Raw genomic sequence first — 72,089 nt, 5'->3', positions numbered from 1 at the left:
CCAAAGCTTAGCTATTGTAAACAGTGCTGCGATAAATATAGGGGTGCAGGTGTTCTTTGGAATTGATGTTTCTGTGTCCTTTGGGTAGATACCTAGGAGTGGAATTGCTGGATCATATGGAAGCTCTATGTTTAGTAGGTCCAGAAATCTCCACACAGCTCTCCATAGTGGTTGGACTAGTTTGCACTCCCACCAACAGTGTAGAAGAGTTCCTTTTTCTCCACACCCACGCCAACATTTGTTGTTGCTAGTTTTTTTTTAATATATGCCATTCTCACTGGTGTAAGATGGTATCTCATGGTAGTTTTGATTTGCATTTCCCTGATTACAAGAGATGGTGAACATTATTTCATATGCCTGTTGGCCATTTGCATTTCCTCTTCAGAGAAGTTTCTTTTTCGCTCTTCTGCCCATTTTTTAACTGGATTATTTTCTTTGTTGTTGTTGAGTCTCATCAGCTCTTTGCAGATTTTTGTGATCACTCCTTTATCATTAGTGTTGGGTGCAAAAATGTTCTCCCAGTTGGTGGGGTTTCTCTTTGTTTTTGTTATTGTCTCTTTTGCTGTGCAGAAGCTCTTTAATTTGATGTAGTCCCAGCTGTTTATCTTTGCCTTCACTACCACTGCTTTGGGTAATGTGTCTGTAAAGATGTCTTTGATGTGCAAATCATGTAGTGTTTCGCCTATATTTCCTTCTATATATTTTATGGTTTCAGGTCTTATGTCTAGTTCTTTAATCCATTTTGAGTTGATTTTCGTGTATGGTGTGAGGTAGTGGTCAAGCTTCATTCTTTTGCATGTAGCGACCCAGTTTTCCCAGCACCATTTATTGAACAAACTTTCTTTGCTCCAATGCATAGTCTTTGCTCCTTTGTCAAAGATTAGTTGACCATAGATCTGTGGGTCTATTTCAGGATTTTCTATTCGATTCCATTGGTCTGTATGTCTGTTCTTGTTCCAATACCATGCAGTTTTGATTATTATGGCTTTGTAGTAGAGTTTGAAGTCTGGGAGTGTGATGCCTCCATTCCCTTCTCTTTTTTTTTTTTTTCAGTAGAGCTTTGGCTATTCGGGGTTTTTTGTGATTCCATATGAATTTCATCAATAATTGTTCTATTTCTTTGAAGAATGACATTGAAATTTTGATTGGAATAGCATTGAATCTGTATATTGCTTTTGGTAGGATGGCCATTTTAATAATGTTTATTCTTCCAATCCATGAGCATGGGATGTCTTTCCATTTCTTTGTGTCTTCTTCTATTTCTTTTAACAGTGTTTTATTGTTTTCTTTGTATAGGTCCTTTACCTCTTTTGTTAGATTTATTCCCAAATATTTGATTTTTTTTTGTTTCAATAATAAAAGGGATGGTTTTTTTGATTTCTTCTTCTTCAGATTTATTGTTTGTGTATAGGAAGGCTACTGACTTTTGCGTGTTGATTTTGTATCCTGCCACTTTACTGAACTGATTGATTAGTTGAATTATTTTTTCTGTGGAGTTTTTGGGGTTCCCAAGAGGACCCCTTTTCATTAGCCCCTTTAAACTGATGTACAGCTGCTCCTTTCTCCTTAACCATGACCTACTCATCCAACCCTCTCCACTTGCTGGTTATCTTCCATACCTTTCCCTACTCAAGCAACTGCTCCAGGAACACGCAGACCAGTACTTACCCAGTCCTGCCTCGGATCTTGACCTTCTCAACCTACCTTCCCCACCACTGCACCCGGGAGACCAAGTCCTGCTCAAATTGCTTCAACAAAAACCACTGCAGCTTCGATGGACCGGCCCACACACATTTATTCTCACCATGCCTACAGTGGTAAAACTTCTGGGAGACCCCTCCTGGTACCATCTATCATGGGTCAAACGTGCCCCCAAAGGCAAACAGTACGTATGTCATAACTTGGGTTCTACTAGGATGCACATTTCTTGTCAAAATCTCCCCTAGCTCAATGTCTTATGTATGGAAATTCAAAGTTAGGGAGACCTATGTCTCAGGGTCTACCAAGACCACCCATTTGGTGGGCACAGGGGACTGCCCCCTAGCTGGCTGTTCTGCAGAAATCTCAATAACTCTTAAACTTGGCTCAGTAAGCACCACGTACCAACCTTTCCACTGATTTACCTATGATCAAACGTGGGACTACTGCAAAAAGGAGTCCACTTATGGGGAGGAATACGGAGGCTGCCCATATTGGAGCTGCAAGATACATTCACCTTACCAGCCACGGAGCTCCTCTTTCCTCCTGGAAGGACACCAGTTTAAGCTTAAAATCTGAGATCCTTGGGACACCAGATGGGTAGCCAGAGTGGTAGCTAAACTATATGCTACAGGATACAGCAGCTCCTACCCATGTGCTACCCTCAACTTAGAGCCTATGTCCCAACACAAAATGCTTCCGTCCAGGTCTCCCAAGATATCCTTCACTCAGAACAAATCTTGCAAAGCCAGCTAACATCATTAGAAAATACTGAGACACCCTTAACCTGGATTCATATAATCTGAAACGCTATAACCTTCTTAAATTACTCTCTCCGGACTAATATCTCCTCTTGTTTCCTCTGCGCTTCCCTTCAGAGGCCTCTACTGGCGGCAGTTCCAATCAATCTCAATACCACTACTACCAAAGTAATGGACGCTGCTTGCCAGACTCCCCAACTCTCAGTCCCCCTATGGGACTCCAGTTACAGCTACCCCTGCTATCAAACTGATGCCCTTGTCAGCTTTCATTCCTATACTTCTAATACTTCTAACATTTCGGTTACTTCTGTGCTCCAACCAACAACGAAGGGGAACTTTTTCTTGTGCAATGGCTCTCTGTGTATTCATTCTGCTATTTCAGGCCCATGTATCCAAGTCCTCGTGGTCCCACAGTTAACTCTGTATGGACGGTCTGAGCTAGGTTGGCTACTCTCACTACATCGGACTAAGTGGACGGCCTTTCTTCCAATCATGGTTGGAATCAGCCTGGCATCATCGACAGCAGCTGCAAGTATGGCAGATGGGACCCTGGGACACAGTCTGATTACTGCCCAGGAATTTTATGAACGAATATATACCTCCTTAGAAAAAACCTATGTGTCTTTAGCATCATTACAAAGACAGCTCACATCCCTGGCACAGGTCACTCTCCCAAACCAGCGGGCTCTGGACTTGTTAACAGCTAATAAAGGGGGTACCTGCCTGTTTCTCAGGGAAGAATGTTGTTACTATATCAATGAATCAGGGATTGTAGAACAAAATGTGGAAGCCTTAATGAAACTACGCAAAGACATAGAATGGGAAACCGGGGACTCCAACTCTCCACTGACAAGGTTTCAAAATCGTATAGTGTCATGGCTCCTCCCACTCTGGGGGCCAATACTAATGATAACCTTATTTTTTCTTTTCACTCCTTGCCTCCTAAAATTCATACAGGCTCGCATTCAGGAAATGTCTTGAACCACCTTTAACCAACTGCTTTTCCACCCATATTCTTGCCTCCCTGCAGAAGACCCTCATAACCAAGCCTGAGCCACCCCCTTGGTCTTCGCCCCCTTTCTGCCCCCTTTCAGCAGGAAAGAACCTTCGCCCTTTTTCCTATCAACAAAAGGCTGGTATGAAAGGTCCATGCAGGAGGCTGAATGCAAAAACCCACCAGGCAGCCCACCTGGGAACAGGAATGCAGAATCCTGCCTAGAGAATTCCGACAATGAACATTTCCACCCCCCCCCCCCCCGCACCCTCCCCCACCAGCCCTACAAATCTTTTCTCAGACAAAGAAACTCCCCCACCCTACAAATCTTTTCGCCCGACAACTTTTTCCTGCCGTAGGAACCCAGTTTCCCACCTGACCTCTCCTCACCCTATAAAAGCCTGCCTCCCCCTGACATCATGTGCAGCTTTACTGACACCCACCTTGGGTCCATGAGGTCTGCCTGGGAGCAATAAACTTTCCCTTCCTTTGAGGAAGGTTGACATGGCTCTTCTTTTCCGGGCAGTAATTTTCATTTACCTCCCTCTCTCTCTCTACCACTCTTCTCTCCCTCTCTCCTCCTCTTTGTATCTTCGTGCATTAATAGCCTATGTAAACAAACCCTCACATGATTCAAAAATCAAAAATTAAAAAAGAGCAATGAAAATTATGATATGCTCCTTTACTTTCCCCCAACCTATTTGCATGATGAACCACTTTTTAACTTCACTGACTCCCAGAGTTTTTAATTATGAAAACATAAACAAATATAAATATACGTTATTTCCAATCTTTCATAAAGATAGCATCTTATACATAATGTTCTGCCCTCAATTTGTCTTAATTATATATATTATTAGATAATAGAGATGTAAATTTCACATAATCATAAAGAGTATTCTCATTCTTTTCTACAGTATTCCATAGTTCCATAATATTCCATAGGACAGATATATATTTTAGCAAATTCCTATTGATGGGCAAGAGTTGTTTTTTGTCTTTTGCTTTCATAAGCAAATTGCATATGTATTACCATGGATATCCCCATATAAATATAGTTTCCTATTTGAGCAAATGTATCTTTAAGATGAATTACCAGAAATAGCATTGCTGTGTCAAAGAGTAAATGTTTTATGCATTGCTTTGTTTCTCAATACTCTTCTAAATCAGCAACCCCAATGTCCAAATTATCTACCTGCCTGGAATTTGTCTTAGTCAACCACCCCCTCAAACCCTGATAAATTCCTCTACCACTCTAGTTACTCCTTTGTCTTAATCAAAACTCTGTCATTCTAGTGGCTTATCTGACTCAGTTGTGTTCAATTCAAATCTAGAGATACAGAGAGCTTTCAATTTAGTAAGTCAGTAAACAAACAAATATGCAAATGTATTCTGACTCATATCCTCTATTTAGGTCCACTAGCACAACCAGAACACTGTCCTCATGAAAATGTTAGCCATCAGCTTAATAACCAAATTGTCATCATTGAGTTTGGGTTAACTTATTGAATGATCTCTGAGGAATATTGACTATTAAGAAGGAAATATCTGAGGGCTTCCCCGGTGGTGCAGCGGTTGAGCGCTGGGCTGTGAAGCTGGCCGCAGCCTCTGCAGCACTGGTTCAATCCTGGGCTGCCGGCAAGGGTCCCACATGGCATGCAGACCTCTCCTGCCATGCCCGCTGTTCCCCTTAGCAGTGTATTTCATCAGTTTGTCTGGCCTGCTCCCTGCTCTGGCTCTGGTGAATTCTCTCTCACCCTCCTGCACTTCTGACTATACCCAGTGCTTGTATAAATAAATAAACAAATAAATAAACAAACAAATAAATAAATAAATCTTAAAAAAAAAAAGAAATATCTGAAGTATGGGAAAAACAACTTGTCAGAGGGCCTCCCCGGTGGCGCAGCGGTTGAGCTCTGGGTTGAGAAGCTGCCCACAGCCTCTGCAGCGCCGGTTTGATCCCCGGCTGCTCCCCAGCCACCAGAGGAGGGTCCCACATGGCACGCAGACCTCTCCTGACGCCCACTGCTCTCCTCAGCAGTGTACTTCAGTCCTTCTCCCTGCTCTGGCTCTAGTGAATTCTCTCACCCTCCCGTGCCTCTGACTGTACCCAGTGCTTGTATAAATAAATAAATAAATCTTAAATTAAAAAAAAAAAAACTTGTCAGAGAGTTCTGAGTTTGAACCCCACCAAACAGATTGAGTAAACTTCAATGAGACACAACTGCTATTATTTTTTTTTAAATATTTTTTTTTTATAGAGGCATGTTTTATTTATATATTTATTTGTTTGTTTGCTTGTTCGTTTATACATGCACTGGGTACAGTCAGAAGCGCGGGAGGGTTAGAGAATTCACCAGAGCCAGAGCGGGGAGCAGAGCAGGCAGAAGGACCGAAGTACACTGCTGAGGGGAGCAGCGGGAGGCAGGAGAGGGCTGCGTGCTATGTGGGACCCTCCTCTGGTGGCCGGGGAGCAGCCGGGGATTGAACTGGCGCCGCAGAGGCCGCGGGCAGCTTCGCAACCCAGCGCTCAACCGCTGCGCCACCAGGGAGGCCCGAGACACAACTGCTATTATTGATATTTATTTCTTCATCTGAAAAGTGGAGAGAATACTTATCTTCCAAGGATGAAAAAGTACAGTTTTAGATATTCTTGCATATGTAAAGTGCTTAGCACAGCACTTGTTACATAGTTGGTGCTCAATAAATGCAGCTGAAGTTTTCAAAAGTATTAGATCTTCCTTGAGTTCTAGTGGAATAGAACCCAGTTGGGCCCAGACACTAAAAAATAAAAACAAGTCTTATAACTTCCATTTAGAATTTTGACTCTCATATGGCATTCCTTCTGCTTCAAGGAAACATGAGTTCTGAAAAAAAATAGCAAATTCACCAAACTTTGTGTGGCTGACAATGAATAAAGCTGCTTCTTGGAGTGAGTTAACTGATACTTTCCCTCCTGAAATCCTCCTAACCCCTTCGAAGAGTTGAATTAATTAAAAGTAATGGTTTAACGTAAATCTATTGTGGTTCCTAAAAGGGAATACAAATGCATTTAGATTAACTTAGATCATTGGTTTTAATATGACTCTTGCCTTCATTAGGGCAGGAAAGAATGGCTTCTGTTTTTAGCCCTGGGGAAGAGATCATCAGATCAGTAATATGAGTCATAGCTTAAGGAAGGGGATTTTGGTTTGAGCACTGGCATTAACAGTGATTTGATTCTGACTTATGAAAAAATATTGCCTGCTGATATATGTGCTTCTCCTGCTGTAGGTATTCATTAATTAATTTGTTTTGTGCTCATCAAACTCCTCCTAAAGTTTTTGTTTAGTCCTAGACCTTGCACATATAACCTGGGGTGAGTCCAGTGGAAGACAAGTAGGTTAGAGAAGAGACTGTAATCCAAGCCCCCTGAATCCTGGTTGAAGTAACTAGGAAAATTTGACCTGAAAAATAGATGACTCAGGCTATATGATCTTTGTCCTTTAACCTTTGAAACGCCATCACAGGTCAGAGGGGGCTACCTGTGTCACTTCAGGGGCCAGAATTGGGAGACATAAATGGATGACACAGGGAAATGGGGTTCTGCTTAACACAAGGAAGAACTTTCTAATAGGACTGATCGTGGGTGGAATGGGTAGCTTAATGAATAAGGGGACACCTAATCACAGGAAAGGTACATGCAGGGGCTGGACATCCACCTAGATATGATGTCATAGATGAATTAAAGCTTCAGGTGGGGAGAGTTAGCAACAACACTGTATACCAGTCACTGGTCATTAGCTGACTGAGGCAGAACTTGACTTATTAAAGCCTACTCCTTTTTCAGGTGACAGAAGTCACATTTCAATTCTATTTCTCCTCAATTCATGTTCCTTATTCCTGGAATACATGTGAGAGAGTTTACCATTCTGAAATCTAATTTGGGCTTAAAAACATTTGCCCATCCAATTTGTATAAGGTCTTTATTAACACAAGTCAAACAAATTAGAGGACCATGTAGTCTGATTTCTTCATTTTACAGTTAGATGCAATGGAGGCTTAGAGATAAAGTGGCACCTTCCAGCTTGGGTATCCCTTAAAGTTCATATCTTCTAATGTTGTTCCTCTCTTGGCCCTCCCTGAGGTCCCATACATCAGTGTTATCAAACTTAATGTGTACACAAATCATTTAGAGTTTTTTTTTTTGATTTAGCATCTGATTCAGTAAATACAAAGTTATGTCTAACATCCTATAGTCTTAGTGCAATCACAGGTGATGCACTAATTGCCTCCTTAAGCTTAGCTGACTCCTCCATCAAGTAACATAACTATGATTTCTTTTTTTTTTTTTTTGTGGTGAGTACATTGAAGATGTAGTCTCTTATCAACTTTCAAGTATATGATGCAGTATTGTTAACTAAAATAATAATACTATGTATTGTATGTCCAGTACTTATTCATTTTCAATTACCAAGTTTATACACATTGACCAATATCTCCCAAATTCTCCCAGTCCCCTAGCCCCCAGCCATTCTAATCCTTCTATGAATTTGATGTTTTAATATTTTACATAACAGTAAGATCACATAGTATTTGTCATTTTCTTTCTGATTTATCTTGTTTAGGATATTTCCTTCAAAAGCTAACCATGTTGTCATAGACATAAACTTTCCTTTTTCTCATGCCTGAATACTATTCTACCACATAGCTATATCACATTTTCTATATCCACTGATGGGCGTTTGAGTTATTTTCATATATTGTCTATTGTGACTAATGCTGCAATAAATATGGGGACATACATATCTCTTCATTATCCTGTTTACATATTCTTTGCATATATACCCAGAGGTGGGATTACAGGATCACACGATAGTTTTGGTTTTAATTTTCGAGGGATCTCCATACTGTTTTCCATGGTGGCTGAACAAATTACAATCCAACTGAGAGTGCAATCTTAATTGTTTTTCTTTGTGAGAATAATTATCCTAACAAGTGTGAAGTTCTGAGTTTGAATTCAGTTGATGGTTTTGATTTGCATTTCTCTGAAGATGAACATCTTTTCATGTACCTGCTATATATTTGTATGTCTTTTTTTGGGAAAAAAAAGCCTATTTAGTTTGTCCTTTTATTTTTTTGAAGATTATATAATATTAATTTTTATTCAACAATCAAAAAAGATAAACTCATGCTATTCAAAGCAACTTGGATGGAGCTGGAAGGGATTATGCTCAGGAAAATAAGCCAGAAGGAAAAAATAATATTTGATGGTTTCACTTATAGGAGGAATAGAGGTGAACCAAAAAAGGGATAAGGGAAAAATAATGAAAGAAACAAAATTAACAGGCAACTAAAAATCAGAGACATTCTGCAGGGGGGTGGAGGGAGAGGTATCAAAACGGGAGTGAAGAGCACAAGGGACAATGGTGATGGTGCATGGGTGAATTTCTCATGGAAAGTTTTTTTTTTTTATTATCTTAAAGGTGAAAATCTTGTTTTATTCTTATTTTATATATTTTTACATCATTTTTTTCATTTTTGTACCATGTATGCATTTTCATCTTGGTTATAGTCCTCGTACAAATCGCACCACCATTGTTTTGATAATATTACCTTCTCCCCTTACCTTGTAGTGTGTGTCTGGTTTATATTTGCTTGTTGATTTTGATTTTTACTTTATTATAATTTGTTTTTTTTCCTGGTCCCCTATTTAGGTTTTCTAAATTCCTGCTATGAATGAGACCATCCGTTATTTTTCTTTTCTTTCTGGCTTATTTCACTGAGCATGATCCCTTCCAGCTCCATCCATGTTGCTGAAAATTGCATGAGTTTATCTTTTTTCATTGCTGAGTAATATTTCATTGTGTATATATATCACATCTTCTTGATCCAGTCATCTATTTTGGAGTATTTGGGGTGTTTCCAAAGCTTACCTCTTATAAACAGTGCTGCAATAAACACACAGGTGTAGGTGCCCATTTGAATTAATATTTATGTGTCCTTTGGGTGAATACCTAGGAGTGGAATTGCTGGATCATATGAAAGCTCCATCTTAGCAGATTGAGGAATTTCCACACAGAGCACCAAAGTGGTTGGGCCATTTTGCACTCCCACCAGCAGTTCAGGAGAGTTCCTTTTTCTCCACATCTCGCTAATATTTGTTGTTGCTAGTTTTTTTTTTTTTTTTAATATGTGCCATTCTCACTGGTGTAATATGGTATCTATTATAGTTTTGATTTGCATTTCCCTGATTACAAGTGATGCTGAACATTTTTTCATATGCCTGTTGGCCATTTGCATTTCATCTTTGAAGAAGTTTCTTTTTAGCTCTAATGCCCATTTTTTGACTGGGTTGTTTATTTTGTTTTTGTAGAATCTCATCAGCTCTTTGTAGTTTTTTTTTTTTTTTTCAGGAGACCTTTGGCTATTCAAAGGATGTTTGGTGGCTCCATTTAAATTTCATCAATATTTGTTCTATTTCTTTGAAGAATGTCATTGAAATTTTTGCTTTTGATATAATGTTAATTCTCCCACCCATTAGCAGGGGATGTGTTTTAATTTCTTTGTGTCTTATTTCTTTTAACATTGTTTTATAGTTTCCATTGTATAGGTCCTTTACCTCTTTAGGTTTATTCCCAGGTATTTGTTGGTTTTTTTTTTTTCAATTATAAAAGGGATGTTTTTAAAAAAGATTTATTTATTTATGCATACAAGAGCTGGGGTACAGGCCAAAGATGTGGGAGGTGAGGGGATTCACCAGAGACAGAGTGGGGAACAGAACAGATAGATTGACTGAAATACACTGCTGAGGGGAGTAGCAGGCAAGTCAGAAGCGTTCTGCTGTGCCATACAGTAGCTCCCTGGCTGGCCAGGGATCAAACTCTTGCTGCAGTGGCTGCAGACAGCTTCATAGGTTGTATTTCCTCTTATTACTCCTTGTGCCAATAGGGAGGTCCCAGAATGGTTTTCTTGATTTCTTCTTCAGATTTATTTATTGTATATAGGAAAGCTACTGATTTTTGTGTGTTGATTTTGTATCCTGCTACTTTACTAAACTGGTTGATTAATTTCATTAGTATTTCTGTGGAGTTTTGGGGGGTCCTATGTATATTATCATATCATCTGTGAATGGTGATAGTTTTACTTCTTCTTTCCCTATTTGGATTCCTTGTATGACTTTCTCTTGTCTTATTTCTCTGGCTAGGGCTTCCAGTATTATATTGAAAAGCAGTGGTTAGAGTGGATATTCTTGTCTTGTTCCAGATCTTAAGGGAAATGCTTCCAGCTTTCCACCATTGAGAATGATATTGACTATAGGCTTGTCATATATGGCCTTTATGATGTTGCGTCATGTTTCTTGCATCCCAACAATTTTGAGGGCCTTTATCATAAATGGATGTTGAAATTTGTCAAATGCTTTTTCACCATCTATTGATATTATAACTTGTTTTTATATTTCTTTTTGTTGATGTGTTGAATAACACTGATTGATTTTTAGATGTTGAACCATCCATGTATCCCTGGAATGAATCCTACTTGGTGGTGGTGAATTACCTTTTTGATGCATTGTTGGATTCTGATGGCTAAGATTTTATTGAGGATTTTTACATCAGTGCTCATTAGAGAGATTGGCCTGTAGTTTTCTTTTTTAGTGTTGTCCTTGTTCGGTTTTGGTATTAGTGTAATATTGGCTTCATAGAACATGTTTGATATTATCCCTTCCTTCTCAATTTTTTGAAAGAGTTTATGAAGGATTGGTACTGGTTGATTTCTGAGTGTTTGGTAGGATTCATTTATAAATCCATCTGGTCCTGGGCTTTTGTTTTTGGGGATGGTTTTATCATTTCAATTTCACTGCTTGTAATTGGTCTGTTTATGTGTTCTATTTCTTCTTTATCTAGCTTTGGGTGATTGTAAAGTTGTAGGAATTTGTCCATCTCTTCTAGATTGTTAAACTTGTTTGCATAACTGTTCATAGTAGTTTCTTATTGTTTTTATTTCTGCTGTGTCCGTTGTTATTTCTCCTCTTTCATTTATGATCCTATTTATTTGTGCTTTCTGCCATTTTTCCTTTGTGAGCCTGGCTAGGGGTTCGTCTATTTTATTAATTTTTTTGAAGAACCAAATTTTGGTTTCATTGGTCTTTTGGATTTTTTTTTTAGTTTTGATTTCACTTATTTCTGCTTTGATTTTTATTATTTCTATTCTTCTACTGGTGGTAGGGTTTTCTTGTTGCTCTTTTTCTAGTTCTTTGAGATGTGCGATTAGATTGTTTCTTTGAGTTCTTTCTTGTTTCTTGATATGAGCCCGTCTTGCTACATATTTTACTCTTATTACTGCTTTTGCTGCATCCCATACATTTAGGAAATTGGTGTCCTCCTTGTCATTCAAGTCAAAGTATTTTTTAATTTCTTCTTTGATCTCCTTGTTAGTCCAGTGGTCTTCCAGTAGTGTGGGTTTCAATCTCCATGAGGTGGGAGGGTTCCTTGCCTTCTTTTAATGGTTTATTTCTAGTTTGATGCCTTCATGGTCAGAGAAGATGGTTAGTATGATTTCAATCTTGGTGTGTATCTATTGATGTTGTCTTACGTCCCAGTATGTGATCGATCCTGGAGAATGATCCTTGTGCACTTGAGAAAAATGTGTACTCAGATTTTTTTGTGTGTAGTGTTCTATAGATGTCTGTTAAGCACATGAGCTCTAGATCCTTTTTTAGAGCTTTAGTGTCCTTACTTATTTTTTTGCCTCATTAATGTATCCATTGTTGATAGTGGTGTGTTGAAGTCTCCTACTATATATATATATTTTCTCTGATATCTGATTTCAGAGATGACAATAGTTGTTTATTTTGGTGCTCCTTCATTTGGTGAGTATATGTTAATGAGTGTTATGTCTTCTTGATGTATTGTCCCCTTGGTCATAAGGTAGTGACCATCTGGGTCTTTTTTTACCTCTGAGTTTGAAATCTGTTTTATCTGATATAAGTATAGCTGCTCCTGCCTTCTGTCTTGGTGCATTTGTGCATAGGATTGTTTTCCATCCTTTTGCTTCAGTCTATTTTTTTTTTTGAAATTATCATTATTTAATTAGATTCTTTGCAGGAAACTTAGAACACCAACTTTTGAGGATAAATTCCATTGGTGAGAGCAAACACAGTCTATTTTTATCTTTTGTAGCTCAATGTGGTTCCTGGAGGCAGCAAAAGTTTGGTTTGGTTTCTTAATCCAGCCTACAACTCTGTGTCTTTTTATTGAAGAGTTTAGTCCATTTACATTTAGAGTTAATATTTATATGTTATTGTCTGTATTTGCCATTTTGTTTGTCTTTTCTGTGTTTTTTTTTTAATAAACTCAGTGGCTTTGTATTTTTTTCTTTTTTTAATATTTATTTATTTATTTATTTATTTATTTATACAAGCACTGGGCATAGTCAGAAGTGTGGGAGGGTGAGAGAATTCACCAGAGCCAGAGCGGGGAGCAGAACAGGAAGACTGAAGAAGTACACTGCTGAGGGGAACATCAGGTGGCAGGAGAGGTCTGCGCGCCATGTGGGACCCTCGCCCAGTGGTGGGGGATCGAACTGGTGCTACAGAGGCTGCGGGCAGCCTCACAATCCAGCACTCAATCACTGCGCCACCTGGGAGGCCCATTTCTGTGGTTTTATTTTTTGTCTTGTTTCTTTCTTATTCATCCCTTTGTTGGTTCCAGCTTTAGGACTTCTTGTAGTATTTTTTGGAGTGGCGGTTTTGTTGTCATGAAATTCTGCAGTTTCTGTTTGTCTGGGAAGGTTCTTATTCTTTCTTCATAGAGGAAGGAAAGCTTTGCAGGATACAGCACTTGTTGTCTTGAGTTTGTTGACTATGTCCCTCCACTTTCTCCCTGCCTGTAGTGTTTCTTCAGAAAAATCTGATGTCAGCCTGATTGGTTTTCCTTCTGTGTTACCTTTTTCTTCCCTCTTGTCAGCTTCATTATTTTTTCCTTGTCTTGGATTCTTGGGAGCTTTACTATTATGTATCTTGCTGTATTTTTTTCTTTCATCATGGAAGTTTGGTTTTCTTCTTGCTTCTTGTATGTCTATTTTCAGTTCCTTTTTCATGCTTGGGAAGATCTCTTCGGTTATCACCTTGTATATTTTCTCTGTTCCTATGTCTCTCTCATCTCCTTCTGGGATTCCTATAACTCATATTTCCTTTCCTCATGGAGTCAGTTAGTTCCCGAAGTCTTTCCTCATTCTTTTTCCTTTGTATTTCTCTTACCTTTTCTTTTTTGGTTCTTTTTATTTCTGTGTCTTCGAGAGTACTTATTTGTTCTTCCATTTCATCTATTCTGCTTTCACTGCTTTTCACAAGAGCTCTTTAGCTCTTCCATTAATCCTTTGATCTCCTGCATTTCTTTCACTTCCCTCTTTAGGGACTCAGTTTCATTATTCTGATCATTGATTTTTTTTTTTCCTTATCTTTGTTTTCCTTTATGACTTCTGTCAGTTTTTTAATCATGGCAATTTTAAATTCTCTTTCTTGAAGGGTCAGAATTTCTTTTTATTTTTCTTTTTTTTAATTCTTTATTTATTTATACAAGCACTGGGTACAGTCAGAAGGGTGGGAGGGTAAGAGAATTCACCAGAGCCAGAGCAGGGAGCAGAACAGGCAGAATGATGAAGTGCACTGCTGAGGGGACCAGCAGGCAGCAGGAGAGGTCTGCGCGCCATGTGGGACCCTCACCCAGTGGCTGGGGATCGAACTGGCTGGGGATCGAACCGGCGCTGCAGAGGCTGTGGGCAGCTTCACATACCAGCGCTCAACCACTGTGCCACCGGGGTGGCACCTTGAAGGGTCAGAATTTCTTCCAAGTCACTGTTGTTACAATCTGGTGGGTGATTTTCTTTTTGTGGTGTGTCTTTTCCATGAGGACTTGCTTGGTTGCTTGTAGTTTTTCTTCTCCCTGCTGCTTGTTTTCTAATTTTTCCTATTCATTGGGACACGGTTTTGTTGGTACTGGCTGGCATCTCTTTGGTGTGCTCCTTCTGGGATATCAGAAACTGGTGGCCCAATCATGTCTAATACTGTTATGCCAGAATTCCTGTAGGGTGTGGTACTAAGGTTATGTTGATGGGCTCTGCCCCTGGAAATCCACTCCCTCTGTATTTATTTAATACCAGAGGTGGGTCTTGAGGTCTCTCAGACTGCACTGGTGGTGGCTGAATCACCCCTGGGCACCTAATTGCTGTATCCCCTTTTGGATTCTGTGGCACATCTGGGGGCACTTCCCTGTGCCCTTAGTCTGCCCGTGAGGTGGCTGGATCCCCCTCTGGGCTCCAACTGGAAGCCAGTGGTAGGACCTGGTTTGTGTGGGATTTCAGTTCACCTCTGATTGTGGGGTCGGCCCTTTCTCAGTTCCACACAGCTTTGGTGAGGTCTGGTGGCAGAGTTCCCATCTCAATAGTATTTGATCACTTCCTTCTCTTTGATGTATTTTCTTCACCTGGCTTCAGAGGTACTACTCTGTTTCCTGCTCTTCTGATTTCTCTTTTCCAATCTCCTTTGCTATTTATCCCCTTATTTTTACCTGTTGAATTGCTACCAAGGCTCTGACATTGGTCCTGTTCTCTATTTTCAGTTGTTCCCTGGTGCTATCATAAAGTCCCAGGTCTTTAAAAATCATCTATTTTTGAATAACATGTAAAATATTTCTAGCCCTGATCTGTCTTCTGAACTCTAAATTTACATAATATCCAATGGTTGACTGATTGCATGTATCTAATTGAATGTCTTGAGGTATCTCAAACTTACTATATATGAACTTAATTCCACCTGCATCCTCAAATATGTTCTTTCCATAGTATTTCCCATCTCAGGATATGGCAGGTCCATCATTTCAGTTACGCAGCTCAAAAATCTTTAGGTGCGCACTCTTTCTCTCATACCTCACACCTGTCTCAATTAATCAAATCTATTGTAAACAACTAACTGGGTCTTTTGCTTATGCCCAAAAAGCCAAACTCTGAACCATGAGAAATGTCTTTAAATGCAGATTACTTGAAATGGCCATCAAAACTCAGTGGGATAGGCGCCCCCCAAAACCCATATCCCTGAATATTAGAGACTAGAGAAGGGGATGAAGAGGGAACTGTGCATTATACAGAAACATGCATGTACACACATTCTTTGAAATATGATCTTTTTTCTGTGAGTTAAATTCGTAGTCCAGAAGGCACCTTAAAGAGGAAAACCAATATGATCAGAGATTGATCAGTCCCAATAGTATGGGAAGTACCTTAAATCCAGATGCCTGAGACGAGGGAACTGCAGGGAGACTGTGTGCCACAAATTCCAGAGTTGTTAAGCACCTGGAGTGAAAACCCACTCACTGATAATTAACTGTCTTTGCTTAACTCACTATAAGGCAGCCAGCTATGGCTTAGGTTAGAATGGTCCTTGGGGGCATGAAGCCCAGCTGCTTTCTCAGATGCTGGTGAATCTGAATAAATATGTGAGTTAAATGGGTCTGTCCCTGTCTCAGCATATTGGCTTTGGCAAGTGGCAGGCAGGGAGGGTCCAGCATTTTTCCTGGCATCAGCAGTACTGGGATTTTATAATGGGGGTGGTATGAGTGAAATGCAGGTTGTGGGGGAAATGAAACTGGTCATGCTTTTATACTGCTGGCCTTTGTGGCTTGCACCTGTGTCCTTGACTGTGCTAGTGCAGGTGGTGCATGGGAGTATGGGTGTGGGACATGTGTGCCTGATTGTGGACACTTGAATTATGGTGTGGGCTGAAGCTATAAAGGTGGTGTCACACAGATAGGCAAAATTGCAAGACCACTCAGGCTCAGGGGACAACAACAATGGGGTTTAACAAATGGGGGGAAAAGAGTTCTCAAGGCCAAACAAGTGGCCTGCTATCTCACCCTGGGTAGTGTCTACAGTGTCCAAAATACCTAAACAAAATGCTGCTCATCCAAGATGGGATGGCACTGTCCCGTCAAACCAGAGCCAGACCCTCATGGCATGCCAGCAGTGGGCCAGGATCCAACTCACTGCAGGTGGCAGTGCTCACATGTAGGGTCACTAAGATGACACTAGCAGCTTATAGCAAAAGTCTGAAGGTCGGGATGGACAGCACTGGATGTTAGACCAGACAGCAAGGGAGGCAGCAGCACTGGGAGGTGGTATCAGACAGTCAGAAGCAGTTAACAGCTCTGAGAGGTGACCAGGACAGAGTGCCAGTCACCTATAGACAGTGTTGGATAGCACTGGCCAGTAGTGCCAGTCACTCAACCACTAGTATTGGATACACCAGGCCTGGGGGTTTTGGTGCTACTTTGTAGGTGATGTTAGAGACAGGTCAGAGGGTGATGGCCACCAGCCTCTGGTAAGCTTTTGGCTTCTCTTCTTTGATGGTTGGCTGCTGGGTGCTTCTTTCTTCTTTGGAGGTGAACAGAGTATCAAGCATAGCATGAGCAAGTCTCAGAGTTCAGTAAGTACAACAGCCCCAAGCTGGCTGCTGCCCTGCCTTATATCCTCTTTCAGGATCCCCCCACCTACCAGTCTGATCAGACTAGTTTCAATCCTATGGCTGATTGGACCATTTACCAGTCAGCTCATAGCTTATACCTGATTGGCCCATTCCACAATACAGGCACCAAATACACAGCTTCAGTTAATCCACCTTTTCTGTTCCCCACTCTGTCTCTGGTGAATCCTATCACCCCCACACCTCTGGACTGTACCCCAGTTCTTGTATTCTTATATGAATAATTTATTTTTAAAGTGTTTGACTTTCCCAGGCGGGTGTTGTAGGGTAAATGGAAGTTATCAGGTTTTTTCTGCCCTTCCACCATTAACATATGATTAACACCTTGTAAAGACAGGAAGGGCCAGAGCAGGTATTCTATGATTCCAGCAGACAGGGTAAAGGAGGAGAGTCCTGGAGCCCTCAGTGGCTTTTCAGGCTTTTATTTGGATTTACCAGGTACACCGCAGGCAGGGGTGCTGGGGGGCCAGGAGACTGGCAGGCCTCCCAACCCCCAGCAAGTCTTCACTCTTTCTGGGCTCTCCATGTGTCGGGTAAGGTAAAAAAGTATCAGGCTTTTCTGCCCTCCTGCCATTATGATAGATGACGGAACCCTGCGTCCTGAATGTATGTCTGATGGCGGGCACCTGGAATATGGTGTGGGCATATGTAGATGGGATTCACCTGGGTTAAGACTGGGCTTTTAAGCATGGTGTCATGGGGACACCAGCAGAAGCAGAGAAACTGAGAGCAGAGAAGCAGAGAGAACGTTGGAGAGCCCAGAAAGTGTGAAGACTTGCTGGGGGCTGGGAGGCCTACCAGCCTCCCGGCCCCCCAGCACCCCTACCTGCTGTGTACCTGGAAAATCCCAATAAAAGCCTAAAAACCCTCCAAGGTATCCAGGACTCTCTCCTCCTTTACCCCATCTGCATGGGATTATAGAAAACCCGCTCCGTGGCCATCCCTGCCTCTTCACCGGGATTCACTGGTGGCCTTGTTCTCTGATCCTCCCGTGGTTCCTCCTGGCGTCCCCGTGATGCCACCCTTATAAGCCCAGTCTCTCAGCACAGGTGTCCCCACTTACACATGCCAACACCCTATTCCAGGTGCCTGCAATCAGGCATGCATTCAGGACTGCAAGGATCCATCATCAATCCTAATGGCGGTAGGGAAGAAACTCATGATACTTTACTTACCCTACATACCTGTGGTCTTTATTTTTTAAAGATTTATTTATTTATGTATACAAGAACTGGGGTATAGGCCAGAGTTGTGGGAGGTGAGAGGATTCACCAGAGACAGAGTGGGGAACAGAACAGGTGGATCGACTGAAATACACTGCTGAGGGGAGCAGCAGGCGAGTCAGGAGAGGTCTGTTGCACCATGTGGGTTGTTCCCTGGCTGGGGATTGAACTTGTGCTTCAGTGGCTATAGATAGCTTCATAGGTTGTCTTTTTTTTTTTTCCCATGAGTAGTTTTTTTTTTTTAAAGGTTTATTTATTTATTTATTTATTTATTTATTTATCCAAGAACCGGGATACAGGCCAGATGCGTGGGAGGGTGAAAGGATTCACCAGAGACAGAGTGGGGAACAAAGCAGGCAGATTGAAATACACTGCTGAAGGGAGCAGCAGGCGACACAGGAGAGGTCTACTGCACCATGTGGGACCCTTGCTGGCTGGCCAGGATCGAACTGGCGCTGCAGAGACTGTGGACAGCTTCACAGCACTGTGCTCAAGCACCTGCACCACCGGGGAGGCCCCATAGGTTGTGTCTTCACCCTTTGTGCCACCAGGGAAGCCCAACACCTGTGGTCTTATACATGTGCCTGATGGTGGGCACCTGGCATATGGAGGCATATGGCCAGGACATGCATAAGTGGGTACACTTGAGTCGAGAGACTGACCATATAAGGATGGAAGCAGAGGATGGGAAGAGACAGAGAACCGTGCAGTGGAGTGCAGTAGAGACCAGCAAAGAGACCACGAGAGGATGCCAGAGAGCCCAGAAAAAGTAAAGATTTGCTGGGGCCTGGGAGGTCTGCCAGTCTCCCAGCCCCCAGCAGGCCTCCCTGCCTGCTCTGCATCTGGTTGCCTCATGACATATGGTGTAGAAAGATCACTAAAAGCCTAAAAAAACTACTGAGGGCTCCAGGACTCTCCTTTACCCATCCGCCTGATCCATAGAGAAGCTGCTCTGTGCCTTGCTGGCACTACACATACTCTACTGCATAAAACTTTCAGTGGAAAGGAACTTAATGCAATTAGTGTGAAGGGCATCCCTGGTGGTGCAGGGGTTAAGCGTCAGTACTATGAAGCTATCCGCAGCCACTGCAGCACAAGTTCGATTCCAGTCCAGAGAGGTGACCCATATGGCACAGCAGACCTCTCCTGTCTTGCCTGCTGCTCCCCTCAGCAGTGTATTTCATTCCAACCACCTGTTCTGCTCCTCACTCTGTCTCTGGTGAATTCTCTCACCCCCTGCACTTCTGGCCTGTAGCCCAGTTCTTGTATGGATATATAAATAAATCTTTAAAAAAAATACAATTAGTATGCAATACAGAAAAGAGAAAGAATAAAGTTTCCAAATCAAGCACCTGAAGTCACCAATCCCCTCGTGGGTAAATGCCCAGCCAAACAGGTTTGGCCCAAAGCAGGGTCACAGGGGCCAGAAAGCATGTCCCAAGTGTAAAACACCTTCCTGTGGGGGACCCATATAAAAGGGTCAGAAACAACTGAACAAGTCTAGAAAGGAAAGAGCAAAATCAAAACCAAGATAAAAGCTGCCATTGTTAAACTCCCCATGGCACTGTAGTGCCAGCAAGGCACAGAGAAGGATTTCTATGATCTGGGCAAATGGGTAAAGGAGCCGCAGTGGCTATTTAAGGCTTTTATTGAGCTTTTTATATGATTTATAGTGTGGCAACCAGGTACACGGCAGGAAGGGAAGCTGGGGGGCCAGGAGACTGGCAGGCCTCCTGGCCCCTGGCAAATCTTCACTCTTTCTGGGCTCTCTGCATTCTCTTTTTGCCTCTGTTTCTCTGCAGCCACTGCTGCTGCTACTGGCATCCCCATGATGCTGCCCTTATATGTCCACAGCCTCTCAGCCAATGGCAGGAGGGTGGAAATTCCTGGCTGAAAGGTTCAGCGCGGTAAAGAAAAGGAGAGCCAGACTAAGCTTTCTCAAAAGAAGGGAAAATTTATTGCACTCTGGGCAGACTTCATGGACCCAAGGTGGGGGGCCATGAAGCCGCGCACATTGTCAGGGGGAGGCAGGCTTTTATAGGGTGAGGAGAGGTCAGGTGGAAAACTGGGTTCCTATGGTGGGAAAAAGTTTGTAGAGCTGAAAAGATTTGTAGGGCGGGGGGAGTTTCTTTGTCTGATAAAAGATTTGTAGGGGGGGTGGGGGGGTGGGGGTTGAGGGGGAGGTTCATTGTTGGAATTCTCTAGGCAGGCTTCCGCATTCCTGTTCCCAGGTGAGCTTCCTGGTGTGTTTTTGCATTCATCCTCCTGCATGGACCTTTCATACCAGCCTTTTGTTGATAGAAAAAAGGAAGAAGGTTCTTTCTTTGGCTATTTCCTGCTGGAAGGGGGTGAGGACCAAGGGGGTGGCTCAGGCCTGGTTATGAGGGTTTTCTGCAGGGATGCAAGAATATGGGTGGAGAAGGAGTTGGTTAAAGGTGGTACCAGACATTTCCCAAATGTGAGCCTGTATGAATTTTAGGAGGCAAGGAGCGAAAAGAAAAAAGAAGGTTATCATGAATATTGGCCCTAAGAGTGGGAGGAGCCATGACACTATGGATTTTGAAACCATGTTAGCGGGAGAGTTGTAGCCCCTGCTTTCCCTTTCCACGTCTTTGCGTAGTTTCATTAAGGCTTCCACATTTTGTTCTACAATCCCTGATTCATTGATATAGTAACAACATTCTTCCCTGAGAAACAGGCAGGTACCCCCTTATCAGCCGTTAACAAGTCCAGAGCCCACTGGTTTTGGAGAGTGACCTGTGCCAGGGAGGTGAGCTATCTTTGTAATGATGGTAAAGACACCGGGGTTTTTCTAAGGAGGTATGTATTCATTAACCAAAATGTTAGAAGTATAGGAATGAAAGCTGACAAGGGCGTCAGTTGGATAGTAGGGGTAGCTGTGACTGGAGTCCCATAGGGGGTACTGGGAGTTGGGGAGTCTGGCAAGCAGTGTCCGTTATCTTGGTTGTAATGGTATTGAGATTAATTGAAACTGCCGCCAGTAGAGGCCTCTGAAGGGAAGCACAGAGGAAACAAGAGGAGGTGTTAGTCCCAAAATAGTTATTTAGGAAGGTTATAGCATTTCGGATTATATGAATCCAGGTTGAGGGTGTCTCATTCTTTTCTGATGATGTTAGCTGATTTTGTAGGACTTGCTCTGAATGGACTATGTCCTGGGAGACTTGGACTGTGGCATTTTGTGTTGGGACATATTCCCTTGAGATGGACAATGTTGCCACTGGGTAATGTACACTGTGGTTTGGACTCCCTGTACCCCACATTGGTCTCAAAGATCTGAAATAGCATAGTTAACTTGATTCATATTGAAACCCATATTATGACAGACCAGAGAGAACATCCGGCCTTTGTCTGGAAGGTGCACTGTACATGACTGGTAAGGGCACCTTCCATATTCTTTGTAGGTATTTTTGCAGTGATCTAAGGTTTGATGGTAAAAGAAAGCAAACAAGGTGTTCACAGGGTTAATAATTGACGAAAGAGTTAGGATGAGAGTGATAGGTGCTGTGCATCCAGCCTGTGGACACTCCGCAGTACCCACCAAGTGGGTAGTCTCAGTGGATCCTGAGACAAAGGTCTCCCTAACTTTGAATTTCCATACACAGGACACTGAGCTAGGGGAGATTTTGACAAGAAATGCGCATCCTAGTAGGGCCCAGGTTATGACATACATACTGTTTGTCTTCAGGGGCATGTTTCACCTGTGATAGATGGTGCCAGGAGGGGTTTCCCACAAGTTTTACTGCTGTAGGTGTGGTGAGAATGACCATGTGCAGATCGGTCCATGGAGGCTGTAGTGGCTTTGGTTGAAGCGATTTGAGCAGGACTTGGTCTCCCGGATGCAGTGGTGGGGAAGGTCAGTTGAGAAGGTTGAGATTCAAGGCAGGACTGGGTAAGTACCGGTGTGCATGTTCCCAGAGCAGTTGCAAAGCTCTAGCGAGAGTTTAGTCAGATGATCCTTGATTAGCCCATTGGCATGCTCCACTTTCCCTGAGGATTGTGGGTGGTAGGGAATGTGAAGTTTTCAGGTGATACCCAGAGCTGTGGACACTTGCTGAGTACTGAGTAATCTTTGAGATAAAAGCTGGACCACTGTCAGATTGGAGAGAGGTGGGGAGGCCAAAGCACGGGATAATGTGGTTAAGAAGGGCTTCAGTTACTACCTGAACCATTTCTCTAGCTGCAGGAAGACCTCGACCTAACCTTTTATCGTATCAACCAATGTTAGCAGATATTCAATGTTTTTGTGAGTAGGGAGGTGAGTAAAATCAACCTGCCAATCCTGTCCAAGTAAGTGTCCACGCAGTTGGTGAGCTGCAAAAGAAGAAGGTGGGCGAACTCCCCCTTGAGGTGACATGTGAGCACAGGTTTGACGAGGGGAGCATATCTGCCAGACTTTTGCACTCAAGGAGGGGTAGAAGAAGGTGAACTCAGAAATTGGCGTTCATTAAGCTCATAAGTCAGAGTGATGGAGGGGACAGATAATAAACTGTCTAGGTGAGCCCTGCCCCGGGGGCCTGTGTCTGTGTCATTCTGGTAGTCACACCCTGGCTCTGGGCAGGGAACTATTTCAGTGCCTGGGGGCATAATTGTGTCAGTCAAATGGACCTGATCTGCATGGCCTTGGGCAGACCTAAAACATGCTCCCTTTTATTAGAGGTCAGGGTGGAAGAGAAGATAACATGTAAATCATGACTTGTAAGGTCATAGGCGTGGGTAAGATAACAAAATTTTTTAGGTGTAGGTAGTGGGATCATTAGGTAGTGGGATCATTAGTGAAAGAGCCAAGATGCTTTTAAATCTGGGAGAGATCAGACAGAGAAAGGAACATGGACTCTACCTACTCCTTCAGTGCAACCCACTTCCCTAAGGGGACAGAGAAGACAAGAGCGGATGTGGTGGCTAGGAGGTGAAAAGAAAGGGGGGAGGGGCTGGACTGTGGAGTTGGAGGAGGAGAAGATAGAGAATCTAGAGGATCAGAGAACACAGAAGAGGGGTCTGGAGAGGGCAAAGAGTGAGAGGAGTCTTGAGGCTTTGAAAGTATGGCAGGTTTTCAGGAGGGAGGGAAGGAGGATAGAGCACAAGAGAAAGTAAGAATGGCCTTAAGGAATCTCTGACCATTTCCATTGCAGTGACTGAAATTGTTTAGGTCTGTAAGGACCGAGTAGTCAAAAGGGCCATGCTCGGGCCAGTGGGAGCCATTGTCCAATGATATTGAGGCCATGAAGTGTTGCAGTAAAAGACGAGACACTTAGGGCGTTATCTGGCCTAAGTCCCCAAAGACTGAGCTTTGAGAGAAGGCATCCCAGTGGGGTGGCTGGACTAGGCTTGGAATTTGCGGACCTGTAAAGGCAGGAACAGGACACAGTGCAGGTTTTCTGATCCCATACAGACCGGGTAAAGGAGGAGTCAGAGTCCTCAGTGGTTTTGCAGGTTTTTTATTGGGGTTCACCAGGCATATGGCAGGCAGGGTTGCTGGGGGGCCGGGAGGCTGGAAGTCCTCCCAGCCCCCAGCAAATCCTCACTCTATCTGGGCTCTCTGGCATTCGTTCTGCTGTTTCTCGGCTTCTCTTTTGGCTTCTGCTTTGGCTTCTACTGCTGCTGCTGGCATCCCCGTGACGCTGCCCTTAAAAGCAGTCTTAATTCAGCTGAATCCCATCTACCTATGCCCACACCCTATTCCAGGTGCCCGCCATCAGGCATGCATTCAGGACAAGGATCCATCATCTATCCTGATGGCAGAAGGGCAGAAAAGCCTGATATTTTCTTTACCCTACAGTTCACCCCCTCAGGTTTTTCTGCCATACAGTCTATACATATATATACAATTTTCTAAGCAAACAAACAATGCAGCCATGGCCCACAAAAGCAAATACATCAAATATAACAAAATACAATATAACAAAATACAACAGAACACAAATAAGTCCAGGTTGGGCACCAACCTAGTCCAAAAGACAATTATTGGTACCACCAAATCTGCTTCTGAAGGCACTGCTCATACAAGGGAGGGGAATCACTCACGACATCTATTGCAATACTCCGGGAGCCGTCAGGCTTCCTGGCCTTCTCTGGCTGTAGTCTCGGCTATAAGCCACACACAGCATCCACCCCCAGGATGCACTAGCTCTGGGATTGGCAATTTTATTCTGTTGGGGGTAATCGCCAACCCTCAGGGTTTCTGTCTGCAGTCACTCCAACACTCGGCCTTTATAGCCACCAATGCGACTCGCAGACCCCTGCACTCAAGCCAACCCACTGCACAAGCACATGGGTTGGGGATCAAAACTCTACATTTGGCTTGGGCTCCACCCCAAGCCACGTTCCCCACCCGTCCCCCAAGGACAGGTTCCTCAGCTCCTCACCCTCACTCAAGAATGAGCAGGGCATCACCCACAGGTAATTGTACCAGACTCACAGTTCTTCAGCATACTAAGGCTGCTTAACAGCCGCTTAGGGCTTCTCAACTTAGCATCAGTACCAGCTTTTGCCTTCTTAGTTGGCTTTTCTCCTCCACCTGGCTGCTGGGCATAACAGCCTGCTTTTGGCCATCTAGGCCCACAGGCCACCCCCAGATTCCCATCTCCTGGGGTTTACAAACAAAACTGTTCCACCCCCAGGGTCCCAAAACATATCAACCTGCAAGGTCCTCTGCCTTCTGGCGGGACTGTCAGTCCATCAGTTCAAGTCCATTGGCCTCTCCCTGCTTCAGCAACGGCCTGCTGCCTCAGGGGTCATTGGCTGGTCCTTTCCGGTGTCGTTGGCTGGTCCTCTCGGGCATCTCCTCCATGCGAGGTCTCGTCCCACAGCTCCAGACCATATCCACCTTCTGTGCTGCCATGGCGCCTCCAGCGTCATCACAGGCAAACAGTCTGTTCTCCTTAGTCCCTCCAGGTCTTCGGAGGGCTCCAATACCCGTCTGCATGGATCTTGACAACTTACGCCAATTGTAGGGGCAGGGCAGGACACAGTGCAGGTTTTCTGATCCCATGCAGACCGGGTAAAGGAGGAGTCAGAGTCCTTAGTGGGTTTTTGCAGATCTTTTATTGGGGCTCACCAGGCATATGGCAGGCAGGGGTGCCGGCTGGGGGGCTGGGAGGCTGGCAGGCCTCCCAGCCCCCAGCAAGTCTTTACTCTACCTGGGCTCTCTGGCATTTGTTCTGCTGCTTCTTGGCTTCTCTTTTGGCTTTGGCGGCGGCTGCTGCTGTCCCCGTGACGCCGCCCTTAAAAGCACAGTCTTAGCTCAGCTGAATTCCATCTACCTATGACCACACCCTATTCCAGGTGCCCGCCATCAGGCATGCATTCAGGACAAGGATCCATCATCTATCCTGATGGTGGAAGGGCAGAAAAGCCTGATATTTTCTTTACCCTACAACCACCATGGCCTGAGTTCCATCCCCAGCCAGGGAGCTAACCCACATATGGTGCAGCAGACCACTCCTGTCTCACTCACTGCTCCCCTTAGCAGTGTATTTCAGTCAGTCAACCTGCTCTGATCCCCACTCTGTCTCTGGTGAATCTTCTCACCTCCCACACAGCTGGCCTACACCCCAATTCTTCTACAAATAACTCTGTGAAAAAATGTTACGACATAATTCTTAGATGTTTAAGGATCCCCAATAAAATCCATCAACAAACCTTAGTCCTTCTGGATCTTTTCCCAAGGGTTTGTGTCAGCAACAGTAATACTTTCCCACATAGGGTCTCCTTGACAGCTACCACCAGATGAAGAGATTCTGGGTAGTGCAGAGAGAAAACAAAGGGGAAAGGAATTTACCCAGCAAGTTCTGGAACCAGTTTAATAAATTAGGATTCCTGTGGGACTAGAACAACTTAGAGGGCATTGAATTCCGTGGAAGCAGTGTGTAGGGCCAGGAATGCACAGAGCAGGTTTCCATGATCCGGGCAGACAGAAAAAGTAGGAGTCCTGGAGACCTCAGTGGCTTTTTCAGCCTTTTAATGATCTTTCTACACTATTTGTAATGTGGCAACCTGATTATAGGGTAAATAAAAAGTATCAGGCTTTTCTGCCCTCCCGCCATTAGGATTGATGATCGATCTGTGGTCCTAATGCATGCCTGATGGCGGGCACCTGGAGTAGGGTGTGGGCATATGTTGATGGGATTCACCTGGGCTAAGACTGCGCTTATAATGGCGGCGTCATGAGGACGCCAGGAGAGCAGAGAAACAGAGACCACCAGAAAGCTCAGACAAAGTGAAGACTTGCTGGGGGGCTGGGAAGCCTGCCAGCATCCCAGGCCCCCAGCACCCCTGCCTGCTGTGTACCTGGTAAATCCCGATAAAAGCCTCCAAAAGCCACCGAGCATCAGGTCTTCTCACCCTGTCTGCTTGGATCATAGAGGTCCTGCTTCATGTCCTCCTGCCACTACACAGATGCAGGGCAGGCATCCTCCTAATTATTAGGATGTGTCTTGGTGTCAAATACCCTGGGTTTGAATCTGATCATACTGTTGTATGACCCTAGGAAAATTACTTAACCTCTCATGATTTTCAATCTATAAAACAGAAATAACAACAATAAGTACCACATAATGTTGTGAGAAACCAATGCATTACTGCCTGCCAGTCTCCCAGCCCCTGCTGAATCTTCACTTTCTGGTCTCTCTGCGTTCTCTCGTGATCTCTTTTATGGTGTCTACTGCTCTCCGCCTCATGGTCCTCTGCTGCTGCACTCCTCTATTCTCTGCTTCCACCCTTACATAACTAGTCTCTCTGCTCAGATGCACCCACTTAACCATGCCCACACCATACTCCAGGTGCTGCCATCAGGCATGCATGTTTAACCACAGGCGTTGATCACTGATGCAAATGGCGGGAGGGCAGAAAAAACATGATCACTTCCATTTACCCTACACAGTATAACCTTTCAGAGATTTGTTTATTTTTTTTTTATTTGAAGACTCTTGGGGTTCACAGGGTTCAGCTGGTGTCTCACATAAAGGCACTTGGTGATGAGTTTAGGATTGGAGACAACGAGGTGCCTCAGGCCCCACCCCACTCCCACCCAGAGCCTGCTTCCTAGGCATATGCTCTTTGAGTGGTGATCAGTAGGCATAAGCTGACAGAATACAGGGTGGAGTCATCAGTGACTATCAAATGACCAAGCCCAATATGGAAGCAGAATCTTCTTGTATCAAAATTTGGATTTCTAGCAGTAAATGGTGGCCCAGTCAGTACTGCTAGTATGATTTGGCAGTGATATCATCTGAAGTATGATAGACTCTGGAGTATGAAGGACTCTAGAGAGTCCTTTTTACTCCACTAAGAGAAATAGGCTTGCTGAGTATCAGCAATTGCCTTGATCCAACTAATTTACACCTGAAGTAAATTAAGAGTGGGTAAAGACATCTCACGCTAGTAATTAGGATTCCGGTGGGATAGGAGCAACTAAAATCTGGAAGAAAAAGAAAAAGGAAGCCCCTCTGCTCAAATATTACTTAAAATTTAGTGGTCAATAAACCCTTTAAGATTAAGGCCAGGGTGGATCCCTGAGATAAGGGAAGAGAGGAGGTGGGTCAGGGAAGGTGTTTTTTTATGTGGCAATTATTTATTGAGAATGATAGGATAAATATAACACATTAAAAATTTTTACAAGCTGAGAAAAAACACAAACATTTCTGTTGTGCAACTCTCCCAGGCTGGGCATGTTCTCTGTTGATTAGGGCAAATGGAAAAGAATCTTGGAGCCTTAGATATATCTGACTTTAATGCTGAAGCAGAAGACCGGATACACAGGAAGACCAGCAGGCAGGGAGGTAGGCAACAACTGAGCTGAGCTTCCTAGTTTCTATTATCTCCACAATCTCTTGCTTTCTCAGCCTGGGTGTCTATAATTACAAGCTTGCCTGGTGCTCACACTCCTAAGGGCTTTTTGCAGTAATGTAATATCACATGTGGGTAATGAAACCTGGGAGGAAAATAAAACTGCAGTTTGCAGCCGCAGAGGTTGGGGCAGGAAGGTGAAAAAGAGTCTGTGTTACTCCATGTTCCTTACACTCCCATATCCAGAATATAGCGTAAGTTTTAAATGAACACCCTGAAGCACCTCTATCATACTTTAGTCTTCAGGCTTTTTGGCTATATATTTTGATTGCCTCTTTTAAAAAAATATTTATACAAGAACTGGGGTACAAGCCAGATTCACGGGAGGGCGAGAGGATTCACCAGAGACAGAGTGGGGAACAGAACAGCCAGACTGATGTAATGCACTGCTGAGGGGAGCAGCGGGTGCAAAAGGAGAGGTCTGCCGCACCATGTGGAACCCTCAGCTGGGATCGAACCAGCGCTGCAGAGGCTGCAGATAGCTTCACTGCGCTGTACTCAACTGCCTGCACCACCAGGGGAGACCCATTTTGATTGTGTTTTCATAGGACTTTTTTTTAGTATCTATGGAGAGAGGATAATTCAGCACTTTATTTCTGCTGGAGAGGATTTTTGGGACATATGATTGAAAGATCTAAGGTCCCACTGAGATACAAAAATCAAGGGGAGGCATGAAAATGACTGCCTTCAGGCCACTACAACAAGCCCCTAAGGGACTTGGGAGGACAAAGACCTTCCATGTCCCTCTGATCTTTCCTTTTTGTGTAGTTGGTAACAAGAATAAGAATAGATAGGCAGAGACTGGGTGCACAGGGGAGTGTGTCCCCACATTGCCACTTCAGAACAAGGACCTTTCTTCAGTAAAGACTGCTTGAAACCGGCAGAAGGCTCCTGGAGGAGCCAGACAAGAGCTGGGAAGTTTGCCAGCGCCAGGCCCCTTCTGGTGAGCAGTCCCAGCCCAGAGAGGGAGCGGACACCCAAGGCCTGGGCAGACCGGGCATGCAGGGGAGTGTGTCTCCGCATAGCCACTTTAGAACAAGGACCTTTATTCTGTAAAGACTGCTTGAAACTGGCAATAGTCTCCCTGTGATCCAGTGGGAGAAGGTTCCCTGCTCAGTCAGATGTGAGCTGAAGGCCCCCACAAACCTGGTACTGACTGTCAGGAAGTTGGATCCCAGAGGGGGATCCAGTGATTTGGAACCTAGAGTCCAATCCAGCTGCTCCACCTCCAGGGAAGTTTGTGGGAATTCAAGACACACCTTTGTAATTAAACACAGAAGGAGGAAATATTCTGTGACAGCAATAATTAACACACTCAAAGTACCACTGCCTCACTAGACTTCTGGCCTAACAGAATTTGACTTGTTTAGACCACCAGTTTCTGAACCCCACAAAGAGCAGACCAAAAAGATGCCGGCCAGTACCACCAACACAGTGTCCCAATGCATACGGCAAATTAGAAAACAGGCAGTAGGGAAAAGAAAAACTACATGCAACCCAGCAACTCCTCAGAAAAAACACACACCACAAAAAGAAAACCACCCACCGAATTGCAACTACAGAAACTTGGAAGGACTTCTAAGCCTTCCAAAAAGAGAATTTAAATTTGCTGTGATTAAAAAACTGACAGAAGTCATAAAGGAAAACAATGATAAGGGAAAAATAATAAACAATAAGAAGAATGAAATTGAGTCCCTAAAGAAGGAAGTAAAAGAAATGCAGGCAATCATAGAATTAATGGAGGCACTAAAGAATTCTGGGAAAAGCAATGAAAGCAGAATAGATGAAATGGAAGAATGAAAAAGTACTCTTGAAGACACAGAAATAAAAAGAACCAAAACAGAAAATGAAAGAGAAGTACGCAGGAAAAAGACCAAAGAAAGACTTCAGGAATTATCTGACTCCATGAGGAAAGGAAATATAAGAGTTATAGGAATCCCAGAAGGAGAGGAGAGAGATGTAGTAACAGAGAAAATATTCAAGGATATAACTGAAGGGAAATTCCCAAACGTAAGAAGGAGCTGAAAATTGATATACAAGAAGCAAGAAGAACACCAAACTTCCACGACAAAAGGAAAAATACAGCAAGACACATAATAGTAGGGCTCCCAAGAATCCAAGACAAGGAAAAAATAATGAAGCTGACAAGAGGGAAGAAACAGATAACATTCAAAGGAAAACCAATCATACTGACATCAGACTTCTCGGAAGAAACTCTACGGGCAAGAAGAGAGTGGCAGGACATAGCCAACAGACTCCAAGAAAACAAATGCCAACCAAGAAAACTCTATCCTGCAAAGCTTTCCTTCCTCTATGAAGAAAGAATAAAGACCTTCCCAGAAAAACAGAAACTCTGGAATTACATTATAACTAAACCCCCTCTCCAAAAAAATACTACAAGGAGTCCTAAAGCCAGAACCTCAGAGACAAATAACAATGAAAGAAGGCCAAAAATAAAGTTATTAAAAGAATAAACAAAATCAAAGGAAAGACAAACACAATGGCAAATACAGATGCTAACATATCAATATTAACTCTAAATGTAAATGGACTAAACTCTTCAATAAAAAGACACAGAGTCGCAGGCTGGATTAAGAAACAAAACCCAACCTCTTGCTGTCTCCAGGAAACACATTTAGCTACAAAAGATAAAAACAGACTCAAAGTTAAAGGATGGAAAACAATCCTACAAGCAAATGGACCAAAAAAGAAAGCAGGAACAGCTATACTTATATCATATAAAACAGATTTCAAACTCAAAAAGGTAAAAAGAGACCCCAAGGGTCACTACATTATGATCAAGGGGACAATACTTCAAGAAGAAATAACACTCATTAACATATATTCACCAAATGAAGGAGCACCCAAATATATCAGACAACTGTTGTCATCTCTGAAAACAGACATCAGAGAAAACACATACGTAGTGGGAGACATCAACACACCACTATCAACAATGTATAGATCAATGACACACAAAATAAGTAAAGACACTAAAGCTCTAAAGAAGGATCTAGAGCACTTGGGCTTAACAGACATCTATAGAACACTAGACTCAAAAAAAAAATTCTGAGTACACATTTTTCTCAAGTGCAAATGGTTCATTCTCCAGGATCAATCACATACTGGGACCCAAGACAAACATCAACAGATACAACAAGATTGAAATCATACCAAGCAAGTCTTCACTCTATCTGAGCTCTCTGGAGTTCGTTCTGCTGCTTCTGGGCTTCTCTTTCGGCTACGGCTTCGGCTTCTACTGCTGCTGCTGGCGTCCCTGTGACACCGCCCTTAAAAAAGCACAGTTTTAGCTCAGCTGAATCCCATCTACCTATGCCCACACCCTATTCCAGGTGCCCGCCATCAGGCATGCATTCAGGACAAGGATCCATCATCTATCCTGATGGTGGAAGGGCAGAAAAGCCTGATATTTTCTTTACCCTACAGGACCCCATGACTAAGTCAGCTCCTTTCCCAACTAATGGGGGCACAGAGTCAGGACACAGCATCCCACGAACCTGATCTGGCCATCAGGGGTGCAGGCCCCAAATTGGCATCCCACAATTTGGTCCTGGCCTTTGTAACGGGGGCAAACAAGCGAGAAGGATGTGTCCACTACTCGTTTGTTGCCTAGGATTAAGGCACCTAGTCTGGATGGGCGTCCCCAAATCTAGGGTCTAGGTGTAATGGGAGGTGGCTGACATGGGTGCATGGTTTACAGAACAGCCAACTGAGGGAGGGGGTTAGGAGAGGAGGCGAATAGCCAGAGGCGAGGGCCTCCTAGGAAGGAGGGTCAGGCAGGTGACTTACCCCAAGAATCAAAGCCAGTGGTGGGTGTGAGTTGTCTGCAATGGAGAGGAGGGGTATTCTGGAGCCTTCATATCTCTAACATGCCTTTATGTCTGAATCGGGGAACTGGACTCACAGGCAGACCAGCAGATAAGCAGGCAGCAACACAAGCTTCCTAGCCCTAAAATCTTCTCTTATCTTTTCCATGATCTTGAGTAACATTCATCCTCCCCCCACGTCTGTATTTATGGGTATGCACACCCTGTGCTCTTTGGCTTGTCGCCCATGTGTCTATAATTATAAGTGTGCATGCCCCATGCTCATGCTTCTAAGTACTTTCTGCAATAATAGGTTATCGCTCGTGAGTAATGAAACCTAAGAGAAAAGCAAGGCCACAGGTGGCGGCTGCAGAGGCTAGCAGTGGGAGGCAAAAAAGAGCCCCAGGCACTCCATTTACCCTACATACTCCCTTCCCAATTTGGGGCCCCAGCGCTTGGTTCCAGAACACTGCTTGTGGACAATGCAAGAGGTAGTAGGTGGTGGACAATTTACTGTACCCCAGCAGTGACCCCACTGGGGCTCAGGCTGCAGGCAGAGGCGAACAGTGATAGTGGACAGTGGTGGTTCCCCTGCCACACTGCACAAGAGCATGCAGCCCTGCTTCAGCACTTCAGGGAGGAGCATAGGGCCCCACTGGTCCAGCTGCAACCCTGTGGCTACCTCCAGCTGCAAGCAGTAGAGATGCCCAGGGATTTGGTGCCTGGAGCATAGAATGGACTGATCAGCTGCAAGTTGTGAGCTGATTGGTACTTGCCGCAGACCGGCGCAGCGGTAGATTAGCAAGGCTGACCCAGGGATGAGAGACTGAGCAGGATGGTCAAGGATTCGGTGCAGAAATGTCAGACAGACACACTTCAAGAGTGAAGATCTGAATGTAATGTGCTCAAAATCATTACACCTTTTTATACATTTTCTTTGTGCATTACATCACATGAAATTATCACAGAAATGATTAACATGATATTCTTTTCAGCATAACATAATCACAAGATATAACCATGACATAGGTTTAGTATTTCAAAATGTTACATTTTAACTAGTGATTGATTATGAATTACAGTTTCAGTGATTCAAATATACTTCTTGCCCAAACCTGTTTAACTAGTTTATATGTTTTACCTACTGCACTTATTGTTATTACTACTGGAAATCTAGCCTTCTATATTAGTTCTACTATTATCTTGTTAATATTTTACTTGGGGTGGTTAGTTTTAATTAAAAGCTTGCAAGCTTAGTTCTTTTATATTTTAAAGGGACTGTTGATCTATGCCTATATATTTCTGATTCTTATAAAGTATGTTTGACGGATGGAGGAAGTTTTTGCATGTTTTTGTCACCTTGGTTGCTTACTGGATTTCAGATTGCCAAATTCATATAATTATATTTTAATCAGTGACATTTGACTCTGTACATTATTATGCTGTAACTAAGAAGATTAAAGTAATGCAGGAAAGAAAAACATTTATAACTAGACAGGTAAACAAAAAGGTATGCTGAAACATAGGGAGAAGTTGTTGCCATGGCAGGAACAGCAGGTGCATTTTCTTCATAGCAATCAATCTTCTTATAATTTAATATCGTCATCTTGCAGCACTGTGTTTGGGGAAAAGTGCAGTATGTTCCCCTCACATACTAACCATGCTGAGCGAGGGGTTTCTTAACTGCGAGCCAACAGGCATTTGCCTTGCCAGAATATTTTCATAATAATTCCCCTCGGGGACTGCGCCTGTCTTAGGTCATCAGGAGTCACAGACATGTGGCCGGGCAATGCCATTTCTCATCTGCCCCTGATCTTACCCATCATTGACTGTCCAGTCCAGCTCACAGGGGAAAGGGGTTCTTATTTACTCTGACTTATGTTATGTCTGAGTAAAAGCCTCCCTTTTTTCCCGTGTTCACATGCGTTCAGCGGCAGAGGCTGCCACAGCGGCAGAGGGTGCTGCAGTTCCCCCTTTGTTTTTAAGTTTAAGCTGCATGGCGTGCATGTTACCCTTCAATCCAAAAATTGTCTTCAACAAAAGGCGAGAAAAAAATGGGAAAACAGGCACAAAGAACGAGAACCATTAGAGCAAGAATGCCAAAAGAGATCAGGAAGTGAAGCCAATGAGACAGAGTGAGAGACTGGAGAGAGTCTGCAAACGATTGAGCGAAAGTACAGACAGACGGCTCAGAAAGAAGAGAGTGACTAATGGCCGAAATTTCAGATTGCAGAGTGGAAATGTCATGGGACAAGTCATTGTCCTGCCAAATGCCCAATAAATGATTTTTTGTGAGATTCCAATCCAACGAGGAATTGTAAATTTTAGGGGTGACACAAATGAACCGAAACTGAACATGGCAACGGATAGACAGTTGTCACTTTTTTTTAATAATAAATTTTATTTTTATATTCCCCCATACAATTGTAAACCCCCCATTCTGACGCCAATCACTCCCCTCCCGCCCCCCACCCCCCAAAAAGTGTCTCTGGTTCATAGTTTTTTGTTGATTTTGATTTTCACTTTCTTATAGTTATTCATTTTCCTGGCCCCTTATTTAAGTTTTCAAGATTCCTGCTATGAGTGAGACCATCCGGTATTTTTCTTTTTCTTTTTGGCTTATTTCGCTGAGCATGATCCCTTCCAACGCCATCCATGTTGCTGCAAATTGCATGTGTTTATCTTTTTTGAATGCTGAGTAATATTCCATGGTATATATGTACCACATCTTCTTGATCCAGTCATCTATTTTTGGACATTTGGGCTGTTTCCAAAGCTTAGCTATTGTAAATAGTGATGCTATAAACATAGGGGTGCAGGTGTTCTTTGGAATTGATGTTTCTGTATCCTTTGGGTAAATACCTAGGAGTGGAATTGCTGGATCATATGGAAGCTCTATGTTTAGTAGGTCCAGAAATCTCCACACAGCTCTCCATAGTGGTTAGACCAGTTTGCACTCCCACCAACAGTGTAGAAGAGTTCCTTTTTCTCCACAACCTCGCCAACATTTGCTGTTGCTAGTTTTTTCAATATGTGCCATTCTCACTGGTGTAAGATGGTATCTCATGGTAGTTTTGATTTGCATTTCCCTGATGACAAGTGATGTTGAACATTTTTTCATATGTCTGTTGGCCATTTGCATTTCCTCTTCAGAGAAGTTTCTTTTTAGCTCTTCTGCCCATTTTTTGACTGGATTATTTTCTTTGTTGTGGCTGAGTCTCATCAGCTCTTTGCAGACTTTTATGATCAGTCCTTTATCATTAGTGTTGGGTGCAAAAATGTTCTCCCAGTTGGTGGGGTTTCTCTTTGTTTTTGTTATTGTCTCTTTTGCTGTGCAGAAGCTGTTTAATTTGATGTAGTCCCAGCTGTTTATCTTTGCCTTCACTATCACTGCTTTGGGTGATGTGTCTGTAAAGATGTCTTTGATATGCAAATCACATAGTGTTTCGCCTATATTTCCTTCTATGTATTTTATGGTTTCAGGTCTTATGTCTAGTTCTTTAATCCCTTTTGAGTTGATTTTTGTGTATGGTGTGAGGTAGTGGTCAAGCTTCATTCTTTTGCATGTAGTAACCCAGTTTTCCCAACACCATTTATTGAACAAACTTTCTTTGCTCCAATGCATAGTCTTTGCTTCTTTGTCAAAGATTAGTTGACCATAAATCTGTGGGTTTATTTCTGGATTTTCTATTCGATTCCATTGGTCTGTATGTCTGTTCTTGTTCCAATACCATGCAGTTTTGATGATTATGGCTTTGTAGTATAGTTTGAAGTCTGGGCGTGTGATGCCTCCATTCCCTTCTTTTTTTTTTTTTTTCAGTAGAGCTTTGGCTATTCGCGGATTTTTGTGATTCCATATGAATTTCATCAATAATTGCTCTATTTCTTGAAGAATGACATTGAAATTTTGATTGGAATAGCATTGAATCTGTATATTGCTTTTGGTAGGATGGCCATTTTAATAATGTTTATTCTTCCAATCCACGAGCAGGGGATGTCTGTCCATTTCTTTGTGTCTTCTTCTATTTCTTTTAACAGTGTTTTATAGTTTTCTTTGTATAGGTCCTTTACCACTTTTTTTAGATTTATTCCCAAATATTTGATTTTTTTTTGTTTCAATAATGAAAGGGATTTTTTTTTTGATTTCTTCTTCTTCAGATTTATTGTTTGTGTATAGGAGGGCTACTGACTTTTGCGTATTGATTTTGTATCCTGCCACTTTACTGAACTGATTGATTAGTTGAATTAGTTTTTCTGTGGAGTTTTTGGGGTTCTCTATGTATATTATCATATCATCTGCAAATGGTGATAGTTTGACTTCTTCTTTTCCAATTGGATTCCTTGTATGTCTTTCTCTTGTCTTATTGCTCTGGCTAGGACTTCCTGTATTATATTGAAGAGCAGTGGTGAGAGTGGATATCCTTGTCTTTTTCCAGATCTTAATGGAATTGCTTTCAGCTTTTCACCATTGAGAATGATACTGGCTGTTGGCTTGTCATAGATGGCCTTTATGATGTTCAGGTATGTTCCTTGTATCCCAAGAATTTCAAGGGTTTTTATCATGAATGGGTGTTGCACTTTGTCTAAAGCTTTCTCAGCATCTATTGATATTATCATATGGTTTTTATATTTCTTTTTTGTTGATATGTTGGATAACGTTGATTGATTTTCGGATGTTAAATCATCCTTGTGTCCCTGGAATGAATCCAACGTGGTCGTGGTGAATTATCTTATGGATACATTGTTGGATTCTGATAGCTAAAATTTTATTGAGGATTTTTGCATCAGTGTTCATTAGGGAGATTGGCCTGTAGTTTTCTTTTTTTGTGTTGTCCTTATTCCGTTTTGGTATTAGTGTAATATTGGCTTCATAGAACGTGTTTGGTATTGTCCCTTCCTTCTCAATTTTTTGGAAGAGTTTGTGAAGGATAGGCACTAATTCGTCTCTGAATGTTTGGTAGAATTCATTTGTAAATCCACCAGGTCCTGGGCTTTTGTTTTTGGGGAGGTTTTTGATTACCATTTCAATTTTGCTGCTTGTAATTGGTCTGTTTAGGTGTTCTATTTCTTCTTTATCTAGCTTTGGGTGATTGTAGAGTTGTAGGAATTTGTCCATCTCCTCTAGATTGTTAAACTTGTTTCCATATAACTGTTCATAGTAGTTACTGATTATTCTTTTGATTTCTGTTGTGTCCGTTGTGATTTCTCCTCTTTCATTGATGATCCTGTTTATTTGTGCTTTCTCCCTTTTTTCCTTTGTGAGCCTGGCTAGGGGTTTGTCTATTTTATTGATTTTTTCAAAGAACCAGCTCTTGGTTTCATTGATCTTTTGGATTGTTTTATTAGTTTCAATTTCATTTATTTCTGCTTTTGTTTTTATTATTTCTTTTCTTCTACTGGTTTTGTTTTTTTGTTGTTGTTGTTGTTCTTTTTCTAGATCTCTGAGCTTTGAGATAAGGTTGTTTCTTTGACTTCTTTCTTGATTTTTGATGTGAGCTTCTATTGCTATATATTTTCCTGTTATTACTGCTTTTGCTGCATCCCATACATTTAGGATATTGGTGTCCTCCTTGTCATTCAATTCAAAGAATTTTTTAATTTCTTCTTTGATCTCCTCGTTAATCCAGTGGTCTTCCAGTAGTGTGGTTTTTAATCTCCATGAGGTAGGATAGTTCCTTGCCTTCTTTTTATGGTTTATTTCTAGTTTGGTCCCTTCATGGTCAGAAAAGATTGTTGCTATGATTTCAATCTTGGTGTATCTTTTGATGTTTGTCTTGGGTCCCAGTATGTGATCGATCCTGGAGAATGATCCGTGTGTGCTTGAGAAAAATGTGTACTCCGTTTTTTGGGGGGTTAGGTGTTCTATAGATATCTGTAAAGCCCAAATGCTCTAGGTCCTTATTTAGAGCTTTAGTTTCTTTACTTATTTTTTGTCTTGTTGATCTATCCATTGTTGAGAGTGGTGTGTTGAGACTCCCACTACGTATGTGTTTTCTCTGATGTCTGTTTTCAGAGAGGACAACACATGTCTGATATATTTTGGTGCTCCTTCGTTTGGTGAGTATATGTTAATGAGTGTTATTTCTTCTTGAAGTATTGTCCCCTTGATCATAATGTAGTGACCATTGGGGTCTCTTTTTATTTTTTTGAGTTTGAAGTCTGTTTTATCTGCTATAATATAGCTGTGCCTGCTTTCTTTTTTGGTCCATTTGCTTGTAGGATTGTTTTCCATCCCTTAACTTTGAGCCTATTTTTATATTTTGTAGCTAAATGTGTTTCCTGGAGATGGCAAAAGTTTGGGTTTTGTTTCTTAATCCAGGCTGTAACTCTGTGTCTTTTTATTGAAGCGTTTAGTCCATTGACATTTAGAGTTAATATTGATATGTTAGCATCTGTATTTGCCATTGCGTTTGTCTTTCCTTTGATTTTATTTATTTATTCTTTTAATAACTTTTTTTGGGTCTTCTTTCATTGTTATTCGTCCCTCTGAGGTTCTGGCTTTAGGATTCCTTGTAGTATTTTTTGGAGTGGGGGTTTAGTCGTAATGAAATTCCGGAGTTTCTGTTAGTCTGGGAAGGTCCTTATTCTTTCTTCATAGAGGAAGGAGAGCTTTGCGGGATAGAGTATTCTTGGTTGGCATCTGTTTTCTTGGAGTCTGTTGACTATGTCCCTCCACTCTCTCCTTGCCCATAGTGTTTCTTAAGAGAAGTCTGATGTCAGCCTGATTGGTTTTCCTTTGAATGTTATCTGTTTCTTCCCTCTTGTCAGGTTCATTATTTTTTCCTTGTCCTGGATTCTTGGGAGCTTTACTATTATGTGTCTTGCTGTATTTTTCCTTTTGTCATGGATGTTTGGTGTTCTTCTTGCTTTGTATATCAATTTTCAGCTCCTCTTTTGCATTTGGGAAGTTCTCTTCCATTATCTCCTGGAATATTTTCTCTGTTCCTACATCTCTCTCCTCTCCTTCTGGAATTCCTATAACTCTTATATTTCCTTTCCTCATGGAGTCAGATAGTTCCTGAAGTCTTTCTTCGTTCTTCTTCATTCGTACTTCTCTTTCCTTTTCTGTTTTGGTTCTTTTTATTTCTGTGTCTTCAAGAGTACTTATTCGTTCTTTCAATTCATCTATTCTGCTTTCATTGCTTTTCCCAGTGTTCTTTAGTTCCTCCATTAATTCTTTGATCTCCTGCATTTCTTTTACTTCCCTCTTTAGGCACTCATTTTCATTCTTCTGTCCATTGTTTTCCCTCTTTAGGGACTCAATTTCCTTCTTCTGATCATTGTTTTCCTTTATGACTCTGTCACTTTTTTAATCATGGCAATTTTAAATTCTCTTTCTGGAAGGCTCAGAAGTTCTTCCAAGTTACTGTCGTTGCAATCTGGGGGGTGGTTTTCTTTTTGTGGTGTGCTTATTACCTGAGGAGTTGTTAGGTTGTGTGTGGTTCTTCTACTCCCTACTGTCTGTTTTCTAATTTGTCGTATGCATTGGGACACTGTGTTGCTCGGACTGCTGGCATCTTGGGTGAACTTCTCCGCTCCCCTCTGGCTCCTCCAGGGGCCATCTCTGGCTTCTGGGGGAGCTTTCTGCTGGTTTTAGGTAGTCTTTACTGAAGAAATGTCCCTGTTCTAAAATGGCGAAGCGGGACGCAGTCCCTGTGCATCCGGTCTCAGGCACACTCTTCTGCAAGCCCGGTCTGCCCCGGACGTGGGTGCCTGCTCCCTCTATGGGCTCAGACTGCGGTCGGAAGGGGCCTGGCGTGGGCTAACTTCCCAGCTGGCCACTGGGTCCTCCAGAAGCCTTCTGCCGTTTTCAAGCTGTCTTTTCTGAAGAAAGGTCCCTGTTCTATGGGGTGTTAGTGACTTTTTTTTTCTGGTTGCTAGGTGGCGCCAGAGATCTCTCCTATTGTCCTTGGGGGGCTGCTTTTCGACCCCCCCCACCGTGGGACAGGGAACAGAGCAAGAATGGTAGGGTAAACCTCAACGGCTTTGGGGTGCTGTGTCTGCCTTTTGCCCCACGGTCGTGGAGAACCCACGCCCAAATTTCTTGCCCTGGGTCTCAGTTCCAAAGCCCTCAGGTCCAGGACGCGGGCTGTAGCCCAGTTCACTGGCGCGGGAATGGCGCCTTTTGCATCCTGCTCCCGTGCCTGAGCGCCTGGTTCCTGCTCACTCAGTGAGGGACTTTCACCTCAGTGAGGGCCTCCTAGGGTCTCCCCGCAAGCCCAGGTTGCAGGCGCGGGGACCTGGGCAGTCTTGATCCAGATCCGCGTTTGCTTTTCAAGCGCGCCGCTTTTCTGCACAAGATTACAGGCTGGCCCGGGGCTGTGTGCAGATCTCCTCTGATGGTCTTTGTTGTTCTCTAATGGCGCCCAGAGCCGTTTGCTCACCGCTGCTGTGAATCCTGCAGGGTTCTCCACAGTTCCCGTTCATGGGTTGTGGTGGCTGCAATAGTTCATTTCCACTCACAGTCCCGCTTGCTGCGTAGTTTGTTCTTGTTGGTCGTTTTAGTTTGTTTTTTTCCTCCTCTGTGTGGGTCGGAGAGTGCCTTCTCTGTGGGTGGGGGAGTGGAGCAGGGTTCTGCGCTTTCCTCCCTTCTAGTCCTCTTTTTTGGCGACTTTCTTCTTCGGGTAGTTTGCTGGAGTCGTCCATTTATCTTCCGTGTCCCACTTCTCACTGGGACCTGCTGCTTTTCCTCCCTATTAACTTTTTTTAATGGGAGATCTTACTCGCAGAGTCTCCTCGCCGCCATGTTGCTCCGCCCCTCGATCCAGTTTTTATTTTTAAAGGCTTTCCTAACACAGCAAAACAAGCTGTTAAATGTTGAATAACATCTTTCACTGTCTCCCCTGTACGGGTAGTTGCAAAAATTGCATGAGAGAAAGTATCCACTGTGACGTGGACAAAAGACAATTTTCCAAACGATGGAATGTGAGTCACATCCATTTGCCAAAGGACTTGTGGTTTTACCCTCAAGGGTTAACTCCCATTTTTAATGGATGATGAACATAGGAACATAGGGGCACTGTGAACAGTTTTTAACAATTTCTCTGGCCTGTTCCCTGGTAATATGAAACCTATGACTTAAAGCATTAGCGTTTTGATGATGGAATGCATGGCTGAGTTGAGCTTGTGTTACAGTTCCAACAATATGTTTTTTAGTTAAAAGATCAGCCATTTGATTACCCAGTGCCAGAGGGCCAGGCAAATTAGAGTGCCCTCGGATATGTCTTATGTATAGTTTTGCAGATCTATTTTGAACTAACATTTGCAACTGTTGCAGCAGTGGAAGAATATGAGATGAACCTGACAATAATGCAGTCTCTCGTGCAGGGAACAGAGAGACCACATACTTAGAGTCAGAATATAAATTTAGAGGCTGAGCAAAATGCTCAAGTGCCATGATGACCGCAATAATCTCTGCTTGTTGAGCAGAAACATTTGCAGTGATTTTTTGTAAAGGTTCATCTTCAGGACAGTAAACTACAGAGGCCCCGGATGAGGAGCCATCAGTAAAAATGACTTTTGCTTTAGGTATTTGTTCTGAACTAATAATTTTTGGAAAGATTAACTCAGTCTCCTCTGCAAATTTCAATAAAGGATGCTGAGGTAAATGAAATTTAATTTGTCCTGTAAAATTTAGCAGAGCAATACTCCAATCATCATTATTTTGCAGTAAATAATCAAATTGAGTTTTATTATAAGGAATAATAATGTTTGAAGGACTTTTACCAAATAATTATTTTGATCTACTGCGACCTTTCATGATAAGAAAAGCACACATGGTTGCATAAGCAGTAACCACACGAGTCTGTGAGTATGCTAGATACACCCATTCAATTATGCCCTCCTGCCATAAGCAGGCTGTAGGAGTGTAGGCAGTTTTAAGAATTAACAAATCCCATGGTAATTCATAATTTAGTTGAACTACTTTAGCCTCCGATATTTTTTGCTCAACCAGATCTAATTTCAGCAATGCCTCAGGTGTCAAACTTCTCGGAGATCATGGATTAAGATCTCCCTGTAAAATTTCAAATAAAGGATGCAAATCTCCAATTGTTATTTTTAAATAAGGCAGAATCAAATTTATATTTTCTAATAATTTTTGAAAATTATTTAAAGTTGTAAGTTTGTCCACTCGAATCTGAATATTCTGAGTCATGATAAAGTCATCATGAATAACTTTACCCAAATAATTTAATGGTCTATTTTTTTGAATTTTATTTGGAGCTATAATAAGGCCAAAAGTCATCAAATTTTGAATAAAATGTTGTAGAGTTTGTTTAACCATGTCCTTAGACTTATGGCTTAGTAAAATATTATCCATATAATGAATAATATATGTCTCAGGAAATGTTATTTTTGTGGCTTTTAAGGCCTGATTCACAAATTTTTGACAAAGAGTGGGTGAGTTTTTTATTTCTTGAGGCAAGACTTTTTATTGATATTTTTGTCATGTTTTTTTTTTTTTAAATTGTTAGATGGTACACTAAAAGCAAATTTTAGAGAATTATTTGGATTTAATTTGATGGTGAAAAAACAATCTTGTAGATCTATAATAACAATATGATTTTCTTTTGGGACAGCAACAGGAGAAGGAAGCTCAGGTTGAGGAGCTCCCATATCATGTATTGTATTATTTATTGCCCTTAAATCCTGAAGCAATCTCCATTTTTCTGACTTCTATTTTATAACAAAAATAGGAGTATTCCAGGGACTGGTAGAAGATTCCTAATGCCCTTTTTGTAACTGTTTTTTTAACAATGGTATGTATTGCCTGGATTTTTTCTGTAGTAAGGGGTCATTGATCAATCCAGACAGGGTCATCACATTTTTATGCAATTTTATCAGTGTATAAACGTTCCTCAATGGCCCCTATGAAAAAGCCTGCTCATCTATTGAGTCAGGTGTCACTAAAAATAATTTTATTGATTTTATAATATTTTGTCCCCATAGGGAAAAGGGCAAGGCAGCAATCATATAGGGCTGAAAGCTACCTGTTTTGTCTCCCATTTGCCAAGTGAGCGACTGGGAGCTTTGAGCCACATTATTAGTCATGCCTTAACCTATTAATGTAGAAAAAGAATTGACAACCGGCCAAGCCAAAGGCCAGTCTTTTTCTGCTATGCATGATTTATCAGCTCCAGTATTCAGGGGACCCATAATAGGGCGTTTATTTACTAAAATTTTTTGTAGTGGTCTGTCTTTGGTAATTGATTGAGCCCATGCTATTACATTTGTGGAGCCGAATCCGCCTTCACCTTGAATTTCCTTCAGTACCGGGTTAGGTAAATTTACATAATTCATAACAAGAATTTGAGCTATACACTGATCTTTGTGAATCTGAATTGTTTCTTTCAATGGTCTAATCATAACTTTTACTTGACCCATATAGTCAGCATCAATTATTCCTGGTAACACCTCAAAAATTTTCTTGTAATTTGAACTACGTCCAATTATCAATCCTACAGTGCCTTGTGGCAGAGGTCCCTTTAAATAGGTGTCCACTAATTGAACACCATCCATAGAAGAAAGTATTACAACTTTAGCAGCAGCCAAATCTAAGCCAGCACTACCAGGGGTAGCTTGAGGCAGGGCATGAATATTCACTTGAAGCTCTGATTCTGTGTTTGTCTGTGTATTATTGCTATTATTATTGATTACTAATGTCCCTCCTTTTTTCACGGGGCTGAGGGCTCACCCCTGAATTTTAATTTACACTAATCACAGGGAAGGAAAAAGAAAAATCCCCATTCTTTCTGGCTTCATCTGCTGCTCCAAGGAAGCCCCCTGGAGGGAGAGGCCATAATACTTTCTTAGGCTGTTGCTTAGGCTTTCTAACAATGGGAAAAATTCCTTTACTAGGATGGTGATCCCGGAACTCATCTAACTGATATCTAGCTGCTTGTTCTTCCAAATCAGTCTGATCCTTTTGATCCAAAATTTTCTCATAATCTGAATTAGCAGAAAAATCCTTATCATTAAGAGGAGCACAGTGAACATACTCTGCTCCTATCATTAGTGCTGATGGGGCTTTTCCCGTGGCATAATTTTTTGAAGGAGAGGCAAATGGTGCTGCCTCATGCTCACTGTGTGAGTCACTAATATTTTCTTCTCTCCATAAGTCTGCCTCAGTGCTATCCATTAATAGATCTCTAATTTGGACCCAGAGGGAAAAGGCCTGAGGGGGGACCTGCGTGGGTCCCTGCTGATCATAAAATTTTCTAATTTCCTTGCCCACTTTTTTCCAGTTGTCAAGAGATAAGCTCCCTTCCTCTGGAAACCATGGACTGACCTTTAAAATGAATTCATATAATTCCACAAGTGATTTTTTACTTACCTTTATTCTTCTCCCCTCGAGCATATGGCCCAGAATGGAGAGAAAGAGGTTTCTATTCTTTGTTTGCAATTGTCCCATGTTTATTAGACGGGGTCACTCACTGGTGCTGGCCGGCTCGCATCCCTCGCGGGAACTTAGGGATGTCTTAGCTAAGGTCTGTCCATATAAATCCCGGACCAGGCTGTTCCAAGGAACAGATGACCGTTATGCCATATGACGTCCCACGAGTGACCGGTTGCAGCTCACTCAGACTCCGTAGCCAAGGCCGTGGAGTCAACAATTACATTCACACACACACGCACACTCACAAGTCTGCTCTCCTGGCCATCTTTAACTGATCATCCTTTATCAGCGAGCCCGCGACGCTCCGGCGAGGAACCTATCCTTGACTTAGTTTTTTGAGAAGTATAAAGAAAAGAGAAAAATAGCTAACCCGTGCTCAGAATCTAATTTACCTTCTCTCAGGTCCAGCGTCTACAAACACTTCTCTATTTTATGATGAGTCGAGCCCCGCGTTGGGCACCACCTGCCACGGACCGGCACAGCGGTAGATTAGCAAGGCTGACCCAGGGATTAGAGACTGAGCAGGGTGGTCAAGGATTCGGTGCAGAAATGAAAGACAGACACACTTCAAGAGTGAAGATCTGAATGTAATGTGCTCAAAATCATTACACCTTTTTATACATTTTCTTTGTGCATTACATCACATGAAATTATCACAGAAATGATTAACATGATATTCTTTTCAGCATAACATAATCACAAGATATAACCATGACATAGGTTTAGTATTTCAAAATGTTACATTTTAACTAGTGATTGATTATGAATTACAGTTTCAGTGATTCAAATATACTTCTTGCCCAAACCTGTTTAACTAGTTTATATGTTTTACCTACTGCACTTATTGTTATTACTACTGGAAATCTAGCCTTCTATATTAGTTCTATTATTATTTTGTTAATATTTTACTTGGGGTGGTTAGTACTCCTAGGTATTTACCCAAAGGACACAGAAACATCAATTCCAAAGAACACCTGCACCCCTATGTTTATAGCAGCACTATTTACAATAGCTAAACTTTGGAAACAGCCCAAATGCCCAAAAATAGATGAATGTATCAAGAAGATGTGGTACATATACACAATGGAATATTACTCAGCACTCAAAAAAGATAAACACATGCAATTTGCAGCAACATGGATGGCGTTGGAAGGGATCATGCTCAGCGAAATAAGACAAAAAGAAAATGAAAAATACCGGATGGTCTCACTCGTAGCAGGAATCTAGAAAACTTAAATAAGGGACCAGGAAAATGAATATAAGAAAGTGAAAATCAAAATCAACAAAAAACTATGAACCAGAGACACTTTTTGGGGGGTGGGAGGCGGGAGGGGAGGGATTGGGGTCAGAATGGGGGGTTTGCAATTGTATGGGGGAATATAAAAATAAAATTTATAAAAATAAAATTTATAAAAATAAAATAAAAGCTTGCAACAAGCTTAGTTCTTTTATATTTTAAAGGGACTGTTGATCTATGCCTATTTATTTCTGATTTTTATAAAGCATGACGGATGGAGGAAGTTTTTGCATGTTTTTGTCAATGATCCATGGCATTAAAATGGTCCAATCAGACTTGTAAATGGGAGACCTTGAAAGAGTATATAAGGCTGGGCAATTGCCAGCTTGGGATGGATGCTCTGACTCTCAGTTCTTGGCCTCAGGACAGAGATGCTCAGACTCTTAGCCACATATTCTGATGCACTCTGTTCCTGAAAAAGATCCTATTCCTGACCACAGAATAAGAAAGAAGAAACATCCAGCAGCTGACCTTTGAAGGAGGGAAGAAGAGAAGCCAAAGAGATTCGCAGAGGCTAGAGCCAGCTGCATCCATCTGCCTCCAGTCTGTCTCTGACGTTTGAGTGTGTGTGTGTGTGTGTGTTTGTGTGTATTTTACATAATTCTTCCCTTTTGTACAATGCATGCCTCTGATATCATCTGAAAGGAGCCCCAAAGGCCCCAGACCTGGTGTCTCAAATAGCTTTTGTTGGTAGCGCCAATCATTCATGAAGAGCTGTACTGTTAATGACTGGGTGACTGGTACTAATGGCCAGCACTGTCCATTACTGTTAATGGGTGATTGGTATTGTGTGTCTAGGTCACCTCTAAGAGCTATTAACTTCTTCTGACCATACACACTGCCTCCCAGTGCTGCTGCCTCTCTTGCTGTCTAGTCCAGCATCCAGCGCTGTCCATCCTAACCTTCATACAGTTGGTGTAAGCTGTTGCCATGTCAGCTTAGTGGCCCCACCATGAGCACCTCCAGCTGCGGCGATTTGGATCCTGCCCACGGTTTACCAGTGCACTACCGGCTCCAGGCCCTGCTTGACAGGACAGTGCCATCTTGGATGAGCAGCCTTTTGTTTAGGACTTTTGGACACTGTAGACACTATCTGAGGTGAGATAACTGGCCATCTCTTGCCTTAAGAACTCTTTGTTTCCCCATTTGTTAAATAAACCCCATTGTTGTCCTCTGAGACTGAGTGGTTTTTCAATTGAGTACAAGGATGAAGAAACCACAGACAGTGACCTGTCCTCTATTGGCCACTGTCCTATTGAAGCTGTAGCTCACTATAGACCCTCCATAGCACTCTTTTAATGTTACCCCTTGGCTTAAAACTTTCTAGTTAATCCTTATTTCAGAGTTACAACCAAATCTTTAATCATGGCCTATGATCCCTATATGTGCTCTAAGCCCTGTACCTCTCTGACTACATTTTCTATCAGCCTTTTCTCTCTCTGCTCAAGCCATGGTGCTGATTATCAAATATAACAGAAATGCTCCTGCCTCTGGGCCTTTACATTTGCTGCTCCCTCTGCCTAGAACAGACATGTACATGTTCCCTATCATCTACATGTTCACTTCCTTATCACTCTCAAATCTCTGATCAAGTATCACCATTTCAGAGAATTCTTCCTTAGGCAACTTATATAAAATAAAATCAACACCACTTTTCCCTAGGCATTTTTTACCTTCTTAGCCCCCTTTCTTCATGGTTATGAACACAGGTTATAAGTGAATATGTAATCAATTATTCATCTCCCTCTTTATTGGATGTAAACTCCATGAGGGCAGAGATTTTTTTGTTCACTGCTAGGTCTATTTTTTTTATAATAAATTTTATTTTTATATTCCCCATACAATTGCTACCCTACTTATTTTGACACCAATCCCTCTCCTCCCCGCCCCTCACCCCCCATAGAGTGTTTCTGGTTCATAGTTTTTTGTTGATTTTGATTTTCACATTCTTATAGTTATTCATTTCTGGTCCCTTATTTAAGTTTTCTAGATTCCTGCTATGAGTGAGACCATCCGGTATTTTTCTTTTTCTTTCTGGCTTATTTCGCTGAACATGATCCCTTCCAGCTCCATCCATGTTGCTGCAAATTGCATGTGTTTATCTTTTTTGAATGCAGAGTAATATTCCATGGTGTCTATGTACCACATCTTCTTGATCCAGTCATCTATTTTTGGGCATTTGGGCTGTTTCCAAAGCTTAGCTATTGCAAACAGTGCTGCTATAAACATAGGGGTGCAGGTGCTCTTTGGAATTGATGTTTCTGTGTCCTTTGGGTAAATAGCTAGGAGTGGAATTGCTGGAGCATATGGAAGCTCTACGTTTAGTAGGTCAAGAAAACTCCACACAGCTCTCCAGAGTGGTTGGCCAGTTTGCACTCCCACCAACAGTGCAGGAGAGTTCCTTTTTCTCCACACACTCGCCAACATTTGTTGTTGCAAGTTTTTTTTTTTTTTAATATGTGCCATTCTCACTGGTGTAAGATGGTATCTCATGGTATTTTTGATTTGCATTTCTCTGATTACAAGTGATGTTGAACATTTTTTCATATGCTTGTTGGCCATTTGCATTTCCTCTTCAGAGAAGTTTCTTTTTAGCTCTTCTGCCCATTTTTTGACAGGATTATTTTCTTTGTTGTTGTTGAGTCTCATCAGCTCTTTGAAGATTTTTGTGATCAGTCGTTTATCATTAGTGTTGTGTGTAAAAATGTTCTCCCAGTCGGTGGGGTTTCTCTTTGCTTTTTTTATTGTCTATTTTGCTGTGCAGAAGCTCTTTAATTTGATGTAGTCCCAGCTGTGTAGCTTTGCCTTCACTATCACTGCTTTGGGTGATGTGTCTGTGAAGATGTCTTTGATGTGCATATCACATAGTGTTTCGCCTATATTTCCTTCTGTGTATTTTATGGTTTCAGGTCTTATGTCTAGATCTTTAATCCATTTTGAGTTGATTTTTGTGTATGGTGTGAGGTAGTGGTCAAGATTCATTCTTTTGCATGTAGCGACCCAGTTTTCCCAGCACCATTTATTGAACAAACTTTCTTTGCTCCAATGCAGAGTCTTTGCTCCTTTGTCAAAGATTAGTTGACCATAAATCTGTGGGTTTATTTCTGGATTTTCTATTCAATTCCATTGGTCTATGTGTCTGTTCTTGTTTCAATACCATGCAGTTTTGATGATTATGGCTTTGTAGTATAGTTTGATATCTTGGAGTGTGATGCTTCGATTCCTTCTTTTTTTTTCAGGAGAGCGTTGGCTATTCGGGGTTTTTGGTGATTCCATATGAATTTCATCAATAATTGTTCTATTTCTTTCAAGAATGACATTGAAATTTTGATTGGAATAGCATTGAATCTGTATATTGCTTTTGGTAGGATGGCCATTTTAATAATGTTTATTCTTCCAATCCATGAGCAGAGGATGTCTTTCCATTTCTTTGTGTCTTCTTCTATTTCTTTTAACAGTGTTTTATAGTTTTCTTTGTATAGGTCCTTTACCTCTTTTGTTAGATTTATTACCAAGTATTTGATTTTTTTTTGTGTCGATAATAAAAGGTATTTTTTTTTGGTTTCTTCCTCTTCAGATTTATTGTTTGTGTATAAGAAGATTACTGACTTTTGCGTGTTGATTATGTATCCTGCCACTTTACTGAACTGATTGATGAGTTGAATTAGTTTTTCTGTGGAGATTTTGGGGTTCTCTCTATATATTGTCTTATCATCTGCAAAAAGTGGTAGTTTGACTTTTCTTTTCCTATTTGGATTCCTTGAATGTCTTTCTCTTGTCTTATTGCTCTGGCTAGGACATCCAGTATTTTATTGAAAAAACAGTGGTGAGAGTGGACATCCTTGTCTTGTTCCAGATCTTATGGAAATGCTTTCAGCTTTTCACCATTGAGAATGTTACTGGCTGTTGGTTTGTCACAGATGGCCATTATGATGTTCAGGTATGTTCCTTGTATCCCAAGAATTTCAAGGGTTTTTATCATGAATGGGTGTTGCACTTTGTCGAAAGCTTTCTCAGCATCTATTGATATTATCATATGGTTTTTATATTTCTTTTTGTTGATGTGTTGGATAACGTTGATTGATTTTCGGATGTTAAACCATCCTTGTGTCCCTGGAATGAATCCTACTTGGTTGGCGTGAATTATCTTATGGATACATTGTTGGATTCTGATAGCTAAAATTTTATTGAGGATTTTTTTGCATCAGTGTTCATTAGGGAGATTGGCCTGTAGTTTTCCTTTTTTGAGTTGTCCTTGTTCAGTTTTGGTATTAGTATAATGTTGGCTTCATAGAATGTGTTTGGTATTGTCCCTTCCTTTTCAATTTTTTTTTGGAAGATTTTGTGAAGGGTCAGCGCTAATTCTTCTCTGAATGTTTGGTAGAATTCATTTGTAAATCCTTCAGGTACTGGGCTTTTGCTTTTGGGGAGGTTTTTGATTACCATTTCAATTCCGCTGCTTGTAATTGGCCTGTTTAGGTGTTCTATTTCTTCTTTATCTGGCTTTGGGTGTTTGTAGAGTTGGAGAATTTTGTCCATCTCCTCTAGATTGTTGAACTTGTTTCCATATCACTGTTCATAGTAGTTACTGATTATTCTTTTGATTATTCTTTTGATTATTCTTTTCTGCTGTGTCCATTGTGATTTCTCCTCTTTCATTTATGATCCTTTTTATTTGTACTTTCTCCCTTTTTTCCTTGTGCGCCTGGCTAGGGGTTTGTCTATTTCATTTATTTTTTCGAAGAACCAGCTCTTGGTTTCATTGATCTTTTTATTGTTTTTTTAGTTCGATTTCATTTATTTCTGCTTTGGTTTATTATTTCTTTTCTTCTACTGGTTTTGGGTTATTTTTCTTGTTCGTTTTCTAGATCTTTGAGCTTCTAGATTAGGTTTTTTCTTTGAGTTCTTTCTTGCTTCTTGATATGAACCTCTATTGCTATATATTTTCCTCTTATTACTTCTTTTGCTGCATCCCATACATTTAGGAAATTGGTGTGCTCCTTTTCATTCAATTCAAAGAATTTTTTAATTACTTTTTTGATCTCCTCATTAGTCCAGTGTTCTTCCAGTAGTGTGATTTTCAATCTCCATGAGGTAGGAGAGTTCCTTGCCTTCTTTTTATGGTTTATTTCTAGTTTGATACCTTCATGGTCAGAAAAGATGGTTGGTATGATTTCCATCTTGGTGTATCTGTTGATGTTTGTCTTGTGCCCCAGTATGTGATTGATCCTGGAGAATGATCTGTGTGTGCTTTAGAAAAATGTGTACTGAGATTTTTTGGGGTTTAGTATTATATAGATGTCTGTTAAGCCCAAGTGCTCTAGATCCTTATTTAGAGCTTTAGTGTCATCACTTATTTTTTGTCTCGGTGATCTATCCATTATTGATAGTGGTGTGTTGAAGTCTCCCACTATGTATGTGTTTTCTCTGATGTCTTTTTTCAGGGATGACAATAGTTGTCTGATATATTTTGGTGCTCCTATTTTGTGATTATATGTTAATGAGTGTAATTTATTCTTGAAGTATTTTCCCCTCGATCATAATGTAGTGACCGTTAGGGTCTGTTTTTATCATTTTGAGTTTGAAATCTTTTTTTATCTGATATAAGTATAGCTGTTCCTGCTTTCTTTTTTTGGTCCATTTGCTTGTAGGATTGTTTTCCATCCCTTAACTTTAAGTCTATTTTTATCTTTTGTAGCTAAATGTGTTTCCTGGACACAGCAAAAGGTTGGGTTTTGTTTCCTAATCCAGCCTGCGACTCTGTGTCTTTTTATTGAAGAGTTTAGTCCATTGACATTTGGAGTTAATATTGATGTGTTAGCATCTGTATTTGCCATTGTGTTTGTATTTCCTTTGATTTTATTTATTTATTCTTTTGATAACTTTTTCTTTGGCCTTCTTTTGTTGTTATTGTCCCTCTGAGCTTCTGGCTTTAGTACTCCTTGTAGTATTTTTGGAGTGGGGATTTAGTAGTAATGATATTCCAGAGTTTCTGTTTGCCTGGGAAGGTCCTTATTCTTTCTTCATAGAGGAAGGAGAGCTTTGCGGGATAGAGTATTCTTGGTTGGCATCTGTTTTCTTGGAGTCTGTTGACTGTGTCCCTCCACTCTCTCCTTGCCCATAATGTTTCTTCGGAGAAGTCTGATGTAAGCCTGATTGGTTTTCCTTTGAATGTTATCTGTTTCTTCCCTCTTGTCAGCTTCATTATTTTTTCCTTGTCCTGGATTATGTGTTCTGCTGTATTTTTTCTGTCATTGTTGTTTTGGTGTTCTTCTTGCTTCTTGTGTATCAATTTTCAGCTCCTTCTTCACGTTTGAGAAGTTCTCTTCAATTATCTCCTTGAATATTTTCTCTGTTCCTACATCTCTCTCCTCTCCTTCTGGTACTCCTATAACTCTTATATTGGCTTTCCTCATGGAGTCAGATAGTTCCTGAAGTCTTTCTTCGGTCTTTTTCCTTTGTACTTTTCTTTCCTTTTCTGTTTTGGTTCTTTTTATTTCTGTGTCTTCAAGAGTACTGATTTGTTCTTCCATTTCATCTATTCTGTTTTCATTGCTTTTCCCAGAGTTCTTTAGTGCCTCCACTAAATCTTTGATCTCTTGCATTTCTTTTAATTCCCTCTTTAGGGACTCAATTTCATTCTTCTGATCTTTGATTATTTTTCCTTATCATTGTTTTCCTTTATGACTTCTGTCATTTTTTTAATCATGGCAATTTTAAATTCTCTTTCTGGAAGTCTCAGAAGTTCTTCCAAGTTATTGTTGTTGCAATCTGGGGAGTGGTTTTCTTTTTGTGGTGTGTTTTTTTTTTTTTTTCCCTGAGCAGTTGCTTGGTTGCATGTGGTTCTTCTACCCTCCCTACTGTTTGTTTTCTAATTTGCCGTATGCATTGGGACACTCTATTGCTGGGACTGGCTAGCATCTTTGGTGAATTTCTCTGCTCCCCTCTGGCTCCTCCGGTTGTCACCTGTTGGTTTCAAGCAGACTTTACTGAAGAATGGTCCCTGTTCTAAAATGCTGATGTGGGGACATGCTCCCCTGCGTGCCCGGTCTGCCCCAGTGGTGGGTTTCCGCTCCCCCTTTAGGCTCGGACTGCAGGCCAGAATTGGCCTGGCATTGGCGAAGTTCCCAGTTCACCTCTGGCTCCTCTGAGATCCTTCTGCTGGTTTCAGGCAGTCTTTACTGAAGAAATGTCCCTGTTCTAAAATGGTGATGCTGGACGCACTCCCTGCGCTCCCCGTCTGCCCCGGCAGTGGATTCCCGTTCCCCTCTGGGCTGGGACTGCAGGCCAGAAAGAGCCTGGCGTTGGCGAACTTCCCAGCTCACCTCTGGCTCCTCTGGGAGCCCTCTGCTGGTTTCACGCAGTCTTTACTGAAGAAAGGTCCCTATTCCAAAAATGCGATTCGGAGACAGTCACACTCTCCTACATGCTGGATCTGCCCCGGCTGTGGGTGTCCGCTCCCTCTCTGGGCTGGGACTACTGGTCAGGATGGGCCTGTCTTGGGCGAACTTCCCAGCTCACCACTGACTCCTCTGGGAGTCTTCTGCCAGTTTCAAGCAGTCTTTACTGAAGAAAGGTCCCTATTCTATGGGGTGTTGTTGATTTTCTTTCTGGTGACTAGGTGGTGCCAGAGATCTCTCCTAGTGTCCTTGGGGAGCTGTTTTTTTCACCCCTTGGGACGTGGAACAGAGTGGGAGTGGTGGGGAAAGCCTCAACAGCTTTGGGGTGCTGTGTCTGCCTTGTGCCCCACCGTTGTGGGGAACCCACATCCCGAATTTCATGCCCTGGATCTCAGTTCCAAAGCCCTCAGATCCAGGACGTGGGCTGTAGCCCTGTTCAGTGTCCGCAGAAATTGCTTCTTTTGCACCCTGCTCCTGTGTCCTGGCACCTGGTTTCTGATTACTCGTTGAGGGACTTCACCTCAGTGAGGGCCCCCCCACGTCTCCCCACAAGCCTCGTTCGCAGGCACGGGGACCTGGGCAGCCAGAATCCACATACGCTATTCAAGCGTGCCGCTTTCCTGCACAAGCTTACTGGCTCACCTGGGGCTGTTTGTAGGTCTCTGGGAGTCTTTGTTTTTCTCTTATGGCACCTGGAGCCGTTTGCTCACCTTCGCAGCGAATCCTGCAGGGTTCTCCACAGCTCCAGTTCACAGGGTGTGGTGGCTGAAATAGTTCCTTTCCACTCACAGTTCCACTTGATGCATAGTTTGTTCTTGTTTGTTGTTTTAGTTTTTTTGTTTGTTTGTTTTTTCCTCCTTTCTGTTGGTTGGAGAGTACTGACTTTGTGGGTGGGGGAGGGTAGCAGGGTTCTGAGCTTTCCTCACTTCTAGTCCTCTTTTATGGCAACTTTCTTCTTCGGGTAGTTTGCTGGAGTCGTCTGTTTATCTTCCGTGTCCCAGTTCTCACTGGGACCGGCTGCTTTTCCTCCCTATTAACTCTTTTTTAATGGGAGATCTTACTTTCTGTGTTTCCTTGCTGCCATGTTGATCCTCACTGCTAGGTCTAAAGTCAAAAATAGACCTGGCACACACTAGGTACTCAATAAATATTTGAGTAAATGAATTTTCAAAGCTATGCCAGATTTTCTCCACCATTAACTTTTGCCACTCTTTTTAATAGTCCCTCCATAAGTTGGTGTCATTTTCAGATGGAATTAAGGCACAGATGAAGCAGAGGGGTCATGTTGGATGCCTACAAGAATAGAGAAGTCCTAGGAATAGGAGAACATAGAAGAAAAAATTTTATGCTAATGAAATATATTAGTGAAAATGATACTATTAACATTTATTATTTGCCTCCCCCTGCCATTATGATGTCAGCTCATGAGGCTTTTCTCTGCTCACTAGTGTACCCCAGTGCCTATAAATCTACTTGGCACATAGTGAATGCTTTATAAAATCTTTCTGAATGATTGGATAAAATGCATATTTCTAGTCTCACAGCTCTTGTGGGCCAGGAGGTACTCTAGAATGAAAGAGTCTAAACGTAGGCAAACCATTAGGGGACTTATTCTGTGCTGCAGGAGGCCTTGATGCCCCAGCCAGATAAGACACTGGCAAGCAGCGAAGCCAAAGGGCCTCACACCGTGGGGCCGAAGCCAAAGGGCCTCACACCGTGGGGCCGAAGATTCCTTGTGCCTCACACCGTGAGGTTGAAGATCTAACATTCCTTCACTTTTTGTTCTTGGTTATAAATAAGAAAAAATTTCCCAAAAAGGTACATTAGGCACTATATTATATGCATCAGTATATTGCAAATAAACGGCATGGAAAATTAGAAACTAATTATTAAACAATTTGGCCTACTTGACAATGGAGGACAACTTATTGAATATGCCTGACAAGCATTACAATACAATAATCATAGCAGGTCCTTCTATTTTGTTTTCTCTTGAAGTTTCTTGGGAAAGTTTTTAATATGAAGCTATTTGAGTTAAGGAGTTTCTAGGTAGAAAAAGTTCTGATAGCTGAACTGCAGCTGGTCTCCGGCTGAAGGTCATGTGAATAGAATAGTCCTTTGATGCTTAGGCTTTAGCTGATAGGGATGCACTGGCGGTTATTCACTATTTTCAATAATTGTCTAAATGAAAAAATAAGTAGCTTTAATGTTAGGTTTGGTTTATTATCTGTTAACCTTGAGAGCTGCCGTCTAGCTGAGACCTGTAGGGGCCAGTAGTCTATGGGAAACATAATATACTAATTGTTTATGCTTTACACTTGATAATGTATTTTCTTATTATTATTACTAATAATGAATAAATAAAGACCTGCTGAGTCTCTCGGCAGAAGATACTAGCACCTCACCAAGTGTCAGTGTCTCCTCATTCTACCTCATCCCCTTCCCCTCAGCCCTTAAGTTTTCAGCCCTTTCGTTTTCGCCTAGGCCGTCTCATCCTTTCAGGAACCCCTGACACGACGTTTTGCCGGAGGCTGGTCCCCGGCAAGTGGCGCCCGGAGCAGGGACTTGAAAGGTAAGATTTCTTTCCCGTGCGGGGACGGCTAGGATCTGCTCCATAGGGTAGGGCGCATACCCGCCTGTAGAGAAAGCAGGTTTGAGGGGAGCAGTAAGTCAGAACCGTAATAAGGCCAGTGAGTGTCTTATTACGTGATAAGGCGAGTGAGTGTCTTATCGTTGAGAAGCAATGGGCCATACTGAGTCTAAGGAAAGAGGACTCTTTATTGATATAATTAAGTATACTCTTGCAAAGAGAGGACTTAAAACCTCTCATGCACAATTGGCTAGTTTCCTAAATTTTGTTGAAATGTGTTGTCCTTGGTTTCCTAGGGACGGTACTCTGGATGCAAAAACTTGGGCCAAAGTAGGAGAGGAAATGACATCCTATTATACTCTCCATGGACCAGAGAAGGTCCCCATTGATGCCTTTTCATTGTGGGGTCTGTTGCAAGACATGCTAGATCAAGGGTCTGAATTGGAAAAGATCGATAAAAAGCTCAGGGAATTAAGGCTACCTGAGCCTACTGCTTCCTTATCCTTGGAGGACATTAAAGGGTCCTCGGCTGACAGCCCGTCATTAACAAAACAATTGCCTGAACAAATAGATTGCTTTAGCCAAGCTGGAGGCAAAGCAAAAAATGCAAAGCCAAAAGTAAAACAGAAATTGGCCAGCTGCATTAAAGAAAGTGATTCGGATTCTTCGGATGATGAAATTGTTTTTCAAAAGTCAAAAATTGATTCTAGAGCCAAAGTTGACCTCTCTACTGAAGTGTCGGCTCCTTCTCATGAATCTATTCCTAAATCTGATTTAATTTCCAGCCCGGACTTGGCTAAGATTGTTAAAAGATATATCAGTGATTTGGCTAGAGCTAAGATTGATCTCAAGCCTTGTTCTGCAAATATACAATCAGACCCCTTTGAAAACGCAGAGCCTGTGTCCAGGTCAATGCCACAAATGTTGTCTGGTGATTTGGTTTGTATGTCTAGAGCTGGTTTTGTTGGTGCAGTGAGACAAGCAGAAGAAAAAGGTGATTTTACCTTTCGATGTTTTCCTGTGCTCAATGTAGACAATGACCATGAGCAGCCTCAATGGGAACCCCTTCCCTTTGAGCTTTTAAAGGAATTGAAAAGAGCAACTGCCGATTATGGGGCTACATCTCCTTATACCTTGCAACTCGTAGAATCAGTGGCCAGTCGCTTCCTCACACCCCTTGATTGGCAGATGACGGCTAGGTCTAGTCTGTCTGGTGGAGATTATTTGTTGTGGAAGGCAAATTTTGAGGAGGAAGCACGGAGGATGGTAAAGAAATATAATGATAGAGGAATGAGAATGAGAAATGATAGAATTCTGCTTGAAATGGTTTTGGGTCAAGATGATTGGTGTGAAAACAATGTGCAGATTCGTATGCCACCTCCGGTCTTTCGTCTCGTGCGTGAAGCTGCAGTTGCTGCATGGAGCCAGTTGCCGGCTGGTGAAGTGAAAACCTCTGGCCTTGCTAACATTAAACAAGGGCCTGAGGAATCTTATCAAAACTTTTTATCACGGTTAATGGATGCTGTCCAAAAAACTATACCTAATGCTGAGGCGGCTCATATTATAACTAAACAGCTGGCTTTTGAAAATGCTTCACCACCGTGTCAGGCATTGTTAAGACCCATTGTACGAACGGGCGACATTAATGAATATGTTCGAACCTGTTCGGAGGTGACACCCTTGTACCTTCATGGTGTGGCCATTGCGGCTGCCTTAAAGGGACAGACCAGCAGCCAATGGTTCGCCTCCCTTGATCAACAGAAGGAAAAGAGAATAAACAAAAATTTTGGAAATTGTTTTTCTTGCGGACAGCCAGGGCATTATAGTAGAAATTGCCCAAACAAAGTAATCTCTATGCCGCCTCCAGCCTTGCCTCAACAGTCTGACATGCCTGTTGCAACAAATAATAGTGAAATTCCTTCTCAAATGATATTTCCAAAAACTATCTGCCCGCGTTGTAATAAAGGATTTCATTGGATGAAGGACTGTCGGTCTAAATATCATAGAAATGGCACATTGTTGCCACCAAATGAAAAGTTCACTGCGGGCACCAATCCTACTGTTTTTTCAAAAAACATCTCACAGTCAAAAAACTGGGTAAGGGGCCCGACCCAGGCCCCTCAAATAATTGGGAACCTAAACGACCAGAGCGGCGAACAATTTCTGATCTCCTCCGCAGGGCCACAGGCGGAGCGGGCTTGGACTTGCATTCCACCTCCGCCGCAATATTAACTTCTGATCAATCTTACACCATGTTGACAACTGGGGTGTATGGGCCCCCCCCTCCGGGTACAATGGGGCTTGTTTTTGGCCGAGGTTCTGCGTCTCTGCAAGGCATAAAAGTAATACCGGTTGTTGTTGATTCTGATTTTACTGGTGAAATAAAAATTATGCTGGAGCCTCCAATACAAACTATACAAATTCATCCAGGACAAAAAATTGCTCAATTACTTTTACTGCCTCTGATGTCAGTTGGCGATAAAATTGCATCCAATGAACCACAAAGTGATTCCAGTTTTGAATCCAGTGACATGGCTTTTTGGGTCCAACAAATTAAAGGCAATAGACCGACCAAAGTTATAAAAATTCAAGGAAAAGCAATTGAAGGATTGTTAGACACTGGTGCTGATGTTACTTGCATAGCAGGGCGTGATTGGCCTAATGCCTGGCCCACAAAGGCTACGCCTTCTACTTTGGTCGGATTGGGATCAGCACAAAACGTGGCAAAAAGTTCTCAAATTTTAAATTGGAATGATGGAGAGGTGTCCGGGACTTTTCAGCCTTATGTTGTCCCATCTCTTCCTATGACATTGTGGGGAAGAGACATACTCTCTCAAATGGGAGTGCTCCTATTTAGCCCCAATGATAAGGTAACCGCTCAAATGTTACAAATGGGCTTTGACCCAAATCAAGGTTTAGGAAAAAGGTTGGAGGGCCGAGTATTTCCCATTGAGGTTGCTCAGAGAGAGCCACGACAAGGCCTGGGATATGGATCAAATTTATAAAGAGGGCCATTGCAGAGGTTACAGCCGACCCAATTGTGTGGAAAAATGATGACCCAGTATGGGTAGAGCAATGGCCCCTGACAGAGGATAAAATCCAGGCTGTAACAACTTTGGTTCAAGAACAACTGATGAAAGGGCACATTCGCCCTACTACCAGCCCATGGAATACTCCCATATTTGTGATAAAAAAGAAATCAGGAAAATGGAGATTGTTACAGGACTTAAGAGCAATAAATGTCACTATGCAAGATATGGGATGCTTGCAACCAGGTTTGCCATCACCTGTGGCCATCCCTAAAGATGAACATGTTATTGTTATTGATTTACAAGATTGCTTTTTTACCATTCCTTTACATCCCCAAGACTGCAAAAGATTTGCATTTAGTGTCCCATCAGTAAATTTAAAAAGGCCGTTTCAACGGTATGAATGGAAAGTTCTTCCTCAGGGCATGAAAAACAGTCCTACTTTATGTCAAAAATTTGTGGATATGGTTTTGTCATCCTTTAGGGATGAGTACCCTTCCATTTACTGTGTTCATTATATGGATGATATTTTAATAAGTAATGCTCAAGTGGACTTGTTAAATCAGGCCTTGGCCCATCTGGTAAATTTGCTGCAAAGTTATGGACTTGTGGTGGCACCAGAAAAAATTCAAACTTCTCCGCCAATTAATTATTTAGGAAGAATTGTTCATTCTTTAACTGTGACACCACAAAAACTGCAGCTACGAACAGACTCTTTACAGACATTAAATGATTTTCAAAAACTACTTGGAGACATAAATTGGATAAGAGCTCATCTGCAGCTAACCACTGCTGATTTACGTCCACTGTTTGATGTATTAAAAGGTGATTCTAATCCTAATTCCCCTAGACAATTAACACCTGAGGCTACACTAGCCTTACAAAAGGTCAATGATGCACTCAACAATCAACAACTGTTACGGCTAGACTATAGTAAGCCTTGGGAGTTCATAATTTTGGCCACCCCACACACACCAACAGGTGTTTTGTGGCAAAAGGGGCCACTGGAATGGTTACATTTACCAGTTACTGCAAAGAAGGTTGTTTGTCCCTATGCTTCCCAAGTGGCTGCATTAATTGTTAAAGGAAGGCATAGGAGCGTTGAGCTTTTTGGCCGAGAATTTCCTGTTCTTGTTTTACCTTACAAGAAAGAACAACTTAATGACTTACTTAGTTTAAGTGATGACTGGCAAATAGCCCTGCAATCTTTTTCGGGTGAAATAAAGTTTCATTTGCCTCCCGATCCTGTGCTTCATTTCTTTAAGAAACAGACTTTTATTTTTCCAACCATTGTTAGTGCTGTGCCTTTGCCAGAACCTGCTGCACTTGTGTTTACGGATGGCTCCTCCAACGGTAGAGCTGCTTTTGTTATCAATGACAAACCAGAGTCCATCCAGACAACAGAAACCTCAGCCCAAAAAACTGAATTATTTGCAGTTCTCACAGTATTTAAAATTTTACAAAATCAGCCATTTAACCTTTTTACTGATTCCCAATATGTAACCAGATTATTTCCTGATATTGAGACTGCTATAATTGCTGATGCTAAAACTACCATTGCTCCACAGTTATTGGAACTGCAAACTTTAATAAGATCTAGGACATCCAGAGTGTATGTTGGCCATATTCGTGGTCATTCTAAATTACCAGGTCCTCTAGCTCGTGGGAATGAACTGGCCGATTTGTTGACTCGAGCAGCAGTATTCACAGTACAGGAGGCAATTAATGATCATGCCCTTCATCACCAAAATGCCGCTTCATTGCGTAAACAATTTCATCTAACTCGAGAAACAGCCCGAGAAATTGTTCGCAAATGCTCGGTTTGCCCCACCACTCACCCTTCACTTCCGATGGGGGTGAACCCACGAGGCCTCAGACCAAATGATCTCTGGCAAATGGATGTCACTCATGTTACTAGTTTTGGGAGACTCAGTTTTGTCCATGTTTCCATAGATACATTTTCTCATGTTATTATGGCTACTGCCCGGACAGGAGAAGCTTTTAAAGATGTCTCTCAACACCTAATGTTTTGTTTTGCCTACGTAGGCAAACCTTGTGCTATTAAAACTGACAATGCTCCTGTATATACATCCTCTGCCTTTAAGAAATTTTGTGCTTCATTTCAAATTGCTCATTCTACAGGAATTCCTTATAATCCACAAGGGCAAGCTTGTTGAAAGAGCCCACCAGACTTTAAAGTCTCAAATATATAAACTACAACAATCTGATTTTAAACATAGTTCGGCTCATCATATTTTAAATCATGCAATGTTTGTCATTAATTATTTAAATTGTGATTCTCAAGGGATGTCACCAATTAATAGACATTGGGATCCTGACCAACTGGCCCCTAAACCTCAAGTGATGTGGAAAGATCTCCTTTCCGGAACATGGAAAGGCCCTGATGTGTTACTAGCAAATGGGAGAGGCTATGCTTGTATCTTTCCACAGGATTCGGACAGCCCGATTTGGATTCCTGACAGACTAATCCGACATCATGTCTCAAGAGCCTTCACGGACGCGCCCCCCGTCAGACAACCGATGCTCCAAGATGCGTAGGTGCAGCCCTCTGGGACACCACCCACCTCCTCCAAGATGTCATCGCTCCAGATCCCCTGTTGGAAGATTGTCCTCTTCCCTGCACCACCTTCGGGTTCGTAAGACGTCTCATCATGACAATTGGAATTTGCTCAAAAATCTAGCCTCTAATTCTAAACAGCTACTTATGCAGCAAAATACACGCATCACCCCAAAGATTATGTTCCTTGCCGTGCTAATCTTCTCATATAGCATATCACCAGCTTCTCCTGCTTCTCTCACGCCTTCTGTTTCTTATTGGGCTTACATCCCAGATCCCCCCTTTTTCCATCCCACTCCTTGGGGATTTCCCTCGCCCCGTGTGTACACTAATTATTCTGATTTACTAGGTGGAGATTCAGACTCTTTTGTTTTATTTAAAAGCACTAATAACTTTTCTTTTCAGGGACGCATGGATTCGCCTCCTATGTGTTTTACATCCAATCCTATCTATATGAAGTCTCAACTACCTGGCTGCCTACCTATTAACGATAAATATTTTTTGACAGCAACTTCAAAGCCTTCCTCCTCCGGACTTAACCGTGATTTATGGGTACTACTTATATCTCTCCTTGGTCCTCGCAGCACTAATGAAAACATAACTCGAGTTTCAGTATCCTCCACTCTCCCAGCCTGTTCAATTTATAACTCAGATAATTCCCAGAATATTATTAACACAAATCACAGATTTCCCACCTGGCATAATTGTAGGTTCCCCTCTGCAGGAATTCGTTTCCAGCCTTACCAGACTAATCTTTCTATTTATGATTTTTCAGTTTTTGGAGCAGTTACATCTGCCACTAATGTCCCCAAAGATTATAGGTTTCTTCTGCAGGATGCGCTCATCTACAACCGGTCGAATCGCCTCATCCCACCCCTTGAACCTATCACTCGATGGTATTCAGCGGGATGGATTACTCCCACCTACATCATCAACACTTCGAATGGTTCCCGTGCATACCCGGACTTATTTCGCCTCCTTGCCGCCACTTCACCTGTGCTTTTTCGCCGACCTGGACATTCTATTCATGCTGTCACTGTGCGGGCTTGTGTGGGCCCCCCTCATGCCCTCCTCATTGAGGGCCCCGGACATTTAACCATTACTTATCATCACCATACTTTTCATGTTAATTGTACTGGCTGTATTCTCACCAACTGTATTACCTCTATTGGCTCATTGTCTAAAGCTACTTTTGTTATCTTACATCAACCTCCTTATGTCATGCTCCCTGTAAGCTTACAACAGCCGTGGTATGATGACATTGGACTGTATACTCTTCAGCTTGTAGGACAGGGACTGCGTCGCTCCAAAAGGTTTGTAGCGGCGCTTATACTGGGTATTACGGCACTTATTGCTATTATTAGTTCTGTTGCTGTTTCTACTACTGCCCTCGTACAACAAGTTCATACTGCCTCCCATGTTAATGATTTGTCTCGTAACATTACACATGCTTTGATTATCCAAGACCACGTTGATAATAAGTTTGAAGCTCGTTTAAATGTTCTTGAGGAATCACTTTTACATATTGGCAATCAAATTCAACACATAAAAACGCATTTGACTACCAAATGTCATTCTGATTACAAATGGATTTGTGTCACTCCACATGTTTATAACTCTTCTTCTATTTCTTGGAATAATGTCAAAAATCATTTGCTGGGTGTTTGGAATAATACAAACGTTTCCCTGGACCTTACTGCTTTGCAGAAAGATATTAAGGCAATTAGTTTAGCTCATGCTCCCTCCTCCACACCTGCAGAAGTTGCTGCTTCCTTCCTGACTTCCTTACAACATTATACCACTAAAGCCGCCTGGTTCCCATCATTTATTACTTTAGGTATTGTTTTGCTTGTCACCATAGTTATATTGGTACTCTTCCCATTGTTTATTAAATTGCTTTTCCATGCTATCAATCAGACACGTGTTGAATTACAAACTATGCAAATGATGGCCAAAAACAAAAAAAGGGGGAGGTGCTGCAGGAGGCCTTGATGCCCCAGCCAGATAAGACACTGGCAAGCAGCGAAGCCAAAGGGCCTCACACCGTGGGGCCGAAGCCAAAGGGCCTCACACCGTGGGGCCGAAGATTCCTTGTGCCTCACACCGTGAGGTTGAAGATCTAACATTCCTTCACTTTTTGTTCTTGGTTATAAATAAGAAAAAATTTCCCAAAAAGGTACATTAGGCACTATATTATATGCATCAGTATATTGCAAATAAACGGCATGGAAAATTAGAAACTAATTATTAAACAATTTGGCCTACTTGACAATGGAGGACAACTTATTGAATATGCCTGACAAGCATTACAATACAATAATCATAGCAGGTCCTTCTATTTTGTTTTCTCTTGAAGTTTCTTGGGAAAGTTTTTAATATGAAGCTATTTGAGTTAAGGAGTTTCTAGGTAGAAAAAGTTCTGATAGCTGAACTGCAGCTGGTCTCCGGCTGAAGGTCATGTGAATAGAATAGTCCTTTGATGCTTAGGCTTTAGCTGATAGGGATGCACTGGCGGTTATTCACTATTTTCAATAATTGTCTAAATGAAAAAATAAGTAGCTTTAATGTTAGGTTTGGTTTATTATCTGTTAACCTTGAGAGCTGCCGTCTAGCTGAGACCTGTAGGGGCCAGTAGTCTATGGGAAACATAATATACTAATTGTTTATGCTTTACACTTGATAATGTATTTTCTTATTATTATTACTAATAATGAATAAATAAAGACCTGCTGAGTCTCTCGGCAGAAGATACTAGCACCTCACCAAGTGTCAGTGTCTCCTCATTCTACCTCATCCCCTTCCCCTCAGCCCTTAAGTTTTCAGCCCTTTCGTTTTCGCCTAGGCCGTCTCATCCTTTCAGGAACCCCTGACACGACGTTTTGCCGGAGGCTGGTCCCCGGCAATTCTGGTCACCCCTGAAGAAGTTGTGAACTATTGAGTCTGTAAGCTTTTTGACTTTGTACCCAGAGCTCAAGTCTCAGCAAGATTAACCAATACCTAACATACAAGTGGCTGTAGCAAACCTCATTTGCCCTGCTTTACATCAAAACCAATGCAATTATCGCTCAATTATGTTCAACTTCTAAGGATTTTTCACTTCCTTTAAGGATTTTCCACTCTTGGGGGTGGGAGTTCTTCACATGGTATCACAGGCAAGTAAGTAGGTGCACTTTGCCCCAATTATATCACTAGCTAGAAATACAGTCTCAGAAAGCTACTGCCAAAGGTCATCCATGATGTAGTGGTGATGACTGTTGAAACAGTGTAAAAACCTTTATTACCTCACTCCTACTCTATAGGTAGCTTGAAAAATCACAGCAGAGAGCAACTGGGGCATAACTTCATAAAAGTCACCAAAGACCTCTTCCACTTTGCTCCTGGGGAGAGGCCATTTGGAAACAAACTGTATTTTTAGCTTATTTCAGTCTTGGCTTATGAATCATCTTGAGCCAACTACCAACAAATTTCTTTTGAAGACCAATTTTCTAGAAAGTACATTATTCATCTTTTAAATAGCTTGCTTGAATCATGCAGTGCATTGGGGATATCAGTGAAGAGGTCTGGCAAGACTGCATCACCCTCTTCCTACATTCTGGAATGTGTTCTGATGCAGCAATTGTCACCAATTCTCCACCCTGGCTGTTAGCTTCTTATCCTGAAGGCAACTTGTTCCAGTTGACGCAGGAAGAAATTCAGATCTTGCTGGCAAGAGAGGGGAGAGAGAAATTGTTTCTTCATGGAATCACCCTTGCAGGGACCAAATGTTTGTTGATCCGGGACAACCTCTACACTGAGGGTAACAATACTATGGACCTCCGCACCAAAGGCCAGAGTCGGGGAAGCCAGGCAGTAACAATAGTTCAGATTGAGTCTGTGTACCTTATAGTTCTGGGACAAAAAGGAACTGAAGGAGGCCCTCTTAACCTCAAGGCTTTTGAAATGGCAGGCTACATCAGAGAGGCCATTCACCAACACATGGCCCATTTCTAACTAAACAAAAAATAATTGGCGGTTGACCTAGAATTTGAATTCAGTGTCACTGAAAAGTTAACATGGCCTTGAGATAAAATAAAGAGAGATCCCAGATCAGGTTTGGACATATCTGGATGTGTTTGATGGGTGCGGATGTTGGGAGGAAGGTAGGTTGAGGACTGAATATTCATGCATTTGGCCTTCTGGACTGGATTTTACACCTAGACACAATCCATCCCTTCTCAGTTCTGGAGAAGAGAATATCAAACTGGGAACTAGAGAACCCCCCAATTTCCCCAAATTACTATGAGATCTTTCTCTCACTGAATTGCAGTTTTCTTATCCATAAAATGAGTAGCACATTTTATTTCATAATGGTCTTCATGATACGACAAATGGTATGCCTTCTACATGTCTATTTCTCTACTAATGTGATAACCAAGCATAGACCTTTGCTAGGAGTATTGGTTATATGCATGAAAGAGGGGTCAGGTGGAGTCAAAAGATACAAACTTCCAGTATAGTATAAGTAAGTCATAGGAATGGAATGTACAGCATGACAACTATGGTACATAATATTAGAGAATAGACCTGAAAGTTTCCAAGAGGTAAATCTTAAAAGTTAATTTTGTTTGTCAATAGAAGGTAACTAGATTGATTTTGGTGATCCTTTCACAACGTATACATATATACAAATCATTATGGTATAAACCTGAAGACAGCATAATGTTATATGTTCATTACACCTCAATATAAAATGAAAATAGCAATGATAAAAATGGCATTCTTCGGTGTGTGGATGATACAGTGTGTGTATGGTTAGATTTTCCACTTCCAATTTGTAATTTTCAATTTTGGACCATTGTCTGTTCATTGTTATCACAATTGGGAATCATGGGTAGGCAGGAGCTCAGAAGGAAGTAAAACATTTCTAATCATTCCATGTGGCTTGTTGAAAGCAAGGCTGGATATGCTGGGATGAAGGAAAGAGGGTTGAGAAAGATGAGGTTAATTAATTATTTGACCATGGTGCTTATTTGACATTGCTGTCACCAGTGACCAGACACAATGTTTATGAAGAATCTTTTCTGTGTTAGTTTAAAGGAAATAGCTTTACCTTCCCACCCCCGACACACACATCCATGAATTTATAAAAGTCAGGGTTGGAAAATAGTGGTTGCACATTTTTTTATATGCCTGTTGGCCATTTGCATTTTCTCTTTGGAGAAGTTTCTTTTAAGCTCTTCTTTCTTTTTTTAATTTTATTTTTATATTCCCCATACAATTGCAACCCACTTATTTTGACCCTAATACCTCCTTTCCCCACCAACCCCCATAGTGTGTCTCTGGTTCATAGTTTTTTGTTGATTTTGATTTTTTCTTTCCTATAGCTATTCTTTTTCCTGGTCCCTTATTTAGGTTTTCTAGATTCCTGCTATGAGTGAGATCATCCGGTATTTTTCTTTTTCTTTCTGGCTTATTTCGCTGAGCATGATCCCTTCCAGCTCCATCCATGTTGCTGCAAATTGCATGTGTTTATCTTTTTTGAATGCTGAGTAATATTCCATGGTGTATATGTACCATATCTTCTTGATCCAGTCATCTATTTTTGGGTAGTTGGGTTGTTTCCAAAGCTTAGCTATTGTAAACAGTGCTGCTATAAACATAGGGGTGAAGGTGGTCTTTGGTATTGATGTTACTGTGTCCTTTGGGTAAATACCTAGGAGTGGAATTGCTGGATCATATGGAAGCTCTATCTTTAGTAGGCTGAGGAATCTCCACACAGCTTTCCATAGTGGGTGGACCAGTTTGCACTCCCACCAGCAATACAGGAGAGATCCTTTTTCTCCACATCCTCGCCAACATTTGTTGTTGCTAGTTTTCTTAATATGTGCCATTCATACAGGTGTGAGATGGTACCTTATTGTAGTTTTGATTTGCATTTCCCTGATTGCAAGTGATGCTGAACATTTTTTCATATGCCTGTTGGCCATTTGTATTTCCTCTTTGGAGAAGTTTCTTTTTAGCTCTTCTGCCCATTTTTGACAGGATTATTTTCTTTATTATTGTTGAGTCTCATCAGCTCTTTGTAGATTTTTGTGATCAGTCCTTTATCATTAGTGTCGTGTGCAAAAATGTTTTCCCAGTCGGTGGGGTTTCTCTTTGTTCTTGTTATTGTCTCTTTTGCTGTGCAGAATCACTTTAATTTGATGTAGTCCCAGCTGTTGATCTTTGCCTTCACTATCACTGCTTTGGGCGATGTGTCTGTAAAGAAATCTTTGAGGTTCATGTCATGTAGTGCCTTGCCTATATTTCCTTCTATGTATTTTATGGTTCAAGGTCTTATGTCTAGTTCTTTAATCCATTTTTGAGTTTTTATTTATATAAATTTTATTTTTATATTCCCCATACAATTGCAACCCCCTTATTTTTGTACATGGTGTGAGGTAGTAGTCAAGTTTCATTCTTTTGCATGTAGCGACCCAGTTTTCCCAGCACCATTATTGAACAAACTTTCTTTGCTCCAGTGTATATTCTTCGCTCCTTTGTCAAAGATTAGTTGACCATGAATCTGTGGGTTTATTTCTGTGTTTTCTATTTGGTTCCATTGGTCCGTGTGTCTGTTCTGGTTTCAATACCATGCAGTTTTGATTATTATTGCTTTGTAGTATAGTTTGAAATCTGGGAGAGTGATGCCTCCATTCCCTTCTTTTTTTTTCAGGAGTGTGTTTGCCATTTGGGGTTTTTGGTGGCTCCGTATGAATTTCATCATTTTTTTTCTATTTCTTTGAAGAATAACATTGAAATTTTAATTGGAATAGAAATGCATCTATAGATTGCTTTTGGTAAGACGACCATTTTGATAATGCTAATTCTTCTGATCCATGAGCAGGGGATGTCTTTCCATTTATTTGTGTGTACTTCTTTTTCTTTTAACAGTGTTTTATAGTTTTCATTGTATAGGTCCTTTACCTCTTTTGTTAGGTTTATTCCCAGGCATTTCATTTTTTTTTTGTTTCAGTAATAAAAGTAATGGTTTTCTTGATTTCTTCTTCTTCAGATTTATTGTTTGTGTATAGGAAGGCTACTGATTTTTGTGCGTTGATTTTGTATCCTGCCACTTTACTGAACTGATTTATTAGTTGAATTAGTTTTTCTGTGGAGTTTTTGGGGTTCTCTATGTATATTATCATATCATCTGCAAATAGTGATAGTTTGACTTCTTCCTTGTCTATTTGGATTCCTTGTATGTCTTTCTCTTGTCTTATTGGTCTGGCTAGGACTTCCAGTATTATCCTGAAAAGCAGTGTTGAGAGTGGACATTTTTGTCTTGTTACAGATCTTAATGGGAATGCTTTCAGGTTTTCACCAGTGAGAATGATATTGGCTGTGGTCTTGTCATATATGACCTTTATGATGTTGATGTATGTTCCTTGTATCCTGAGAATTTCAAGGGCTTTTATCATAAATGGGTGTTGTACTTTGTCAAATGCTTTCTGAGCATCTATGGATATTATCATATAGTTTTTATATTTCTTTTTGTTGATGTGTTGGATTATGTTGATTGATTTTCGGATGTTGAACCATCCTTGTGTCCCTGGAATAAATCCTACTTGGTCATGGTGAATTATCTTATGGATGCATTGTTGGATTCTGTTGGCAAGGATTTTGTTGAGAATTTTTGCATCAGTGTTCATTAGGAAGATTGGCCTGTAATTTTCCTTTTTTGTGCTGTCTTTGTTGAGTTTTGGTATTAGTGTAATGTTGGCTTCGTAGAACGTATATAGTAGTATTCCTTCTTTTTCAATTTTTTGAAAGAGTTTGTTCTATTTCACTGCTGAACAGTTGATAGAATTCATTTGTGAAGCCGTCTGGGCATGGGATTTTTTTTCTGGGGAATGCTTTGATTACTGCTTCAATTTCTTTGCTTCTAATTGGTCTGTTTAGTTGTTCTATTTCTTCTTTGTCCAGCTTTGATTATATCATTCTAGAAATTTGTCCATCTCTTCTAGTTTGTTGAATTTGTTTGCATATAAGTGTTCATAGTAATCTCTGATTATTCTTTTGATAGCTACTGAATCTGTGGTGATTTCTCCTATTTCATTTATAATCCTATTTATATGTGTTTCTCCCATTTTTTCTTTGTGACCCAGGTAGAGGTTTGTCTATTTTGTTTATTTTTTCAAAGAACCAACTTTTGGTTTCATTGAGCTTTTGGATTTTTTTTTTTAAATTTCTAATTCATCTATTTCTGCTTTGATTTTTATTATTTCCTTTCTTCTACTGGCTTTAGGTTTTTTGTTTTTTTTGTTGTTGTTGTTCTTTTTCTAGTTCTTTGAGATGTGAGATTAGGTTTTTACTTTGAGTTCTTTCTTGTTTCTTGATGTGAGCCTCTATTGCTATATATTTTCCTCAGATTACTGCTTTTGCTGCATCCCATACATTCTGCAAAGTGGTATCCTCCTTGTCATTCAACTCAAAGTATTTTTTAATTTCTTCTTTGATCTCCTCATTAGTTCAGTGGTTTTCCAGTAGTGTGGATTTCAATCTCCCTGAAGTGGGAGGGTTCCTTGTTTTCTTTTCATGATTTATTTCTAGCGTGATGCCTTTATGATCGGAGAAGATAGTTGGAATGATTTTTATTTTCATGTATCTGTTGATGTTTGTCTTGTGGCCCAGTATGATCGATTCTGGAGAATGATCCAAGCACACTTGAGAAAAATGTGTACTCAGATTTTTTTGGGTGCAGTGTCCTATAAATGTCTGTTAAGTCCATGAGTTCTATGTCTTCATTTAGGGCTCTAGTGTCTTTGTTTATTTTTTGTCTTGTTTATCTGTCCATTGGTGAGAGTGGAGTGTTGAAGTCTCCCACTATATATATATGTATTTTCTTTAATATCTGTTTTCAGAGCTGATATTAATTGTCTGACATATTTTGGTGTCCCTTCATTGGGTGAGTATATATTGATGAGTGTTATATCTTCCTGATGTATTGTCCCCTTGATAATAATGTCTCTTTTTACTTTTTTTAATTTGAAGTCTATTTTATGTGATATAAGTATGGCTGTTCCTGCCTTCTTTTTTGGTCCATTTGCTTGTAGGATTGTTTTCCACCCTTTTACTTTCAGTCTGTGTTTATCTTTTGTGGCTAAATGTGTTTACTGGAGACAACAGAAGGTTGGATTTTGTTTTTCAATCCAGGCTGCTACTCAGTGTCTTTTTATTGATGAGTTTAATCTACCTACATTTAGAGTTAATATTGATATGTTAGCATCTGAGTTTGCCATTTTGTTTGTCTTTTTTGTGATTTTATTCCTTGCTTTATTCTGTTCTTCTTGTTCATTCCTCTGTTGGTTTTGGCTTTAGGACTTCTTGTAGAATTTTTTGGAGTGGGGGTTTAGTTGTAATGAATTTCTGGATTTTTTGTTTTTCTGAGAAGTTGCATATTTTTTCTTCATAGAGGAAGGAGAGCTTTGCAGGGTAAAGTATTCTTGGTTGGAATTTGCTGTCTTGAAGTTTGCTGAATATGTTACTCCATTCTCTTCTTGCCGGTAATGTTTCTTTGGAGAAGTCTGAAGTTAACCTGATTGGTTTTCCCATATAAGTTATCTGTTTCTTCCCCCTTGCCAGTTTCATTATTTTTTCCTTGTCTTGGACTCTTGCAAGCTTTACTATTAGGTGTCTTGCTGTAGTTTTCTTTTCATTATAGTTATTGGGGGTTCTTCTCGCTTCTTGTGTGTCTATCTTCATCTCATTTTTCATGCTTGTGAGGTTTTCTTCAATTATCTCCTTGAGTAATTTCTGAGTTCCTTTGTCTCTCCTCACCTTCTGGAATGCCTATAACTCTTACATTTCCTCTCTTCGTGGACTCTGATTATTGTCTAAGAGTCTCCTCATACTGCTTCATTTGTACTTCTCTTTCCTTTTCTTTTTTGGTTCTTTTTATTTCTGTATCTTTTTATTTCTGTATCATGATACGTTCTTCCATTTCATTGATTCTGTTTTCATTGCTTTCCCCAGAGTTCTTTATCTCCTCTAGTAATCTTTTTATCTACTGCTTTTCATTCCTTTCCTTTCTCATGACCTTAATTTAATTCTTCAGTTCAGTGATTATTTGTCTCAAATCACTTTTTTCCTTTTTGTTCAGGATGATTATTAATTCTCTATCTGATAGGCCGAGAAGTTCTTCCATGTCATTGTTGAGCTCTGGTGACTGTATTTCTTTTTGTGGTGTGTTCTTCTGCTGGCTTGCTTGGTTATTTGTATTTTTTTCTATTCCCTTTTGTTTGCTTTCTAATTAGTTCTATGTGTTGGGACATTGTGCCACTGGTGTTGGCGGGCATCTTTTTGGAGTGATCCTTTAGTGGTGTCGGATTTGTTTACCAGACTGAGACCAGCACTGGTAGGCCAAAACACCACCAGGGTGTTGACACTGTGTTGCTGGGCTCAGTCCCTTTTAGTTCCCTCCCTCTGTATTTACTCATGTCCAACAGGGAATCAGCTAGTTGGTAATATTGTTCTGGTTGTAAGGTGGTGCCAGAGACCCGTACTTGCTGATCTGTGCTTTTTCCCAGTGGTTGTCTGAGTAGCAGAGGGGGGGCAGAGGGGAGCACCTCAATACAGGGGCTCTTATTCAAGCTGTGTGCTGTGTTTGCCCATGTTTACCCAGTGTTGTGCCCACAGCTGTATGGATACTGCACCCTGAATTCTGCACTCAGGGTCTCAGTTCCAGGGCTATCAGATCCAAAAACGCTGGCTGTCACCTTGTGCAGTGTCTGCTGTTATGGTGCGTCCCACACCCTGGATCCTGTGCCTAGCTCTCAGTTCCAAGATGGGGGCTTGCTCCACGCCTTATTTACCCCCTTACCTCTGTTTGCGAAGCCCACCATCTCTCAGCACCTGAAGGTGTTTTTGGGATTCTTGGTTTCCAACTATAGGGTGTTGG

The sequence above is a fragment of the Talpa europaea genome (assembly GCF_964194135.1).
Source record: "Talpa europaea genome assembly, chromosome: X".
In the NCBI taxonomy this organism is placed as follows: Eukaryota; Metazoa; Chordata; class Mammalia; order Eulipotyphla; family Talpidae; genus Talpa; species Talpa europaea.
The sequence above is the reverse complement of the archived record's forward strand: the minus strand, read 5'-3'. Positions refer to the sequence as shown.